A 72,089-nucleotide genomic window follows, 5' to 3' on the forward strand; every position below is an offset into this window, starting at 1 on the left:
TTGTCCAGCAGCTGTAAAATTGTTGTTCTCGGGTTGGTTAGTCGGGAGTTCCGACATAGGTCGGGAGTTCCGACGGTCGGGAGTCCCGGCATGGGTCGGGAGTTCCGACGTGTCGCACTTTAACTGACCTGGAGGGTTCACTGTCCTGGTCATACCGGACATGTCCGGTATGCATACCGGACGTGTCCGGTATGGATGACCAGAAGCCAATGGCTAGTTTTCAAAAGCCGTGAGGGTCGGGAGTTCCGACGTAAGTCGGGAGTTCCGACGGTCGGGAGTTCCGACATATGTCGGGAGTTCCGACACCTCACTAACTTTAACTCAGTTACATGTTTTTCAAAATTACTGAGGGTCGGGGGTTCCGACTTGGGTCAGGAGTTTCGATGGTCGGAAGTCCCGGCGTTCTTCGGGAGTTCCGACGCCTCACAACTTCACTGTAACTTAGTTACCGTTGGCGCAGTATGAGTCATACCGGACGTGTCCGGTATGCATACCGGACGTGTCCGGTATTGCAACGGCTATAAAACGGCTAGTTTTTCAAGGGGGCTATAAATACCCCCAAGCCTCCACCTTTGGAGGCTGCTGATTCTGCTGAGATAGACACACGTTTTTGAGCCTTGCCAACTCTCCTAAACCCTCTCTTAGTGAGTGTGTGATCCAAATTGCAAAATCAATTTGTGGGTTGAGAAAGAATTTGAAAAAGAGAGGAAGCCACCACTTGAGCACTTGTGCATATTGTCAATCTCATGATTCGCATTTGTTACTCTTGGACTCTTCGGTCCTAGACGGCTAGGCGTCGCCGGAGAGCAACCAAGAGATTGTGGTTGCTTCGGAAAGTTTGTAACGGTCGATTCCGCCGCCTCGGAATCAAATTAGTGGAAGGAGGAAAAGGAGTTGGAAAAGACTCCGGCTAGAGTGACCTTCGTGGTACCCTCTAGGGCTGACCTTCGCTGGGTCGCCTATAGCCCCCTCAACGGAGAGTAGGACTCGAACGAGTCCGAACTTCGGTAAAACAAATATCGTGTCTCAATTCGCATTTCATTTGATATTTGTGTTGCTCTAGCTATTCTGCAGGTTCTCTGTGTATTTTGTCATCTCCATCAAGTGCCTGTAGTTTGGTTTGAAGATAGAAATCGAAAGGAGCAAGTTCGGGGCCGATCTCAGAAATCGTGTATACCGGACACGTCCGGTATTCATACCGGACACGTCCGGTATTTCCTGCCTGCACTGAAAATATTTATTCTCTGCTCTAACTTGGTGTTGCAGGGTTGTAGCTTCTAGATATATTCTTTATACCTTGTTTACTTTATCTCTAACTTGTGAGGGGTGGTAGTACTCTTAATTTGGAGTTTCCATTTTGGAAACTTCCCTTTCTAATTGTTTCCGCATATAAAGGTGTTAATTTTCAGAAACGCCTATTCACCCCCCTCTAGGCGGCATCCTAGGTCCTTTCACCTGATGCCCCTGGTAGGGGTGCCCTACTTTCCCTTTTATAGGCAAAGGGAAAGCATGGGTTACAGCAGAGGAAAAGGAGAAGAACCAGAGGGAGAAGAAGGCTTCTAGGATCGCCGGGTCCTTCTTCTCCTAATGCGGGTCCTGCCAACCCTATAGATGTCAATAGGGATGGCTCCCCATCATGGCCCTATTCATCACTAGCGTCGTATGCAGGCATCATGTGCCGATCATGGCACCCCACTCCGTCCTGGCGGACGTCGCGGTGAACTGATGCACCTGTCAGCATTCGTACGAGGGTTAGGCAAAATAACACTGGCACACTCAACACTATTCTTGCTATGAATCCTTAGGTATGGCTTGTCATGGCCACGTGTTACATCGAGTCGTGCTCGTCTCTTCCCTGGTGTTAGAGTTTTGACCTAGGCCCATACGCTTGGACCTAGAGTGGTTGACGATGGTATGGGTCCCCATTGGACGAGACGAAGCCCGCGACCCTTGGGGGTCAGGCGAGATAGAGCACGCAGCCAGGGGTCAGGCAAGATGGAGCACGAACCTAAGGGGTCGGGCAAGACAGAGCCCCTGACCCTAAGGTCGGGTGAGGTGGAACTCTCGACCCAGAGGTCGAGCGAGGCGGGGCCCTTGACCCAGAGGTCGGGCGAGGCGGAGCCCACCCCCAGAGGTCAGGCGAGGCAGAGCCCACGCACCTGGGGGTTAGTTGGAGCTGTAGTCGTGCTTTTGACTGCTCAGATGAATCATGTTGATGACCATTAGTTCCTTCTCTTTGGGTACCCTAGTATTGGTCCCCGACAATAGGGCCATTTGTAGAGGCGGCGGGGAAAATAGCCGCCTCTACAAATGCATTTCTAGATACGGCTCAGTTTGCCCGCCAATGTAAGGGCAGCTCTGCCTCTAAAAAAGATCTTGTTGGTAAAAGTCAAATCTTGTAGCCATGTTAGTATCACTGGTGTCACAGGTTTTTTTATTCTTTCTTATAAAGTTGTTCAATGTTGGTGTTTTGAGAACCGACTAGTAAATTTATCACTGCATTGCTCAAGGGATTCTATGGCTAGCACTCAGTACACAAAGGATTTATACTGGTTGGGGATGAACCCTTATGCCCAGTGCCGAAGGCCTGCGAGTACGTGTTCCTCAATGCCAAAGTGCTCCAAATGTCTTACAACAGGGGGTATGCTAGCTAAGTTCCTACTAGTAGGAAGTGTTCGAGGAAGAGGAAATCGATAGTTTAGAAGAAGGCCTAGCTCCCCTTATATAGCCGTGGGGGCTAGGTTACATGTAGAATAGTAGGGTTCTCCCAGCTCGAGTGGCCAAGAGCCTGAGGGAGCGAGAAGCTAGTTTGCTTGGTCGGCAAGCCTGCCAGTCTTGTCAGCACATCTGGGTATGGTCGTCGTGAGCTTGCTCCTTACGCCAAGGCTTGTCGTATAGTGGTGGCACTGTTCTGTCCATGGCGGTGCAATGGGAGTGGTGGTTGTTCACTAACTCCCCTGCCTGGTATGACTTGCTTGCTGTCGCCATAGCCTCCGTCCTAGCGTTCGTTTCTTCAGGGAGAAGTCGTGATTCCCAAGCTGTAGTGGTTGGGATCGTACGCCCGTCCATTGGACGGGATTTGGGCAGCGCTGAGCCACGCTAGGTGACGTTGCCGAGCCCTATTGTTGTCTTGTTTGTTAGCGGGGTGTTGACTAAGATGACGCTCTGCCCTAGGGCCAGACGGACTAGGGGGCTGCCATCCTTCTTGTACTCGGCGGAGTACGCTTGTGCGTCCCGTCCGAGCAGGCGTATTGAATGCGTTCACCCACCTCTCATCCTTTCCTTAGCAGCTAAGGCAGGAGGCGGTCAAGGGCACCACGTGGTGCGAGGTCAAGAGGTGGGACAGGTCTGAAAGGATCAAGATGCCCAAGAGGGGGGGGTGAATTGGGCTAATTCTAAATTTTCTTGCAATTATTAAATCCTACGGTTAGCCCAATTAACCCCTTGTGCCTAGAAAAGTGTTTCTATTAATCTAACGCACAACGAACTTGCAACCTATGTTCCAAACTTACTCTAGCATGGCAATTCTATGAATGTAAAGACAAGTATTGAATTGCTCAAAGTAAATGCTCAAAGTAAATAGAGAGAGAGGAACGCGGCGATGTTTTGCCGAGGTATCGAAAAGTCGCCACTCCCCACTAGTCCTCGTTGGAGCACCCGCGCAAGGGTGTAGCTCCCCCTTGATCTGTGCAAGGATCAAGTGCTCTCTACGGGTTGATTCTTCGACACTCCGTCGCGGCGAATCACCCAAAACCGCTCACAACTTGAGTTGGGTCACCCACAAGCTCCGCCGGGTGATCACCAAGCTCCCAATCACCACCAAGCCGTCTAGGTGATGGTGATCACCAAGAGTAACAAGCACAAACACTCACTTGACCACATGAAGCCTAATGAGAACGGTGGATGCACACTTTCCTACTCTTGATTCACTAATGAGGCTACTCTCTTGGATTCACGAATCTCAATCACCTCACTAGGACCTTGCTCTTCTTGGCACTCACAAACGTGTTTCTCAGCTGTTGGAATGAGCAAAAGTGACTCCACACATGAGTGGAGCTTCTATTTATAAGGCAGCCTAAAAAACGAACCATTATGAGCTTATGCGGGGTGACCGAACGCTCCGGTCAGTTCAACCCGCACACCAGTGTTTAAGTATTGACCGAACGCTGGTAGGGTCCGATCACCACTGACTGGACGCGTCCGGTCGCATTAAACCCTCACTGGATGCTTACTGTACTCAACCGAACGCTGGATCCTTAGGGTCCGGTCAGTATTGACCGGACACGTCCGGTCGCAGATTTCCTTCTCTGGAACCTTACTGGAGTCGACCGAATGCTGCCTCTCAGCGTCCGGTCACTTGACCACTCCAGTGTCCAGTCGCATCGAACGCAATCACCTTGATCAAATGAACTGACCGGACCCTGTGGCCAGTGTCCGGTTGCACCGGAGCCAGCGTCCAGTCAGCATTTGACCCTCCATTCACTTCCAACTCTCGAACATATGTGAATGAAGTTTGCTCCATAGGATCATAGGCTGTTGTGGAGCTACCTAGTGCTAGTTTTAATAAGTGTGCACCACACCTAACTCACTAGACTCACCTAGGTCAAGCTACCCATCCATATCCCCCCTAATAGTACGACCAAAGGAAAAAACAAAGTCCTAAACTATTCTAAGTGTCACTCCAACTCCAATCGACACTTAGAACTAGTCATCCTTAACCTTGTCGTCCATCCTTTGAAAACCGAAACGATTTCCATCGTAGGGGCATGACAACCTTGATTGCCCAATCGATCTCTGTTACCATGACCTAACTTAATTGCCTCTACAAAACACACGTTAGTCATAGTAATCTTGTATTGTCATTAATCACCGAAACCCAACAAGGGGCCTAGATGCTTTCAATCTCCCCTTTTTTGGTGATTGATGACAATACCACCTCGAGCATGTGAAAGAGTGAGGTTTTTGTTGCGCTTGGTTCATATAAGCTTTTGTCAAAAGGAACCAAATGGTTAAGCAAACTTATATGACCCAAGCAAACAAGATGTACTCAAAAGATATGAAATAAGCATGAGTACAAGTAATAAAGCTCATTTGCATCGGAGTATAAACGTAGAAGCAAAGCAAATGAGCATTGCACAAGTGATATGACATAAAGGAATTCAAAGTAGAGAGCACACATGTCATAGATCACAATCACGTAGATATCACTATCACATAGATATAATAGTAAACATGGATGCATAATGTATCACACACATAGAAACTCCAAATGTAATAGATAATAAGCTAATAATAGATAACTAGCTCCCCCTAAAAGTTGCTCCCCCTAAGTCTACATACTCGAACCCTCTCCCCCTTTGGCATCAAACACTAAAACCTAAGGGTCGATCGGTGGGGCTGCAGCGGATGAGACGGGCGCTGAGGTACGAGGAGCAAGATGAAACTGGGCGCCGTCATCCTCAGACCCTGAGCTCTGTACTGACTGACCCTTTGTGGCTGGAAGTGTCTCTGAAGCGGTCTGGGTCTGAGCTGGGGCAGGTGCGGCCTGTGATGCTGCTGGTACGTCTGTCGTAGGATCTGAAGAGGCGACAGACGAAGGGAGCCTCTGAGTAGTCATGACAACAGGGGCTGCTATAGAAGGACCGGCGGTATGCATATGTGGCGGTGTAGGCATGCCTGTCAACTCGCTGAAGGATGCTCCAAGACTCCTGGAGACTGACATGTCAGGCACAAATAGCGAGGATGACTGATCCGGTGAAAAGCCCGTATGATATGGTGTGAACTACGGGGCTACCACTGGCGAGGATAACCACTAGGACACATGTACTGTGGGAGAGGCAAATGGAGCTGGAGGCTGTCCCTGACTCTGAAGCCCACTAGGCTATACTGCTGGAGTCATCAAAGTGGTGGCAGGCTGAGCAAGCTGGGGTGAAGGCTGTGGCAGTGGAGCCCCAAGTGCTATTACTACATACTGCATAAATCCCATAAGCTGTTGCTGCATGAGTAACTGCTGCTGATGCATCTGCTGCTGCTGCTGCCGCTGGAACTCGTCCTGACGAGCCTAAAACTGTGCAAAGTTGGCAGCGGTCTCCTGAGCCTATCGTGCCTGATCCTGCTGCATCCGCTCAAGAATAGCAATCAAAGCAGGGTCTGTCTGTGGTGCAGGTGGAGCTGAGCTAGAACTGCCAGCCTCTGCATCATGTCTGCGTGGAGGCATATGAGGAATCGACAGATAGTCATCGTCCGAACTGTCACTAGACTCTGTCACCTCCTGCTGTGCCTCAAGCTGCTCCTCCTCAGTAGCGGCTATGCCTTTGATAATCTTGTCCTGCTGAGCTACTGACTCTGGAATATCTGGACGATAGCTAGGCTAAGTGGGTGCCTGTGGTGTGCTGTGCCTGATCCTCTATGCTATGTTATAAGCTGGAAACTCTGTGGTGGCACCTCTGTACTCGGCAACCATCTCTGGGGTCCTAACTTGCATAGCCTTAAGCATCAAGAAGGTGATCCAATGTGCATATGGAAGCTACCTGTGACCCTTGAAGCTCTCAGCTATAGTATCCTCCATCTCTGATAGAATGAGGTCCTAAATGTCGAACACGGTCTGTTGCATCAGGGCATTGAGGAGCCAAAGCTAGAGGCGAGTCAAGCCCTCTCTGTATCCCAACCTAGGAAGTAGTGTCCTCCTGATGATAGCCTCTAGCACTCTAGCTATAGGAGTAAGGTCATTGGGGTTCCTCCTTGACCCCTCACCAAAGGGCTCCTTGAAGGAATGTTGCACAAGATCAGTAGGGGGCACCAAACCACCATGTGGACGCCTGGGAGGCTCCTGCTATCCATAGCATACCTCATGTAACCTGATGGGCTTCTCCTGTAGCCTCAGTATCTCCCTGGCCCTAAAACTCATCACCCTGTAGTCTCTGCCTCTGAATGCAAAGTGTATGAAGTTATGCTGTGGGTCAATGTAGAGTGAAGCATAGAACTGCCAAACCCAAGATGGTACATACAATCCTGCCCAGCCAATCAGATCTGTCAGCCCCGGCAAATATGATAAGTAAGGGCGGATATGCTCTCTGGCTACTGCCACAATAGCCTCAATACTGCAGACTCTCTAAGATCTGAACACTGCCCCACTGTTGAGATAAGCATTATAGAAATCTTCCTACAGTGGCGTGTAGAAACCCTCTGCTGCCCTCTCATCCCTCCTCGGAGGAAACCACACCTCAAACTCTACAAACCTCAGCTGCTGAACCTGCTTGGCCGTGGCGGCCCCCAAGTCAAGATGTACCACTGGAGGCGGACCCTGTGGTCGGGCGTGATCCCCTGCGCTATGTAGCTGGCCTCGGTGGAACTGGAACACTAGTATGACTAGAGCGGCGTAGCTACGGCTGGGGTGCCTGCTCGGTCTCCTCGGCCTCCTTGGCCAGCTGGCCCTCCTAAGTCTCCTGAGCTAGCTGAGGCTCTACTGGTGGGGGCTATTGTTGTGGCTCCTGCTGGGACTCCCCCTGAAGCTAAGGCTCCTCAATAGCCAGACGACGTCCTGCCATCATGACAGTCCTAGGTAGACCACCATGAAGACGCTCAGCCTCCTCAACTGCTGCCCTCTGTGCTGGTGTAAGCTGCTGATCTACAATGACAACACCACTGCGAGCACCACCTCTCTCAGCACGCTCTGCGGCCTCAGCGACTGCTGCTGCTCTCGCTGTCTCTGCGTCGGGGTACTTGCGCTTCTTAGATGTAACCTGCTTCGTCGCCTTGCCTTTGGTTCCTGCGAGCAAGCGAGGCGGGGGCCTCCGATCGTCATCTCCTGGACCACCACCAACGTTCTTGGTGTGAGCCATCTGATCTGACAAGAGAAAAACTGCCGCTGACAAGACCAACTGTCCACTGACACTCTCGAGGCTTGGCCTAGATCCGTACTCGTGAGCTTGGCTCCGAGTTAACTGATAACTACACCTGTCACATCAACGACACTGACTCGCTGCACGATGGAATAGATGGAAATACGAGTAAATACAATATATCTAAAAGATACGAAACCCTATGAGAGCAAGCAATTTAGATGTGAAATTGAAGCGACTGGCTTGCTACCTGACGAACCGACGATCCAAGAAAAGAAGAGAAGCATCACGTGGGGGATCACCGGGACTGCTAGGATTAGGGTTTGCGAAGCACTTCGATGAATGGTGGCCCTGGATGATTTGAAATCAATGCATTGAAAATGATCTAGATCAAGCGAAAAGGATGCTAGGGCATGGCATTACCGACGCTGTGAGAGCTTTGCCGTGACTCGGCGGTAAGGGAGCACGGCAGGCGCGCGAGAAGTGGACGGCCATGGTGCTCTGCGCGGTGACTCGATGGCGCTCAGTGCTCGGCAACGAAGCGGTGCTAGGGCTTGCGCGACACAGAGAGGCGCTAACGACGCGGCGGCGCATGCGGGTGACTGAAGACGGCATGGCAAGGTGCTTGGCGCGGGCAGTGCAGTGCGGGCGGCGCGTGGAGCTGAACGGCGGCAAGGGCACGAGAGGCACATGGGAAGCTTGCGGACGCGGTGGGCGATGGAGCTCATCGGCGATTAGGGCTAGGCGGCGGTGGAATAGGTCAGCAAGGATGGCACGCGCGATTAAATAGATCCCCCGACGCAACAAGAAAGGAAACGAAAAAAGAGTCCTAGAGCCGCGCGAGATCTACTGACCGGACGCTCCGGTGGTAGCGACCGGGCGCTACCACCCAGCGTCCGGTCGATTCCAGAGAGCTCCAATTCCTCTAGAATCACGACCGGACGCGTCCGGTGGTCCATGACTAGACGCAGGTAGGGTCCGGTCAGTTGCCTTGAACTCCATGTAGATCGACCGGACGCTGGAACCCTTCCTGACCGAACGCTCAAATGCAGAGTCCAGTCACTCCTTTAGCGTCTGTTGACCTCCTGTGAACTGACCGGACGCTAGACTACAGAGTCCGGTGCAGCGTCCGGTCACACTTTTCTAGCAAATCTTCAATGTTCCTCCGCGCTGCCTGTTCCCAATCAAGTCCCAACATAAATAAGATTCAAATAAACACCAATTGGGACTGATGTGAGTGACCTCTCTCAAACCCTCAAGTTTTTTCAAAATATTTTGCCTTAGGCTATAATTCATTTTAAGAAAATAGGCAATAAGAGGGCAAATGGAACAAAATGACAAAACAAGATCCATGCATATGCAATACTTTGTAAGTAAATCTAGTTGCTTGTCAAGTTTGATCCAAGGTTAAGCTTCTTCACACGCTTTTCGGCGGTTATCTTAACCATGTTAGACAAGCCCTATATGCATTACCAAAAATCAAACATGTTGTATATTACAATGAATGCAAGGGACAACGCAAGCTCAATTTTTAGTGAAGTTGCTAAAGTCAAGCACATTGAGCTCATTCCGCAATCTACAAAATGTAGCCTCATCTAGCGGTTTAGTGAAGATATCCGCTAATTGATTTTCGGTTCTTACACCTTCTAGTGATATATCATTTTTAGCAACATGATCTCTTAGAAAGTGATGGCGGATATCTATGTGCTTGGTGCGAGGGCATTGAACCGGATTATTTGCAAGTTTTACCACACTTTCATTGTGGCACAAAAGAGGTACCTTTTCTAGAACTACACCATAGTCTAGCAAAGTTTGTTTCATGTATAAAATTTGTGCACAACAAGCACCCACGGCAATGTATTCCGCTTCGGCGGTGGACAAAGCCACACTATTTTGTTTCTTAGAGAACCAAGACACAAGTGATCTACCAAGCAAATGGCACCCTCCGGATGTGCTTTTTCTATCAACTTTGCAACCGGCATAATCCGAGTCGGAATATCCAACCAATTCAAATATAGCTCCTTTGGGATACCAAAGGCCAATGCTTGGTGTGTGCTTAAGATACCTAAGGATTCTTTTTATGGTAATTAAATATGTTTCCTTAGGATTAGCTTGAAATCTAGCACACATACACACACTAAACATGATGTCGGGCCTAGATGCGGTTAAATATAACAAGCTACCAATCATGGAACGGTAGAGAGTTTGATCAACCGAGTTACCTCCCTCATCTAGGTCGAGATGTCCATTGGTAGGCATTGGTGTCTTGATTGGCTTACATTCATCCATCTTGAATCTCTTGAGAAGATCTTTTGTGTATTTCTCTTGAGAGATGAAGATGCCTTCTTTCATTTGCTTGACTTGAAAACCAAGAAAGAATGTAAGCTCACCAATCATGGACATCTCGAACTCCTTCGACATCAATTCACCAAATTCTTTGCATGAGTCTTCATTTGATGATCCAAAGATGATATCATCAACATATACTTGACAAATGAAGATATGCCCATCAAGCTTCTTGGTGAATAGTGTGGTGTCGACCTTCCCAATAGTGAAGCCCTTCTCAATGAGGAAGTCCCTAAGGCGCTCATACCAAGCTCTTGGGGCTTGCTTAAGCCCATATAGTGCCTTGGACAACCTATAAACATGATTAGGATATCTAGGGTCTTCAAACCCAAGAGGTTGATCAACATAGACTAGTTCATTAATAAAGCCATTTAAAAATGCACTTTTCACATCCATTTGATATAGTTTCATTTCATGATGTGATGCATATGCAAGAAGGATACGGATGGCTTCTAATCTTGCAACCGGTGCAAATGTCTCTCCAAAATCCAAACCTTCAACTTGAGAGAACCCCTTTGCAACTAGTCTTGCCTTGTTCCTCACAACAACACCTTGATCATCTTGCTTGTTGCGGAACACCCACTTTGTTCCAATGACTCTTGCACCTTTTGGTCGCTCTTCAAGAGTCTAAACTTCATTGCGAGTGAAGTTATTCAACTCTTCATGCATGGCATTGATCCAATCCGGATCTTTAAGAGCTTCTTCTACCTTGGTAGGCTCATAGCAAGAGACAAAAGAGTGATGAGCAATAAATAAAGCAAGTTTTTGAGATTGAGTCATTACACCCTTTGATGGACTCCCTATGATGAGATCTTGTGGATGATCTTGTAGGAGAGGTGTATTTCTTCTATTGACCACTTGAGGAGGAGGTTGTGGAGCATCAACATCTTGTGCTTGTACCACCATTTGCTCATGGGAGATATGAGTATCTTCATTTTCTACTCTCCTATCTTTTTCGCCATCTTATGGCACACTTGATGAAGAAGGTTGATCAATGACTTGTACATCATCTTCATCATCTTTTGGCTTGATGTCTCCCACCGGAATATTCTTCATAGCCTCCCTCAATGGTTCATCACCTACATCATCAAGATTCTCATGTGCTCCTTGGGAGCCATTAGATTCATCAAATTCCACATCATATGTTTCTTCAACCAAGCCGGTGGCATGATTAAATACTCTATATGCTTTGGACTTTGATGAGTAACCAACAAGAAAACCAATATCGCAACGTCTTTGAAACTTCCCTAGGTGTTTCCGCTTCTTGTAGATGTAGCATTTGCAACCAAACACCCTAAAGAAGGAGACGTCCGGCTTCTTCCCATTGAGCAACTCATAAGGTGTCTTGCCAAGGAACTTTTGAAGGAATAGGCGGTTTGATGCATAGCATGAGGTGTTGATTGCTTCCGCCCATAGAGCTTCGGGGGTATTGTACTCATCTAGCATTGTCCTTGCAAGAGTGATCAAAGTCCGGTTCTTCCTCTCAACTACACCATATTGTTGAGGAGTATAAGTTGCGGAGACTTCATGCTTGATCCCAACTTCATCACAATAAGCTTCAATGTTTGTGTTATCAAATTCTTTTCCATTGTCACTTCTTATCTTCTTGAGCTTCACTTCAAATTCATTTTGAGCTCTCTTGGCAAACTTCTTGAAGCAAGATGCAACTTCGGATTTGTCATGAAGAAAGAATACCCATGTGTACCTTGAATAGTCATCAACAATCACAAGACAATAGAGATTCTCTCCCAAACTCTTGTATGTTGTTGGTCCAAATAAATCCATGTGTAGGAGTTCTAGCACTCTTGTGGTTGACATGAAAGCTTTGGTTGGATGAGTATTTGCAACTTGCTTGCCGGCTTGACATGCACTACAAAGCTTGTCCTTTTCAAACTTCACATCCTTCAACCCTCTCACCAAATCATTCTTCATAAGCTTCTTGAGTGAGCTCATCCCAACATGAGCAAGTCTTCTATGCCATAGCCACCCAAATGTTGTTTTGGTGAATAGGCAAGTCTTCAAATTTGCATCTTTGGAGGTGAAGTCCACTAGATATAAGTTGTTGTATCTAAATCCATTGAATATCACTTGATTATCATCTACATTGGATACAACAACCTCCTACTCAGTGAACAAGCATTGGAAGCCAAGATCACACAATTGTCCAACGGATAGCAAGTGGAAGCTCAATGAGGCAACATATAGCACATTGGAGATGGAATGATCATTTGATATTGCCACTTTGCCCAATCCTTTAACTTTGCCCTTTGAATTATCTCCAAATGTTATTTTCTCTTGTCCATCTATCTCTTCATCTAGTGAGATGAACATACGAGGATCACCGGTCATATGTTGAGTGCAACCACTATCAATAACCCAATGACTTCCACCGGTCTTGTAGTTCACCTACACACAAGAGATTCAAGCTTTAGGAATCCAAACTTGTTGAGGGCCCTTCACCTTCTCAACAAGTGACTTAGCCACCCAAATCTTCTTAGGCCTATTCTTGTTAGGAGGTCCTAAGAACATAACTTTCATCTTTCCACTAGAGTCCTTTCTAAGCATGTAGTGAGCATTGAAGGCAAAGGGTCTAGCATGCTTGGGCAAGGGTTATGGCGGTGGAGTTTGGCACTCATGAGCAAAGTGGCCTTCTTGTCCACACTCAAAACATCTCTTTGGCTTTGGCTTTGGCTTTGATTGTTGTTGTTGAACTTGAGCCTTCTTCTTCTCTACACTTGCCACATATCCAATGCCACTTCTATCTATCTTCATGACGGTGTTCATGAGTAGCTCACTTTGGAGGTGCTTGCCTCTAGCAAACTTGCTCAACCCAATCTTGAGATGCTCTTTCTCCAACTTGAGCTTCTTATTTTCTTCCTTTAGAGCATCATCTTTCTTCTCTTCCTTGAGCTTCTTGTTTTCTTCTTTAAGCTTCTCATTCTCAAGGATCAACTCTTTGTCATGATCAAGAGTTTCTAGCACAATGGTGTTGTGGCTTTTCATTTCTTCAAGATCTTTCATGAGCTTTTCATTTGTGTTCTTGAGCTTGACATATTCATCATAGTCATTGCACTCAACCACTTGCTTGCCTTTGCCACTAGATCCTTGCTCAATGCTCTCATCAATCAAATCATCACATGATGTAGCTATATCAATCTTAACAACATGGTTAGTAGCATCATGTGGCTCATTTTGTAAAAATTCTTGAGCAATAACAAGAGTATCATGATTGATCTTAAGAGTTGTATACTCATCTTTTAGCTTATTGTGGCTAGTGATGAGCTCATTGTGCACCCACTCAAGTTTATCATGTTTATCTTTAAGCTCTTTCTTAGAAGATTTGAGCTCCTTGAGTTTGGATGATATAGCATCATTAGTTTCTCTAAGCTCATCATTAGCCTTTTTCAATGTATCGCACTTTGCTAAGAGTGAATCATTTTTAGCATCAAGCTTTTCATTTTTAGCTCTACTCTTTCTAATGATCTTAGTGTATTTTCTTAGTATTTTGACAAGATCATCATATGAAGGTGAATCATCATCATCGCTATCGCTATCATCATCACTAGCTTGCTCATCATCACTACTATCATCATTATTAGTTACCTTACGTTCACCCTTGGCCATAAGGCATAGGTGTGTAGAGGATGATGGCGATGGTGGCGGTGAAGATGGAAGATCAATAGCAATGGCGGCCACCTTCTCATTGTCACTATCATCATCAGATGATCCACTAGATGAATCTATGTCCATGAGCCAATCACCGACGGTGTAGGCCTTTCCACTCTTCTTCTTCTTGTGGAAGTCCCTCTTTTTGCCATCTCTCTTCTTGTATGGCTTGTTCTTCTTCTTCTCATCTTCATCTTCATTACTTGAGTCATCTTTCTTGCCCTTGTTCTTGTTCTTGAACTTGTCTTTCTTGGGCTTGGGGCATTGATGTGCTAGGTGACCAAGTTCACCACAATTGAAGCAATCCATTTTGGAGATTGGCTTTCTTCTAGAGCTTGTGAAGAACTTCTTCTTCTTGCCGTCGAACTTGATGCCACTCTTGTTTAGCTTCTTTAGCATCTTGGTGGCTTTCTTCACCATGAGAGCAAGATTTTCATCTTCATCTTCTTCATCACTTGAGCTCTCATACTCAGGTCTTGCTTTGCCCTTGTCTTGGCTAGCTTTGAATGCTAAGTCCTTCTCTTTCTTCTTGGTAGAGGATGAGCCATCTTGTGGCGTGATGTGCATGTACATCTCATGAGCATTGATCTTTCCCAAGATTTGTGTTGGTGTAGCGGTGGAAAGATCACCTTGGTGTAACACGGTCACAATATGCTCATATTTGTCAATGGGGAGGACACTCAAGATCTTTCTCACAACGTCGGATGGTGACATTTGAGTAAGTCCAAGCCCATTGACTTCCTCTACAAGAATATTCAAACGTGAATACATCTCATTAGCACATTCTTTGGGAAGCATCTCAAATGAATTTAGCTTTTTAATCACAAGATGATAGCGTTCCTCACGCTCACTCTTGGTTCCCTCATGGAGCGCACAAACGTCCAACCATAGTGCATGGGCGTCTTTGTGGTTCCTTATGCGGTTGAACACATCTTTGCAAAGGCCTCTAAAGATGATGTTTCGAGCCTTTACATTCCATTTTTCATAATTAACCTCATCGCCTTGTAAGTTAGTAGCATCCCGAGGTTTTGGGAAGCCTTATGAGGTGGCTCTAAGAATACCAACGTCTAGAGCTTCTAAGTACGCCTCCATGCGGATTTTCCAATATGGAAAGTCATCTCCCTCAAAGATAGGAGGAAGTCCATCCCCGTGAGACATCTTACTCTAAGCGGTTAAGCTTAAAAATGCGAGCACGAGGCTCTAATACCAATTGAAAGGATCAAGATGCCCAAGAGAGGGGTGAATGGGGCTAATTCTAAATTTTCTTGCAATAATTAAATCCTACGGTTAGCCCAATTAACCCCTTGTGCCTAGAAAAGTATTTCTATTAATCTAACGCACAACGGACTTGCAACCTATGTTCCAAACTTACTCTAGCATGGTAATTCTATGAATGTAAAGACAAGTATTGAATTTCTTAAAGTAAATACTCAAAGTAAATGCTCAAAGTAAATAGAGAGAGAGAGAGGAACGCGGCGATGTTTTGCTGAGGTATCGGAGAGTCGCCACTCCCCACTAGTCCTCGTTGGAGCACCCGCGCAAGGGTGTAGCTCTCCCTTGATCCGCGCAAGGATCAAGTGCTCTCTACGGGTTGATTCTTCGACACTCCATCGCGGTGAATCACCCAAAACCGCTCACAACTTGAGTTGGGTCACCCACAAGCTCCGTCGGGTGATCACCAAGCTCCCAATCACCACCAAGCCGTCTAGGTGATGGCGATCACCAAGAGTAACAAGCATGAACTCTCACTTGACCACGTGAAGCCTAATGAGAACGGTGGATGCACACTTTGCTACTCTTGATTCACTAATGAGGCTACTCTCTTGGATTCACGAATCTCAATCACCTCACTAGGACCTTGCTCTTCTTGGCACTCACAAACGTGTTTCTCAGCTGTTGGAATGAGCAAAAGTGACTCCACACACGAGTGGAGCTTCTATTTATAAGGCAGCCTGAAAAACGAACCGTTATGAGCTTCTGCGGGGTGACCGGACGCTCCGGTCAGTTCAACCCGCACACCAGTGTTTAAGTGTTGACCGGACGCTGGCAGGGTCCGATCACCACTGACCGGACGCGTCCGGTCGCATTAAACCCTCACTGGATGCTTACTGTACTCGACCGGACGCTGGATCCTCAGGGTCCGGTCAGTATTGACCGGACGCGTCCGGTCGCAGATTTCCTTCTCTGGAACCTTACTGGAGTCGACCGGACGCTGCCTCTCAGCGTCTAGTCATTTGACCACTCCAGCGTCCGGTCGCACCGAACGCAATCACCTTGATCAAATGAACTGACCGGACCCTGCGGCCAGCGTCCGGTCAGCATTTGACCCTCCATTCACTTTCAACTCTCGAACATATGTGAATGAAGTTTGCTCCATAGGATCATAGGGCTGTTGTGGAGCTACCTAGTGCTAGTTTTAACAAGTGTGCACCACACCTAACTCACTAGACTCACCTAGGTCAAGCTACCCGTCCATACCCCCCTAATAGTACGGCCAAAGAAAAAAACAAAGTCCTAAACTACTCTAAGTGTCACTCCAACTCCAATCGACACTTAGAACTAGTCATCCTTAACCTTGTCGTCCATCCTTTGAAAACCGAAACGATTTCCATCGTAGGGGCATGACAACCTTGATTGCCCAATCGATCTCCATTACCATGACCTAACTTAATTGCCTCTGCAAAACACACGTTAGTCATAGTAATCTTGTATTGTCATTAATCACTGAAACCCAACAAGGGGCCTAGATGCTTTCAAGGTCGAGGCGGGCCCCATACGGATTGGGAGCGAGTGGTCGAGGCGGGCCCGTACGGATTGGGAGCGAGAGGTCGAGGCGGGACCCATATGGATTGGGAGCAAGAGGTCGAGGTGGGCCGCATTTAGCTACGATGTGGCCAGTCGGGCTATCCTAAGCAACTCTTAAGACCGAGCTTTGGGGTATCCCGTTTACATAACCTCGATAGTTAAATACTTAAATTTAAGATAGTTTGACTTAGAGTGATTTTAGAAATTAATTTCTTTTAGAACCGAGGGAGTACGTGTATATATCCATATAGGCTGTGTCCATGTACATGACTTCTGCGCCTATATTCTTTGTTTAAAAGCAATCATATAGTATGTCAGTTAACAATTTCAGCTGGTAATATAATTACACGTCTATCTTTTAAAAAAAAACTAATTGAATTACTACTTGGTATATCTCGTTTGATGTATATATATCATCCAGAAGTGGTCAGTGTAACTTTCAAATAAGACGGTGGTCAGTGGTGTGTCACGCTGCACAACTGGATCAATTAGCTAGCCAGCCGTCTAATCTTTCGGTATAAGCGCGGGCGGCAGCTACATACTGCTGCTGCCTAGCAGTGCGCATTGGGCCGGGATTGACTGGATTAGTTGAATGCTGGAACTAGAGGTGACGCACTAACAAACTAGAGTACCATTTCTTCCACCATGCATGTTTTGCCATGTGTGTGCATGCATGCTCAGACACGCACTAATAAACACAAGATTGATTCCAGAAGATTAACGGATCAATGATTGTTGTGTGTTAGTTAGTTCAAAAGGAAATAAAACAGAGCACAAACGACGACGTCGTCTGGTACGTACGAATTGTCTGTAGCGCTGCAGCAGCCAAAGATCGATGAGAGGTGTATGATGAGTATGACCTCTGACAGCTACCGGAAACAGTGACTTTGTCATGTGCCACAGACACTCGGCAAAGCCTTTGTCGAATATAACATTAGGTAAACAGCACACGACATCTACAGTGTCGGCAAACTGCTATTTGCCGAGTGTTTTTTTATCGCGCACTCGGCAAATGGTTCACCGAGTGTCAAATTTAACACTCGGTAAAAAAAAGTGGTTTGTCGAGTGTTTTTCCAAAATACACTCGGCAAAGGATTATTGTTTGTCGAATGTTTTTGAGAATTACACTCGGCAAACCTATTTTCTAAAGGGAAAAAAATATTTTTTTTAGCATACCATTATTGTTCGCCGAGTGTTTTTGGGAATTATACTCGGCAAACCTATTTTCCAAAGAAAAAAAATTCCTCAGCATATTTCAGTTTAATAGTTGCCATACAAAACACTCTTAGTACACCATATCTGCATGCAGATCATGCTCCTGGCAACATAATTCTCATAATAACCACATGGACATAGAAATGAAGATGACAAATTTAAGAGACTAATGACAGGCCAGCTCTCTGCCTGGGAGGCAGCAAGCAAACAGGCCCAAAGCAGTGGCCATAGCATACAAGCTTCTTAGTTCTTACACATGCTCAAGTTTTCATAATACAAATGCTGCCCATAATTACTTCTAGGCTTCACAAAGCAGTACAGCCGCAAGAGACAGGAAGAACTTACAAATCAACAAGTGCAAAAGAAATGACAGGCAGGCAGTGATCATCTCCAGAAATTTCACATTTAAAAGTATATAATTACCAAAATTTTACAGAAGAAATACCACAAGATAGTGACCATCTCCAGAAATTTCACATTTGAAAGTATTACCTAAGTTTCACAGTCCAAGGCAACAAATATATTATTTGCATGCAAAAAAGTCATGTTCTTCTAGAAATAGCAATGCAAAAATCACGGAGCTCTATTGAATTGAGCTAATAGAAAAGAAACTATTGGTCATTCTTGATCCATTAGAGAGCAGTATGTCAAAAGCACAAGAACTACATATATTTCACTTGGAGCAAAAGAACTCGAGAAATAGCTCAGATTTACCCATTAACAGCATGACAACTGCAACTTAATTTCACCTGGAGCTTAATTTAATTCTCTCTCTCTCTCATGGAAATTCAACTAGCCACAAAACTGGTTGCTTGTACTGGTACAAGCCATCCTAGTTAAGCAGCAAACAGAACAAAATATCCCAAGTATCAGCTCATAAGGTGCTAAAGTACAGAAGTTCTCTAATTGAAACTTGATTCATCACAGCCACTCAAGAGTAGTACAAAACAAAAAAAAGTCACAAGGCATAGTTAGGGAAGGGGAGAGCAGCGCGGCACGAGACTGGGGTTCCATATCATCTCAACTCCACAAATATCACATATCAAAATGATTGATCAGGTTGATATATGCAAGATATTCAAGATACTGTTTTCATAGCATCTCACCTGACATCCAATGCACCAAATACCAGGTTATGTGCAAGGTTAAAATGTAGCTTTGAAGTTATATGTATAACATCATCTAACCCTAAAAGCAACCAGGGTAACAAAACAAACAAGTTAAAATTGTATTTTAACTTTGCAGTAAAATCTTCTTATTACATTGCTCCCTCAAATTCAAATATAATGACATTATTTGAGGGGTCCATCCATGTATATTTCTTACATTCCAGTAAATTATGTTAGTATAGTTCTACTTGTGATTTTCAAAGATGTCAAGTTAGTGATAAAAGACAATGAAGAGCTCCCATTTGGATCAAACTGACAGCTCATTGCTCATATATGTTCAAGAAATATTTGATGCACTACTAATCGTGAATTATGTTAGTATAGTTCTACTTGTGATTTTCATGAATCAAAATGGCAGTGTAGTTTCTTCATACAACAAATCAGAGGTGCTACTACTACTAAACCAGCTGGAACAACCCAACAATGCAACCAAGAGGTCATCTTACTGTTAATAAAACAGGAGCAGTGAAGGAAACAACTCTAGTAGTGAATACATACCCATGGTGGTAGTAGCTCCAACAGCTCCGGATCCAGGAGAGGGAGGGACGGCGCTAGGAAAGAAGGCCGAGAAGGGGCGGCGCCGGGGAAGAAGAAGGTCGGGGAGGGGTGGCGCCGGGGACCACCACCACCACGCCAGCACCACGAAGCCCACCGCCACGCCGCCCGCCGCCCTCCACTACCAGAGCCCAGATCCGGCCGCCACCGGCCGGATCCGGGAGAGGGAGGGGCGCCGCTGGGGAAGAAGGCTGGGGAGAGGCGGTGCCGGGGACCACCACCACCACGAAGCCCACCGCCACGCCACACGCCACCACCAGAGCCCAGATCCGGCCGCCACCGGCCTCCACCGGCTGGATCCGGGAGAGGGAGGGCCGGATCTGGGAGAGGGAGGGGCGGCGCCGAAGAAGAAGGCCGGGGAGGGGCGGCGCTGGGGAATAAGAAGGCCGGGAAGGGGTGGCGCCAGGGAAGAAGGGGAGGGGCGGCGGCAGGGAGGGGAGGGGCGCTGGGGGCCAGGTGTTGGGGAAGACCGGAAGAAGAAGGGAGGGGGGCGCTGGGGTCCGGGTGCGGAGAAAGAAGAAGGGAGGGGGCGCTGGGGTTATGTAGATATTTTTGTTTGCCGAGTGTCCCAGATTAGGGGCACTCGGAAAAGTTTTTTTTCCTATTTTTTTTCTTCTCCTTTTTCAGGATTTTTTTTTTGCCGAGTGCAAAAAAGAAAACACTCGGCAAACTCTTTGTTTGTCGAGTGCAAAAAAAAAACACTCGGCAAACCCTTTGTTTTCTATAATTGCACTTAATAAATTAAAATTATCAAACAGATCCAAAAAATTATCAAATTTTCACATGAAACGATCTATGTTCTCTATTGCCTATACAAAAAGTTTTGAAGTCAAACCCTAATTCGACCATCACTTTGACTTCAAATCTTATCGATTCCTTCTCAACGCTACGATTCTTCTTCTGTGATGCTTCGATTTATAAACATCGTATGCGACAAATTGTGTGAAACCTTCTCAATTTTTTACCACAGCCTCCGCGTATGATATCATCACATCATGACAAATCTCATGATTTTCAGACTACGTTTCCTTTTTTTAGAATTTAAAAACCATTTGGCCACAACGTTTGTGGTCGTGTTTCCTAAATAAGATGTTCAAAATTTCTTTTCATTTCCCGGGTAACGCCTCACACTAGACTCAATAATATGAATATCATTTTTCTACTCATTTTATTTTATTATTTGAATCACTTACAGTTCAAATTTGACTTATATAAAAAAATTCCTAGAAATACAATAAATTAATTAAATATAGCAAAAGATCCACAAATATACCAAATTTTAACATGGAATACCACATGTTGTATGTTGAGAGTAGAAAAGTTTCAAGGTCAAAAGAGAAAAAAAAATAAAATTATTTTATCGAGTGCCAAACAATTACACTCGGCAAACATATTTCTTTGCCGAGTGCCAGACAATTACACTCGGCAAACATATTTCTTTGCCGAGTGCCTATCTTTACCGAGTGTTTTCTTTCTAGTTTACGAGTGTCGAACTTTACAGAGTGTTTTTTTGCATCGTTTGTTGTGTGTATTTATTTTGTCGATTGTTTTTTGCAGCACTCAACAAGAAGCTTGTTTACCGAGTGTCCAATAAAATACACTCGGCAAACACCCAGACACTCGCAAAAGACTTGTTTCCGGTAGTGGACTGCTACTGCTACCGGCGGCATCGATCTTCGTCGTCGATCGGGCGTCGATGGCAAACACCGGTGCAGCCGACACGGCGAAGCATGTACACGTCGTCGTCGCCAACTCGGCATGCATATATACCTGCTTGGTCGGTCGGTTGGTGCCATCCTGGGCTACCCACTCCTGGCTCACTCTGTTATAACCGCTACTCCTACCTGCTGGGCCAAGCTGACCTGTACACATATACTCCTACTCTTGTTGATCGGCATGCATACGCATCATAGCTGCGATAGAGACGGTTCATCAGATTGCAGCGTGTGTTTAAGTAGACACAGATGTGTACGTGTTACAGGGACGTGTCTACAATAATATATGTAGAATGATCTATAATAAAGTTATATACATATTAAATATATATGGATTAAAGTAACTAGCAAATTTACTCGCGCGTTGCAACGGGATGTATAACTTATGCAGCTAAATAAATAACTTGAGACTTGAGATGGTTGTGATGGCGTGGTGATGGTTGTGATGGCCCTCCCCCTTCTTCTTCCCCGACGGCTTTGGTGGTGGTGGCGTGGTGATGGTTGTGATGGCCGGCGGCTGTGGTGGTGGCGGCGGCGGCGGCGGGGCGTGTTGGTGGTGGCGACGGCGGGACTTGTTTTTTTATTTAAAAAAAAAATATTTGCCGAGTGTTTTTTTTTTTGACTCGGCATAGTCTTTGCCGAGTGCCCGACGTTTGACACTCCGCAAATAGCTCTTTGCCGATAAAAAATTGCCGAGTGTCTTTTGCCGAGTATTACACTCGCAAACGCTTTGCCGAGTGTGTTTGGGGCTTTGCCGAGTGCCCGTGACACTCGACAAATCTCGTGTATCCCGTAGTGAATTGAATTGAATGACATAAACAGGTAACAAGCTTAACTATTGAAATAATTGAGGAGTCTTTCGGGTCTACTACTACTCGCCCTTTGAGTAATTAGTGTACAGAATTCCCGCTGTGATTCCTTTAGTTCTTGCAACCTCGTACACCCCAACAGTGACGTGCGTACAGTTTGTTCTCGCATGCAGCTAAGCTGTGCCCTGCTCGGCTGCTCCTGCAGCATCTCATGTGGTTGAGAGATAGCTAGCTCTTGCTTGGCGCTGTCTCCACTCCATGTATGCATTCGGCGGCCTGTGACAAGCTAAAAGGCAGGCTAGTGCTGCGATTATTTTGCAGCAGCTATTGCATGCATGCAGTGCAAATCACGGCAAGCCAGCCCGGCCGGCGCCCGAAAGGACCCCATGCGTTCATGCAGAAGCAGCACCAGCACACCGTGCATACTGCATGCGCATGCATGATGTGCGTCCATTCATCTGTCTCTATCTGCTTGGCATGCACTACTTATGCTTGCTTGCATTGTTTGCATTATTGCTAATATCATAGGCTAGCTACATTGGTACTCACGGTTGGATTCAAGCTGCATCATCCTGAATTCCTGATCATGGTGCGGTGGTGTAGCAGTACCGTACCACCGGCCGGCCTGGCCACGGCCACCCACATTGAGCCATCGGAGGGAATGTCATGTACTCATGTTTCCCGCCTACAGCCTACTTGCCTAATTTTGGGCCCGCCGATGTTTCTTGCTGTGCCTGTGATGATGATAGAGATCGTCGCGTCGGTACTATACAATTCCAAAACCGGTCCTTTTGTTGCTCGTTTAAATTATTATTTTGCAGTAATGTCATACATGATATTGACCAAGAAAATATATTTGAGTATGAGTAAACAGAAGATCTAGAAGACGACACTAGAGACAAGTCACATCATTTAAAAAAACAATTGACTTGGGTTTCATTTTTCTGACTTAAAATGAATTCTGATGAAAGTTCAAACAAAATGAATTCTGTTGAGAGGGATATGTTGAATCACTATCCTGGAATTGGCGAAGCTCTTGTACCACATGTAGATACTAAAGTTGACGCTTGTGATCTGAACCCCATTGTAAACCACACTTACAACAAAAACCTTTGGCCAGGGAAATCATGAGTAAGAATTTGATGCACAATTTCATCAAACTCCTCAACTTAAGAAGCTAAGGTACCTTTCTTTTTAACATAGAAAACTATCTAATAGCAACTGGGCAAGCTGATTCTTTTCAAATCCACCAATCACAACGGAAACAACATCATGCCAGGACAAACCTTGAGGTGAAATCTCTAAATATTTGAGCCAAAAGACAGCAAAATCTATGAAATGCATAGTAGCTACCTAGTCCATGTATCGTCGACACAACTTGAACATCAAAATTGGATTCACACTTCTACTTCCACAACTTTGGACTATTACCATCCAATTCAAGAAAAAATGAGTTGAGACAAAGCCATGTTCCACTATGTAGAAGATCACGCATAATCTGAGGCTTCTTCTGATTGATAAACTTCAGATAAGGATTTGAACCCACAACCTATAGCACACATATATAACACCTCTACCACTGCAATATACACTCATTTCTAAGTATAAATAGGATGCTATCTTTTTTATTAATAAATATTTTTGTAATCTTGTATTAGCCTCTAAATGATTTCAAATGAAATAAGTTTCAACTACAAAGGTTTAGATCTTGTTGAGCTCTACAAATTCGATATAGGGTGTGTCTTCATCCGAGATAGTTTGAAATTTTCAAAAAAAAAATGAATATCAAAATTTAAGAATTTTGAAACGAATATTTGGGACCCTAAATATTTTCAAATAAAAAACTTGTCATCTGTAAGTTGTAGGTTGCAATGATAACTGCATCTTTGATATAGATCATGTCAACGTCTATTGTCATTTGAAATTTTTAGATTTTAAATTTCAAAATCCTAAACATAAAATGAATAGGGATCCAAATGACTTCAAATAAAAAACTTGTTAACTACAAAGTTGTAGATCATATTGAGAACTACAACTTTTCTATAGACTATGTCAACATTTGAGAACTTTTGTGCATGTTGTATTAAGACCTATAACAAATATTTAGAATGTTTGTCTTAGCCAATCGATTAACAGAGACGGATACCTTAGGACGCCCACTTCTGTTAATAATCGCTTAGCAGAAACAATCGTCTTAACATGTCCGTATCTGAAAATGATGAATAGAGACCTCCACTTTCTTTTCTATAATAGTGTGCCAACATGAGGCCTCCACTTTGAGAAATCATCGAGCACTTGGGTGTTCTCCCTCCATCACTTTTTTCACTAACGCATTCCGCAACAGCAACTTCTATAGAAGAGCCACGGTATCATGTTGATCATTTTTTGGTCCATTGCGGCCTACGAGCGTCGGAAAAAGAAGAAGCCGCCGCCGCCAAAACGTCCCTCGGATCGAAAAGGTGGCTCTAGTGCCAATTATCATGATGATAATTAACTCAGGATTTGATTAACACACATAAGGTAGCTCACATATTACACTCTTGGTACATAGATACATCGATCATAGGCTTGCAACCGCCGTCTTGGACGGACGACCGCGACCACTTTCTCCTTCTCCCAGGGCTGTTGATATCGGTAGGGCAACCGCCCCCAGGGCCCCAAAAACTCAAGGGACCCAACTCGGATTCTTATATATGCTCCTTGTGGCTGCTCTTCCAGTCTAGACTTGTCTTCTTTAGTCTGAGTGTTCTTCAGAGATGGGCACTGTTGCTGGTAAGGGGCAGCCTCGTGAGAAATAGTTACTCCTACTAGGGTTACGTTGGTATTAACGACTAGACACTGGGTTTCTACATGGCGCGCGAACATGATCTAGGGTCAGGGTTAACGTACAGGAGAGAAGAAAGGCAAGTGCCATACGAATGCATCATGCATGTGGGTACTGGGTACTGTCTACATGTATTATGTACGTACCTACTCCTATGTTGTAAGCAGGTTCTGACTTTGCAATAGTTGCTGCATCACTATTCACTAGCGTGTACTAGCTAGCTAGGTGTTGGGTCGATGATGAATCAATCATCTGATGTGCATGTCCGATCCACTGATAGACTGTGGAGACCGGCGGCACGCGGGGGCCGTCCAATGTGGCCAAACTGTGAGCCTGTGTACTATTTCCTATCTTGTCGCCTCAGCTCCATGCATGTTCCACTTGTCCTCTTACCTTCTTGGGCTGTTAGTGTGGTATAAATGTAAACTGTATGCTTTTGTTTTTTTTTGGTAATGGTACCGTAAGCCGGTGCTGTTTATTGGTTTCAGGGACCGGAGACTAGAGTCTAAAAGAGGGACTAAAAGGAAACTAAATAACCTGTTTGGTTCCAGGGACTAAAAGAGACTAAAGGGCTAAACAATGACCAAAACACCCCAAACTTTAGCTTCTCTGCTGCCCTTCATCGCAGCCATCGGAGAGGGGAGAGGAGGGCCGCCACCACCGACGCAGCCATAGGAGGGGGAGTGGAGCTCGTCGCCGCAACCATAAGAGAGGGGGGGGGGGGGGGGGGGGCGAGCCTCAGGCGGGCTCGGCCGTCTGGGCGGCGCCGGCGAGCCTGAGGCGGGCGCGGCCGTCGAGGCGGCTCATCGAGGCAGGGTGGGCGCGCGGGAGGAGAGAGAGAGAGGGGGGGAGGGAGGGATATGGGCTATAAAGTTGCTCCAGTAGTCCCAATAAACCTCTTTCAAGGGACTAGTAGACTAGAGACTAAAAGTCTCTCTACTAGTCTCTCCTATTTGGTTCAAAGGGACTAAAAAGTAGTCCCTCCCTCAGAACCAAACAGGGCCTAGATGATCCCTTGAAAGTAACACCATGCATCCTGTTCAGTCAATTAATGTATAGTCTACTAGCTAGATCATGTGCCTAGAATAAATAATTTTACATTTGTGCACGTGCAATTTATGCTGCTCTAGCTCTCGTGGACATACTCCCTCGCCATAAAATTGTAATAAATATTAGCAATATTTATATCCCTAAATAAATGTATTATAAAAATAGATTCAACGATCTATCTAATGATATTAATTATATAATATAAATATTAATATTTTGTTATATTTATTTGGTCAAAGTTAAAAATATTTGATTCCTTGAGAAGCAAGAACGACACTTACTCCCTCCATGTCCCTAAAGAAAGTTGTTTTGGACATTGACATGGTCTCTAAAAAATAACTTTGACCACTACTTTTTGTAATAAAATATTTATAAAATATAGTCTATATATACTTTTGTAAAACTACATTTCGAGATGAATCAACTTACATCACTTTCATATTTTCAAACTTAACCCAAAAGAATTTATTGGTAGTTAAAGTTTAAAATGTTTGAGTTAAGACAATCTCAAAATGACTTTCTTTAAGGACATGGAGGAAGTATTTTGGGACGGAGAGAGTAATAAGGCCTGTTTGGTTGGTTGGTTCTAGCCTGGCCCATGGGATGCAGGGATCATGTGTTTGGTTGCACTGTGAATATATCTCACCCGCCAACACCACTTCCTCATTCGCGCTCGTACATTCCAAGCTCTCTTGGTACCGCGCTCACTTCTTCCTCTTCTTCGACTCCTGCGCCACAGGTGAGCTGCCGCCCCCTCTATGCCCACTCTTCTTCTTCTTCTCTCCTCCCTACACCTGTGGTGAAGATTGGGGGCTTGCGGTGACACTTTTCCCCTGTTTTTCACTAGATGTAGGATTTGGAGGGGTGAATCGTTGTTGACCAGAGGTGAGGAAGCAAACCAAGGTCATTTGGACCAATATGTTGTTCTCCATTGTTTCTCTTCTCGATGTACATGTTTAATGCCTTTTTTATGCTATATAGGTTGAGACCTGTTGACAACCAAAAGTGGCCAATGTGTATAATGGACACTGCCATCATGTTTCTTTCATCGAGACGGTCAGAAAACATATTTGGATCATCTCATTTAGAGCCCAGACGAAGAAAATAGCTTTTTGAAGGCTCACCCAGCCAAAACCGTCCAGGCTTGATTGTCTAACTTTGCCAAAGGTAATAATGGATTGCACCACTGCGTTCGTCTCGTCGAGCTGAACAAAAAAAATATATGGATCGCCTTTGTTTGAAGTCTAGATGAATTAATTACAAATTTTGAAAAAAAATCTATGTTGGACCCACAGGGAAACTGGCCAGGACGGTTCTAGAACCAGCTAAGCCGGTTTGGGAACTGGCCAGGCCCGTTTTACTGCCCTGAGGCTGTCCCATCCCCGTTCTATCCTATTCCGAATGGATTGGTTTCCAAATCTGTTTTAGATCTATTTTTGGAATGGAAAACTTGAAGATTATTATCTGGACTTGTTTTCTACTGGGATAAGAATTCCCCTCTATATAAACAAGAGTATCACGGCCGATTGAGACATTCAACATCTAATCGCTCTTTTTAACATCTACTCCACTTTTTGCCCTCTTCCCACCCCATGTTATTGTTCATCGCTTGATCCGATGACCAAGGATGGTGCCTTAGGCTTGTTGGACGACCTAGGGCCACCTGGCGACGTCCTTACCCCCATGGGGTCCCTCCCGGGTGAGAGTTTCGATGGATCCTTTGCTAGTTTGCCTAAAAACTAGCCGTTCTTTGTCATGTAAGCACGGTTGGTAATTTGAAAAATTCAAGTTTTAAATGTGAGAAATCCAAACATAATTTTCTATGCATAGATGATTTGAAATGAAAAAGTTGTCAACTATGTACAAAGTTCTACAACTTTTCAAGATCTACAACTTTTGTTTTGATCGTTTCTCTGTCCGAGATCATTTTAAAAATTCAAATTTTACTATACAATTCCTACTTTTAGAGGTGGCTAGAAATAGATTGCTAGAGACGACTGAAAATAGAGAGACTCTAAAAGTCAATTTCTGGAGGCAGCTCGCTGCCCCTAAATATAGGTGTCGGTGTTTTTGGACCACCGACGAGTAAATTTGTATTTGCACGTTTGGCTCGGATGGTGTGCTCGGAGGACACAAGGGTTTATACTGGTTCGGGCAGAATGTCCCTACATCAAGTTTGCTGCTGCTCGTGTTACCGGCACTGGAAGTTTGTAGTAGGGGTTACAAATAGGCGAGAGAGGGGAATGATCCCAAGTCTCTGGTGAAAGGAATGAACGAGTGTTGAGAGCTCGATCGCTGCTCAGTCGTGTGCTCGTGTCATGCTCTTGTATTTATATCTCGTGGTTCGGTCTTGTGCCGATCTGGATCCCCGATGCCCCGGGTAGGGGCGCCATGCTTTCCCTTTTATACGTGAAGGGAAAGTGCAGGTTACAGCAGAGGAAGAGGAGAAGAACCAGAGGGAGAAGAAGGCTTCTAGGATCACCGGGTCCTTCTTCTCCTTCATGCGGGTCCACATCGTGGCCCTGTTCATCACTAGCGCCGTATGCAAGCGTCATCTGCCGGTCATGGCATCCCACTCCATCCTGGTAGACGTCAAGGTGAACTGACGCACCTGTCAGTGTTCGTACGAGGGTTAGGCAGAACAGCACCGGCATGCTCGACGTTGTTCTTGATGTGAATCCTCAGGTATGGCCCATCATGGCCACTGGTTACATCGAGTCGTACCCGTCTCTTCCCTGGTGTCAGAGTTTTGATCCAAGCCTATACGCTTGGACCTAGAGTGGTTGGTGGCGGTATGGGTCCTCGTCGAACGAGACGGAGCCTGTGACCCTTGGGGTCGGGTGAGGCAGAGCACGCACCCAGGGGTCGAGCGAGATGGAGCACGAACCCGAGGGGTTAGGTGAGATGGAGCCCCTGACCCTGAGGTTGGGCGAGGCGGAGCCCCCAACCCAGAGGTCGAGAGAGGCGGGGCCCCCGACCCAGAGGTCGGGCGAGGCGGAGCCCGCACACCTTGGGGTTGGTTGGAGCTATAGTCGTGCTTTTGACTACGTGGATGTATCATGTTGATGACCATTAGCTCCTCCACTTTAGGTACCCTAGTATTGGTCCTCGACAGTAGCCCCCGAGCCTACGGAGGAGTACAATAATCCTTTAGAGGCTTTTCTGAATGGGAGGATTCGGAGGGCTTTGGCCTTCTTTTGTCGTTCACGGCGTGTCCTAGGGACGACGATTCCCTTTCATCATGCTCAGACCCCTCGGGGGTATAGCCATGAGATTTGGTGGGTCAAAAAAGGTCTTTCCTAATTCCAACCCCTATGGGGGTCGGTCGTTCTACGACCGCACGCTCGGTCTCCTTGTGAGTCAAACTTTCCTCGAGCCCCCGCTCGTAGTAGGGGTCCAGTCGAGGGTTGGCTCATCTTTGTGATCATCTTCCCTCAAGCGTTTTTTTTGATAAAAATGGAGGGACTGAGCCGTGCCATGATTTTCCTCTATGGACGAATCATGGTGCTCGATGAGCTGTTAATGGGCTAGTCCGAGTGGGGCCCCGGCATCCTGTTCATGGGGTCCAGCTTGGGTCAGCTGGTGACCGACTCCAGATTCTCAGCAATCAATCCATATAGTTCTCAGGTCTGTTCGACCGGTCCCAAGGGCTCTCTACCTTTCTTTGAGAAAAAATCATAGATTGTATCCAGCCGAGACTCGAACGTGGGCCAGGATGCCCACGACGCTCGTGCGCCCTAGTACTAGCCGCTAGCGGGCCCATCCCTTTTCAGCCCTCACTCTAAAGGTGCCTAGAGCGGTTGTCAAACCCATCGGTGGACCAACTTTCAAACTCCTAGGTCTAGACAGGCCGTAGGAGAGTTTTTAGCTCCGTATCCCTTTTGTTTTGTTTGAACAAGTCTGTTTTTCATTTCGGTTGAACAAATTTGTTCTTTCTCCCCTTTTTCTTTGTAAAAAGGGGTAAAACGCTCCAACCCCACCATTTTCCTATTGTTAAGATTGTAGAGCTTGAGGTGCGGGCGAGAAACACTGATCACGCTGGTAAGCAAGAGTGCCATAGCCGCTGGGGCATATGTTTCTTGCAGTCCGACCAGCCTTACTCAGTCGTTCATTTCCGCAAACCTTGCCTCTAGGTTTTTAACGTGAGAAAGGGGTCAGGAACGACAACTGTGTCAGAAAGGGTATATATATACCCTTATCAGCCCCCGAGTGAGACCCGACCCTTTGCCATTGCCGGGGTCGGATTTCACCAAAGATCAAGAAGACGATAGCGAAACTGGTAGGGGAAAGTATTCTTTTGTTTTAGAAACATTATTCTTAGTTTTTGTTCGTACCCCCTCCCTAGGACCTGAGCCATTGTTCTGCGACCGTGCATTCGATCTCCTTGCGAGTCCAACTTTCCTCAAGCCCCCGTGTGCAGTGGGGGTCCGATCGAGGGTCGGCTCGTCTTTGTGATCATCACCCCATCCGTGGTTTCCACAACCGGAGGGGTTGAGCTAACGTCACTTGCCTCGATGGCTCGAGTGTCGTGCTCGGTGAGCTCGCTAACAGGCATGTCCGAGTGGAATCCGGGTCCATCATTCATAATGGGGTCAGCATAGCCCTCATGTGGCATTCCACTGCTCCTTAACCCGCCTCCCGGTAGATGCCCCAGTCGTTCCAGAGATCGATTCAGGTGGCTCGCTGGCCTTCCCTCGATGGAGATTCTGTGGGTATGGCTCGAGGTTAGGATCAAATGAAAAGGTCGAGATGACCCTGTCCGCTTCTGAGCAGGTTAGGCAAAGGCCGCTGGGGCTCATCTGCATTTTTCCCCTGGCTCTATTCGATGCGAGGCGGCCTCGAGCCCTTTACGGGCCAGCCTTCGAAAGTAGGTCGGTCGTCGTTTCTGTGATCGTCACCCCGTCTGCAGTTTCTGTACCTAGAGGGGTTGAGCTAACGTCACTTTGCCTCAATGGCTCGAGTGTCGCGCTCGGTGAGTTCGCTAACAGGCACGTCTGAGTGGAATTCGGGTCCGTCATTCGTAACGGGGTCAGCATAGCCTTCATGTGGCATTCCACTGCTCCTTAACCTACCTTCCGACAGATGCCCGAGTCATTTAGGAGACCGACTTAGGTGGCCCGCTGGCCTCTCCTCGATGGAGATTCTATGGGCATGACTCGAGGTTAGGATAGAACGAGAAGGTCGAGATGACCCTATCCGCTTCTGAGTGGGTCGGGCAAAGGCCGCTGGGGCTCATCTGCATTTTCTCCCTGGCACTGTTCGACGCGAGGAAGCCTTGGGCCCTTCGTGGCCTGGCCTTCGAACCCCGGTCGATCGCCGCTCATGTTGAATGAGACGACTACCGCTTTGTGACACGACGCGAAGCATTGTGATGCAATAATTGCATATGCGATGCTTGGATGAATGAATGCTTATGCACTGGAAAGGTAAAGTGGGGGTTGGTAAAGTTACCTCGATGGCTCGAGTGATGGGTTTGGGGAGCTCTTATCGAATATTTCCATGTGGAATCCGAATCCATCGTTCGTGATGGGGTTGGCATAACCCGCATGGGGCATCCTAGTGCTCCTTACCCATCTCTCGGCAACGGCCCAAGCTGTTCGATCGACTTGGGTGACCCGCTGGCACAAGCCTTACCTGTGGAGATAGAGGATGATATCATCCTAAGAAATTAGTTAGGCAGATAAGCTAGGCGGCGAACTCATAATAATTGGACAAGCTCTTAAATTTTGTCATGGCCAAACAAATTTTTAGCCCTTCTCCCCTTTTTGTATAAAAAGGTTAATGTGTTCCGACGCTTTCTGTCGTTAAGGCTATAAAGCTCAGGGTGCGGGTGAACAAACTCTTATCACGCTGGTGAGCAAAAGTGTTATAGCCACTGGGGCGTAGGTTTCTTGCAGTCCGACTAGTTTTACTCAGTGTTTGTTTCCGCAACCTTCGCTTCTAGGTTTTAACGTGAGAAAGAATCGGTCATATAGAATGTCTACCAGATAGATATGTTCTTATCAGCCCTCGAGTGAGGCCTGGCCCCCTACCGCTGCTGGGGTCAGGTGTCACTAAAGATTGAGGAGTTGACAGCGAAACTAATAAGAGAAAGCGTGCCTAAATTAAGAGTAAAAGCGACTTAGCTATTTGATGTTCCAGGCATTGACGAAGACTTCGCCGTCGATGGTCCTTAGCTTGTAGGTGCTTGGTTGGAGCACCTCTGCGATGACATATGGTCCCTCCCATGGTGGAGAGTGCTTGTGGCAGTTCTTGTTGCTCTGGATGAGGCGGAGCACTAGGTCCCCAACGTTGAAGGCCCGACCCCGCACTCGACGGCTGTGGTACCGGCACAACGCTTGCTGGTACTTGGCCGAGTGAAGGAGGGCAATGTCGTGCGCTTCATCTAGCTAGTCCATGGTATCCTTGAGGGACACCTTGGGTCCCTGTTCGTCGTACGGCCTGACCCGGGGCGCTCCATAATCGAGGTCAGTCAGGAGGATAGCCTCGGAACCGTAGACCTTGAAGAATGGCATGTAGCCGGTGGCCCAGCTGAGGGTCATCCTTAGGCTCTAGAGCACCATGGGAACCACTTCATAAGGATGCAGTCCTTGTATATGTGCTCGATGAGGAAAGAATGGTTTGGGCATGGCCCTTTGAGCAGCTTCTCGAAGTGGTTCAGCCCTCGGCGGGCTTCCAAGCCCCCTTGTGGTCGACGATAGCCACAAGCGAGCCCTCATGTCGCTGCTTGTTCTTCTTCTTGCTGGGATGGTTGGAGGCACCTTCGCCAGCGTCCTCATCCTACTTAACCTTGCCTTTGAGGCGGTCGAAAATCGCCCCGACCACCTTCTCGCTCGAGGCATGGTTAGTGGCAATGTCATGGAGCTCTTTGGTGGTTTGTGGGCCCTTATGTCCCAGCTTGTGAACCAGGGACTCATAGGTGGTCCTAGATAGGAAAGCTCCTATGACATCGATGTCGATGATGTTGGGCAGCTCATTGCACTACCGGGAGAAGCGCCGGATGTACCCATGAAGAGTGTCCCTGGACTTCTATCAGTAGTTTTTTAGATCCCATGGGTTTCTAGGACATGCGTATGTGCCTTGGAAGTTTCCCACGAATACCTCTTTTAGGTCCACCCAACTTTGGATTCGGTTGGGCGGAAGGTGTTCCAACCACGTTCGCGTCGAATCAGACAGGAACAATGGAAGGTTGTGGATAATGAAATCATCAATATCCGTTCCACCAGCTTAGCAAGCAAGTCGATAATCCTTGAGCCACATTCTGGGGTTTGTTTCCCCAGAGTATTTTAGGATGTTGGTCGGTGGTCGATACCACGGTGGGAAAATAGTTTTGAGGATGTGTCGGCCAAAGGCCTGAGGTCCTAGTAGGTCGAGGCTCAGGCTTTGGTCCTCACCGCTGTCATAGCATCCGCCACAACGAGGGTGGTAGCCACGACTAGCCTCTTCCCTGGCATCTCCATGGGTACACCTACGAGCATCCAGGGTGTCGTGTGCATCTTGGTGGAGGCCGAGACGCTCATGCACCAGGACTGCGGTGCACGGCATATCGCCTTGCTACGCCTGGTGGACTGACACGTCCTTGTCGGGTCATTCAAAGGGCATGCATTGGCTGGCGTCGAGCTCGCGTCGTCAGGACAACAAGCTCTCAGCCTGCTACGCCGGTGCACGCTCAAGTAGCATGCGAATCTCACAATAGGTCCGATGATCCACGGGCATAGCAGGGCCCCGAAAGCCCCCAGAGTAAGGCCACCACAGCAGCAATGTTCTGGCTTGCCCGGGTGAAGTGTGCGAGGGCTTCATCGCCCTCGATGATCCTCTAGTTCACATCGAGGGCCACGGCACACGCACACCCACCGTCTCCATGGTGCTCGATCTCTCGCTCGAGATCCGCGCATTCCTACTCGAGCTGGAGTCATGCTTCCTCGATCTCTTGGTGCTGGGCCTTCAGCTGCTCTACCCGCTGGTGAGGTGGGGCCCTGCATCCCCTCAACATGGATGCTTTCGACATATCCCTTGGGGGTACCTGCCATGAAACATTCATGAGAAGGGTGATGGCTCCCCCTGCTGGAGTCAGAGTTGGGGGGCGACCCTAATTCTACCATGAGGAGGTCGTGGAAAGATTCTGCGACATATTCGGTCATCCCCATGAACTCATCGTTCGCAGGGGATGGAGGCGTGCGTTGCGCCACAAGGTGGGCAATGGTCTCTACGGCGTTGCAGAGATCGAACGGGAGCGCTGTCGGGGTGCTCCGAATGAGGTATTCTGGGGAGAGTGGCTCTCCACTAGCCAGCTATGTCATGACGTTGGCGAAGGAGAAGGTGAGGCGGCCTAGGTCCTCCTGGGACGGTCAGGGTCCTAGGAAGGCACTGAGTTGGCGGTCTTGCCTCCCGTAATCAAAGCCGAGGAGTTGGTCGCTCTTGGGGGCACGGGCCTCTGGTGCATGTAGCTACAGCTCCTCAAGCGCCTCGACGATCACATCGAGGCCGGCGGAGTGGGGAGGTTGGACAGCGACGGGAGCCTTCGCCAACTCTCCCTCTGTCGTGATGATGAAGTCTAGGTTCCTAAAGTGCGCGTGCGAGCCCAGGATCTAGCTGACGCCGTGGCTAGCCATCCAAGGCCTAATGTGGATGTCGAGACTTGCAAAAAGACCTTACCTACCACGCCAATTATCGGTGTTTTTGGACCACCGACGAGTAAATTTGTATTTACGCGTCTAGCTCGTATGATGTGCTCGGAGGACACAAGGGTTTATACTGGTTCGGGCAGAACATCCCTATGTCTAGTTTGCTACTGCTCGTGTTACCGATACTAAAAGTTTGTAGTAGGGGTTACAAACAGGCGAGAGAGGGAAAGGATCCCAAGTCTCTGGTGAAAGGAATGAACGGGTGCTAAGAGCTCGATCGCTGCTCAGCCGTGTGCTCGTGTTGTGCTCTTGTGTTTTTATCTCATGGTTCGGTCTTGTGCCGATCTGGATCCCTGATGCCCCTGGTAGGGGTGCCCTGCTTTCCCTTTTATAGGAAAAGGGAAAGCATGGGTTACAGTAGAGGAAAAGGAGAAGAACCAGAGGGAGAAGAAGGCTTCTAGGATTGTCGGGTCCTTCTTCTCCTAATGCGGGTCCTGCCAACCCTGTAGATGTCAATAGGGATGGCTCCACATCATGGCCCTATTCATCACTAGCGTCGTATGCAGGCGTCATGTGCCGGTCATGGCATCCCACTCTGTCCTGGCGGACGTCGCGGTGAACTGAAGCACCTGTCAGCGTTCGTACGAGGGTTAGGCAAAACAGCACCGGCACGCTCGACACTATTCTTGCTGTGAATCCTTAGGTATGGCCTGTCATAGCCACGGGTTACATCGAGTCGTGCTCGTCCCTTCCCTGGTGTCAGAGTTTTGACCTAGGCCCATATGCTTGGACCTAGAGTGGTTGACGATGGTATGGGTCCCCGTTGGACGAGACGGAGCCCGCAACCCTTGGGGGTCAGGCGAGACAGAGCACGCAGCCAAGGGTTAGGCAAGACGGAGCACGAACCTAAGGGGTCGGGCGAGACGGAGCCCCTGACCCTAAGGTCGGGTGAGGTGGAACCCTCGACCCAGAGGTCGAGCGAGGCGAGGCCCTTGACCTAGAGGTCAGGCGAGGCGGAGCCCACCCCCAGAGGTCAGGCGAGGCGGAGCCCACGCACCTGGAGGTCAGTTGGAGCTGTAGTCGCGCTTTTGACTGCTCGGATGAATCATGTTGATGACCATTAGTTCCTCCTCTTTGGGTACCCTAGTATTAGTCCCCGGCAATAGGGCCATTTGTAGAGGCGGCGGGGAAAATAGCCGCCTCTACAAATGCATTTCTAGATATGGCTCAGTTTGCCTGCCAATGTAAGGGCAGCTCTGCCTCTAAAAAAGATCTTGTTGGTAAAAGTCAAATCTTGTAGCCATGTTAGTATCACTGGTGTCATAGGTTTTTTTATTCTTTCTTATAAAGTTGTTCAATGTTGGTGTTTTGAGAACCGACCAGTAAATTTATCACTGCATTGCTCAAGGGATTCTATGGCTAGCACTCAGTACACAAAGGATTTATACTGGTTGGGGACGAACCCTTACGCCTAGTGCCGAAGGCCTGCGAGTACGTGTTCCTCAATGCCAAAGTGCTCCAAATGTCTTACAACAGGGGGTATGCTAGCTAAGTTCCTACTAGTAGGAAGTGTTCGAGGAAGAGGAAATCGATAGTTTAGAAGAAGGCCTAGCTCCCCTTATATAGCCGTGGGGGCTAGGTTACATGCAGAATAGTAGGGTTCTCCCAGCCCGAGTGGCCAAGAGCCTGAGGGAGCGAGAAGCTAGTTTGCTTGGTCGGCAAGCCTGCCAGTCTTGTCAGCACATCTAGGTATGGTCGTCGTGAGCTTGCTCCTTACGCCAAGGCTTGTCTTATAGTGGTGGCACTGTTCTGTCCATGGCGGTGCAATGGGAGTGGTGGTTGTTCACTAACTCCCCTACCTGGTATGACTTGCTTGCTGTCGCCATAGCCTCCGTCCTAGCATTCGTTTCTTCAGGGAGAAGTCGTGATTCTCAAGCTATAGTGGTTGGGATCATACGCCCGTCCATTGGACAGGATTTGGGCAGCGCTGAGCCACGCTAGGTGACGTTGCCGAGCCCTATTGTTGTCTTGTTTGTCAGCGGGGTGTTGACTAAGATGACGCTCTGCCCCAGGGCCGGACGGACTAGGGGGCTGCCATCCTTCTTGTACTCGGCGGAGTACGCTTGTGCGTCCCGTCCGAGCAGGCGTATTGAATGCGTTCACCCACCTCTCATCCTTTCCTTAGCAGCTAAGGCAGGAGGCGGTCAAGGGCACCGCGCGGTGCGAGGTCGAGAGGTGGGACAGGTCTGAAAGGATCAAGATGCCCAAGAGGGGGCTGAATTGGGCTAATTCTTAATTTTCTTGCAATTATTAAATCCTACGGTTAGCCCAATTAACCCCTTGTGCCTAGAAAAGTGTTTCTATTAATCTAACGCACAACGAACTTGCAACCTATGTTCCAAACTTACTCTAGCATGGCAATTCTATGAATGTAAAGACAAGTATTGAATTGCTCAAAGTAAATGCTCAAAGTAAATGCTCAAAGTAAATAGAGAGAGAGGAACACGGCGATGTTTTGCCGAGGTATCGAAAAGTCGCCACTCCCCACTAGTCCTTGTTGGAGCACCCACGCAAGGGTGTAGCTCCCCCTTGATCCGTGCAAGGATCAAGTGCTCTCTACGGGTTGATTCTTTGACACTCCGTCGCGGCGAATCACCCAAAACCGCTCACAACTTGAGTTGGGTCACCCACAAGCTCCGCTGGGTGATCACCAAGCTCCCAATCACCACCAAGCCATCTAGGTGATGGTGATCACCAAGAGTAACAAGCACGAACACTCACTTGACCACGTGAAGCCTAATGAGAACGGTGGATGCACACTTTGCTACTCTTGATTCACTAATGAGGCTACTTGTAACACCTCAGGTGTTAGCCTTGCATAACTTGACTTGCATAACATGAGCATGATCATCACTCATTCATAAACAAGCATTTACACTTGAAACATTGAATTGAAACATATGCAACATTGCTTGTTATTGCATGTTTCTTTGTACATATGCAGATGATCATGAATGTAAACATGTACTTGGTAGATTTGAGTCACCAAAATATTGTGGCAATGCTTAGGTTCACAAATGGAACATGGATCATGAATGTCATTTTCCATGGTCAAGTCTTTATGGCATATTTCATGTGATTACTTTAAATAGCTCTATGAGTGACTACTACATGAAATGATTGAATGGCCTTGCAAATTGCTTAAACATGCTTAGGATATCATCATGAACAACTTTGGTATTTGGGGCTAGGGCTAGTTTGGTCATTAAGCCATGCTTTGATGTGTTTCATCTTCTAAATGTGACATGTTTGACCAATTTGGAACTAGGTGTTAGAGACCTTGCATGGAGGAGATCACTAAAGCAATGTTGTAGTGTTTGACATAAGGAACAACTTTGATTTTTAGGTCATGGACGGATTTAGCTCCTAACATGTGTGAAATTGGATCACAAAAATCAGAAAAATCAAACTTCAACACTTAACAAATTTTTTTTTCTAAGTCCTTTTTACAATGGCAGTTGACAGGCTCCACTTTGGACTGAATTTTCTCCCTAGCTGTTGCAAATTAGAGCTTGATCTTTGAACAAGAGTTGTAGCTGGTACCTTGGGCTACAAAACTCATGTAGGGCATTTGCACGAAGGAGCCACGGTTTTGCAGTAATATCGACTTGAAAATGCGCTGTCAGGCTGCTCCCATCGCGTCTGAACCGACTGAATCGGTGGATTCAGTGGCCAACCGTCCACAGGCGCTGGCCACCACGTGGTGGCCGGTGATGGCCGTGCGCACCATCTGGAGGCCGTACGCCGGCATAGGGCCCACTCGTCAGGCATTGATGGCCAGCAAGCCACCAGCAACGCACTTAAGTCACCAACGAGCTGGCCGTTCACTCTCACTCGCCTCCTCACGCTCCTCTGCTCAGTGCGCTCGCCATCACCATCGCAGCCACTCCGCCGAGCTCACCAGCGCTCACCATCGTTCCATTCGCCAATCAGTCGCGCTCGTAGCTCCGTCTCCACCTTCCCCATCGTTTCCACCTTGCCGAGCCCGAGATCGTGTCTTAGGTGAGCCGCTGCTCGCTTTGCGCCGCCGCGGGTGCACTCTCGCCGGAGTGCCGCCATGGCCGTTGCCGTGGCCGTGCTTCGCCAGAGCGCCTCAAGCCGCCTAGGTCATGTAGTTCGGTTCGCATGGTCGCCGTGGTCCCGTTGCTCGCCTTGCTTGGCCTCGCCATGGCCGAAGATGACCGGCACGCGTCGGGTAGCACCGTCGTGCCGCCATGGCCGACGCCGTCGTCCTTCGCACCGGTGATTTGCCGCATAGATAGCCTAATGTGTGCGCAAGGTCTAGAGGGTCACCGTAGACTAGGTGCCGTCGCCGGTGAAGCTCGCCGCCAGCAAACTTGGCCGCGCAGCGATGAAGCAGCGCCGCCTGCCCTACTTCGAGTCGATGACATGTGGGGTCCCCTGACCACCGGGTCCCACCGGTCAGCGACTCTGTGTTTGAAGGCTAACTCATTTGATTCCAGTTTTTTATTTCTTTTGTGATTTTCATATCTCCAGTTTGGTAGCTCCTAAATTTATGAAATAAATTTTGTAGTGTTCACTAGGAAGTGTAGTATTTAGTAAAAATATTATCTTGGCACTTACAGTAGAGATTTTGGTAGATTTTAATAGAGATTTGAAATGTGTTTTTGAATGCTTGCAAATTTGTTTATTTTATATCTAGAGTTCCTGTGCTCCAAAAATTATGAAATTTTTGTGGTGAGCTATTCTTGTCATATATGAACTCTGTTAAAAATTTGTGGACCAGTGCATGGGTAGATCTATAGTTATAGATTTTTCTTTTATAAATAGTGAATCCTTGTATAAATTTTAATAAATTAATTATGAATCCAATATTCATGAAATTTGTTGGAGGGTATACTAGTACCATATGGATGTTAAGAAAAATAGGAAATCTGTTGCTTGACACTTTTCAATAGGATTTTCCATTTATGCTATTTCAAGCCTTGCTTCCTTGTCATTTTTGTATAGGATGTTCTACTTAGTAGAATGACATGAAACTTTTATAGTAGTCCTTTGATAGCATTAGTAAGGCACTGTAAATTTTTGAGAATTTATGAAGTATATCTGATATATGTTTATTATTGAACCTAGATATCTAAATAAAATAATAAAGGCAATTAAATAAATAGTTTGGGCTTCACCATTATATTATCTTAAATGTATTTGGTATGCTTAAACTGTTGGTAGATTCTATGTTGTCAAATTTTGAATGATTACATGAAGTAGAAGTATTATTACTTTATATTGCATATTAAATAGTTTCCGGACTGATTCTAGAGTTTGATGAGTTGCATGTTGAAACTGATGTGTACTGTAAAAATGGTTAATAACAAAGTTGTAGAGAATTTAATAAGCTTTCCAGAAAGTCCAGGATCACTATTTTTGGATTAGTAGAACTCCAGTTATGAGTGAAACAAGTAGCTACTGTTTGTGGCATAGTCGATGCATTGTAGAAGTAGTTAAGTAATAATCGGGAAGAGATATGCACCAACTCAATAAACATGATGCACTTGTTAACATTTATGCATTCGTAATACTTATGCCATACTTATGCATCTAGGATCGGAGGAAGAGATCATGTTGCTGGAGTTCGAAGAAGCAGAGGAAGGGAACCAGCAGGAGGATCCGCAAGCCGCAGCTCCCGAAGGCATGGAGCAGAACCCTGAAGAGCTTCCGGAGTGCCCTGACCACCGCCCTACTTCCTTTCTGCGAGGCAAGCCCCGGAGCATTATAAGTCTCCTAGTAATTTACAAATGTTTACTACGTATTTATGGTTGATGCATTAGGTTATAAGAGTTGAATGAAACCACTTTATGCATGTACATTCCTTGTCCAGATATTACACCTTTAACCGGTATAGGTTCAGGATCGAATAAATGCTTAGCCATGCTTAGACCGGTAGAAGTCGGGTGATATCCTGTCACCTGCGAGATATAGGTGGATACCGGAGCACGTTTGGCTATATCTGCCATCGTGGAACAGAACCATGAGGTAAAAGTAAATCAAGACCGGATGGGAGGACAATAGAGAAGCAACAAGACATGGAGGTCTTGGGTGTGGATCTATCCCCGTCTGTGTCGATCAAGGACCATACCGTTGTTGGAACTTCTGACAAGATTGAACGCATGCCTCTCACTTAGCTGGCCGGATAACTCGTTCCGACCGCGAAGCCGAGTAATTCAACTCAGGCCAGGAATCGTTCTGTTGTGCGCTCCTTCCGGGGAACGATCAGACTGAGCCCAAGGGCAGGCTTGGCCTAAGCATCCTGGCATCTGGTGTTCCAGATTGTGCGGCGCAGTATGGACCCGCGAAATGTGTACCAGAGTTGTACCAAAGGTGACCTAAGGCTATCGTGGCTGGTAGACCTGGGTTTGTGTTAGGAATAAATTCCCAGCTGGTTGAAATCGATTCGAATCGTCGTCTCTCCTGGATAGTGAGAAACTTGACTAGCTCCAACATCGTAGTAACTGTGTTATGGAACATGATGGTTCGGATGAAAATGGAATTACAATACCTGCTATGGTTACTATTGTATGCTTCTAAATGATATACCACATGTTTGGCACAAGATAGTTGCTAATCTAGAAATGGATAGTTATAATTAACTTGATAAAGGAATCATAATTGTACAACGGATCAGTTGCCTTTTACGCAAAATGTTGTCAAGTTACGTCCACTTATATAGCCTTGCATAATCCTTGGAGTCATTTTATTTCTGGTTCATGACGGGTAAGTCTAGCTGAGTACCTTCTCGTACTCAGGGTTTATTTTCCCATTGTTGCAGATGGCACTATGTATCATGGTTATTGCAAGAGTTGCTTCTATCCCGCTGTGGATGAGGAGTAAGCCTTGGGCAGGCTTCTTTATTAATTCCTATCCTTGCTTTTGTGGACCGTGATCTGGCTTGGCACTGTATCAAACTATGTTGGAAACTTTATCTTCGAACTTATTTGCTTCCGCTTTATTTATCAAACTCGTTTGTAATAACTTTTATTCGTACTCTGATGATGAAATGTATCTGTGAACTTTATGTAATATGTGGCATGTATGTTAATCCTGTACGATCTTGGTTGTTGTAAATCGTTTATCGAGACCCGTCGTGGTACTCGACGGATTACCGGGTTTATATGGGTTCAAGTATGACAGTGCGACCCTTTGCGGATTGCCATTGTACTTGTATTCTTATAAATTGGTCGGTTCTGCGACACTACTCCCTTGGATTCACGAATCTCAATCACCTCACTAGGACCTTGCTCTTCTTGGCACTCACAAACGTGTTTCTCAGCTATTGGAATGAGCAAAAGTGACTCCACACATGAGTGGAGCTTCTATTTATAAGGCAGACTGAAAAACGAACCGTTATGAGCTTATGCGGGGTGACCGGACGCTCCGGTCAGTTCAACCCGCACACCAGTGTTTAAGTATTGACCGAACGCTGGCAGGGTCCGATCACCACTAACCGGACACGTCCGGTCGCATTAAACCCTCACTGGATGCTTACTGTACTCAACCGAACGCTGGATCCTCAGGGTCCGGTCAGTATTGACCGGACACATCCGGTCACACCTTTCCTTCTCTGGAACCTTACTAGAGTCGACCGGACGCTGCCTCTCAGCGTCCGGTCACTTGACCACTCCAGCGTCCAGTCGCACCAAACGCAATCACCTTGATCAAATGAACTGACCGGACCCTATGGCCAGCGTCCAGTTGCACCGGAGCCAGTGTCCGGTCAGCATTTGACCCTCCATTCACTTCCAACTCTCGAACATATGTGAATGAAGTTTGCTCCATAGGATCATAGGCTGTTGTGGAGCTACCTAGTGCTAGTTTTAACAAGTGTGCACCACACCTAACTCACTAGACTCACCTAGGTCAAGCTACCCATCCATATCCCCCCTAATAGTATGGCCAAAGGAAAAAAAACAAAGTCCTAAACTATTCTAAGTGTCACTCCAACTCCAATCGACACTTAGAACTAGTCATCCTTAACCTTGTCGTCCATCCTTTGAAAACTGAAATGATTTCCATCGTAGGGGCATGACAACCTTGATTGCCCAATCAATCTCTGTTACCATGACCTAACTTAATTGCCTCTGCAAAACACACGTTAGTCATAGTAATCTTGTATTGTCATTAATCACCGAAACCCAACAAGGGGCCTAGATGCTTTCAATCTCCCCTTTTTTGGTGATTGATGACAATACCACCTCGAGTATGTGAAAGAGTGAGGTTTTTGTTGCGCTTGGTTCATATAAGCTTTTGTCAAAAGGAACCAAATGGTTAAGCAAACTTATATGACCCAAGCAAACAAGATGTACTCAAAAGATATGAAATAAGCATGAGTACAAGTAATAAAGCTCATTTGCATCGGAGTATAAACGTAGAAGCAAAGCAAATGAGCATTGCACAAGTGATATGACATAAAGGAATTCAAAGTAGAGAGCACAAATGTCATAGATCACAATCACGTAGATATCACTATCACATAGATATAATAGTAAACATGGATGCATAATGTATCACACACATAGAAACTCCAAATGTAATAGATAATAAGCTAATAATAGATAACTAGCTCCCCCTAAAAGTTGTTCCCCCTAAGTCTACATACTCAAACCCTCTCCCCCTTTGGCGTCAAACACCAAAACCTAAGGGTCGATCGGTGGGGCTGCAGCGGATGAGCCGGGCGCTGAGGTACGAGGAGCAAGATGAAACTAGGCGCCATCATCATTAGACCCTGAGCTCTGTACTGACTAACCCTCTGTGGCTGGAAGTGTCTCTGAAGTGGTCTGGGTCTGAGCTGGGGCAGGTGTGGCCTGTGATGCTGCTGGTACGTCTGTCGTAGGATCTGAAGAGGCGACAGACGAAGGGAGCCTCTGAGTAGTCACGGCGACAGGGGCTGCTATAGAAGGACCGGCGGTATGCATATGTGGCGGTGTAGGCATGCCTGTCAACTCATTGAAGGATGCTCCAAGACTCCTGGAGACTGACATGTCAGGCACAAATAGCGAGGATGACTGATCCGGTGAAAAGCCCGTATGATATGGTGTGAACTGCGGGGCTACCACTGGCGAGGATAACCACTAGGACACATGTACTGTGGGAGAGGCAAATGGAGCTGGAGGTTGTCCTTGACTCTGAAGCCCACTAGGCTATACTGCTGGAGTCATCGAAGTGGTGGCAGGCTGAGCAAGCTGGGGTGAAGGCTATGGCAGTGGAGCCCCAAGTGCTGTTACTACATACTGCATAAATCCCATAAGCTGTTGCTGCATGAGTAACTACTGCTGATGCATCTGCTGCTGCTGCCGCTGGAACTCGTCCTGACGGGCCTAAAACTGTGCAAAGTTGGCAGCGGTCTCCTGAGCCAATCATGCCTGATCCTGCTGCATCCGCTCAAGAATAGCAATCAAAGCGGGGTTCGTCTGTGGTGCAGGTGGAGCTGAGCTAGAACTGCCAGCCTCTGCATCATGTCTGCGTGGAGGCATATGAGGAATCGGCAGATAGTCATCGTCCGAACTATCACTAGACTCTGTCACCTCCTGCTGTGCCTCAAGCTGCTCCTCCTCAGTAGCGGCTATGCCTCTGATAATCTTGTCCTGCTGAGCTACTGACTCTGGAATATCTAGACGATAGCTAGGCTGAGTGGGTGCCTGTGGTGTGCTGTGCCTGATCCTCTGTGCCATGTTATAAGCTGGAAACTCTGTGGTGGCACCTCTGTACTCGGCAACCATCTCTGGGGTCCTAACTTGCATAGCCTTAAGCATCAAGAAGGTGATCCAATGTGCATATGGAAGCTGCCAATGACCCTTGAAGCCCTTAGCTATAGTATCCTCCATCTCTGATAGAATGAGGTCCTAAATGTCGAACACAGTCTGTTGCATCAGGGCGTTGAGGAGCCAAAGCTAGAGGCGAGTCAAGCCCTCTCTATATCCCAACCTAGGAAGTAGTGTCCTCCTGATGATAGCCTCTAGCACTCTAGCTGTAGGAGTAAGGTCACTAGGGTTCCTCCTTGACCCCTCACCAAAGGGCTCCTTGAAGCAATGTTGCACAAGATCAGTAGGGGGCACCAAACCACCATGTGGACGCCTAGGAGGCTCCTGCTATCCATAGCATACCTCATGTAACCTGATGGGCTGCTCCTGTAGCCTCAGTATCTCCCTGGCCCTAAAACTCATCACCCTGTAGTCTCTGCCTCTGAATGCAAAGTGTATGAAGTTATGCTGTGGGTCAACGTAGAGCGAAGCATAGAACTGCCAAACCCAAGATGGTACATACAATCCTGTCTGGCCAATCAGATCTGTCAGCCCCAGCAAATATGATAAGTAAGGGCAGATATGCTCTCCGGCTCCTGCCACAATAGCCTCAATACTACAGACTCTCTAAGATCTAAACACTGCCCCACTGTTGAGATAAGCATTATAGAAATCCTCCTGCAGTGGCGTGTAGAAACCCTCTGCTGCTCTCTCATCCCTCCTCGGAGGAAACCACACCTCAAACTCTACAAACCTCAGCTGCCGAACCTGCTTGGCCGTGGCGGCCCTCAAGTTAAGATGTACCACTAGAGGCGGACCCTGTGGTCTAGGCGGTGGGCATGATCCCCTGCGCTATGTAGCTGGCCTCGGTGGAACTAGAACACTGGTATGACTAGAGCGGCGTAGCTATGGCTGGGGTGCCTGCTCGGTCTCCTCGGCCTCCTTGGCTAGCTGGCCCTCCTAAGTCTCCTGAGCTAGCTGAGGCTCTGCTGGTGGGGGCTATTGTTGTGGCTCCTGCTGGGACTCCCCCTGAAGCTGAGGCTCCTCAATAGCCAGACAATGTCCTGCCATCATGACAGTCCCAAGTGGACCACCATGAAGACGCTCAGCCTCCTCAACTGCTGCCCTCTGTGCTGGTGTAAGCTGCTGATCTACAATGACAACACCACTGCGAGCACCACCTCTCTCGGCACGCTCTGCGGCCTCAGCGACTGCTGCTGCTCTCGCTGTCTCTACGTCGGGGTACTTGTGCTTCTTAGATGTAACCTGCTTCGTCGCCTTGCCTTTGGTTCCTGCGAGCAAGCGAGGCGGGGGCCTCCGATCGTCATCTCCTAGACCACCACCAACGTTCTTGGTGCGAGCCATCTGATCTGACAAGAGAAAAACTACCGTAGACAAGACCAACTATCCACTGACACTCTCGAGGCTTGGCCTAGATCCGTACTCATGAGCTTGGCTCTGAGTTAACTGATAACTACACCTGTCACATCAACGACACTGACTCGCTGCACTATGGAATAGATGGATATACGAGTAAATACGATATATCTAAAAGATATGAAACCCTATGAGAGCAAGCAATTTAGATGCGAAATTGAAGCGACTGGCTTGCTACCTGACGAACCGACGATCCAAGAAAAGAAGAGAAGCATCACGTGGGGGATCACCGGGACTGCTAGGATTAGGGTTTGCGAAGCACTTTGATGAATGGTGGCCCTAGATGATTTGAAATCAATGCATTGAAAATGATCTAGATCAAGCGAAAAGGATGCTAGGGCATGGCATTACCGACGCTGTGAGAGCTTTGCCGTGACTCGGCGGCAAGGGAGCACGGCAGGCGCGCAAGAAGTGGACGGCCATGGTGCTCTGCGCGGTGACTCGATGGCGCTCGGTACTCGGCAACGAAGCGGCGCTAGGGCTTGCGTGACACAGGGAGGCGCTAACGACGTGGCAGCGCATGCGGGCGACTGAAGATAGCGTGACGAGGTGCTTGGCGCGGGCAGTGCAGTGCGGGCGGCGCATGGAGCTGAACGGCGGCAAGGGCACGAGAGGCGCACGGGAAGCTTGCGGACGCGGCGGGCGATGGAGCTCGTCGGCGATTAGGGCTAGGCGGTGGCGGAATAGGTCAGCAAGGATGGCACGTGCGATTAAATAGATCCCCCGACGCGACAAGAAAGGAAACGAAAAAAGAGTCCTAGAGCCGCGCGAGATCTACTAACCGGACGCTCCGGTGGTAGCGACCGGGCGCTACCACCCAGCGTCCGGTCGATTCCAGAGAGCTCCAATTCCTCTAGAATCACGACCGGACGCGTCCGGTGGTCCATGACTAGACGCAGGTAGGGTCCGGTCAGTTGCCTTGAACTCCATGTAGATCGACCGGACACTGGAACCCTTCCTGACCGGACGCTCAAACGCAGAGTCCGGTCACTCCTTCAGCGTCTGTTCACCTCCTGTGAACTGACCGGACGCTGGACTGCAGAGTCCGGTGCAGCGTCCGGTCACACTTTTCCAGCAAATCTTCAATGTTCCTCCGCGCTACCTGTTCCCAATCAAGTCCCAACATAAATAAGATTTAAATAAACACCAATTGGGACTGATGTGAGTGACCTCTCTCAAACCCTCAAGTTTTTCAAAATATTTTGCCTTAGGCTATAATTCATTTTAAGAAAATAGGCAATAAGAGGGCAAATGGAACAAAATGACAAAACAAGATCCATGCATATGCAATACTTTGTAAGTAAATCTAGTTGCTTGTCAAGTTTGATCCAAGGTTAAGCTTCTTCACACGCTTTTCGGCGGTTATCTTAACCATGTTAGACAAGCCCTATATGCATTACCAAAAATCAAACATGTTGTATATTACAATGAATGCAAGGGACAACACAAGCTCAATTTTTAGTGAAGTTGCTAAAGTCAAGCACATTGAGCTCATTTCGCAATCTACAAAATGTAGCCTCATCTAGCGGTTTAGTGAAGATATCCGCTAATTGATTTTCGGTTCTTACACCTTCTAGTGATATATCATTTTTAGCAACATGATCTCTTAGAAAGTGATGGCGGATATCTATGTGCTTGGTGCGAGAGCATTGAACCGGATTATTTGCAAGTTTTACCGCACTTTCATTGTCGCACAAAAGAGGTACCTTTTCTAGAACTACACCATAGTCTAGCAAAGTTTGTTTCATGTATAAAATTTGTGCACAACAAGCACCGACGGTAATGTATTCCACTTCGGCGGTGGACAAAGCCACACTATTTTGTTTCTTAGAGAACCAAGACACAAGTGATCTACCAAGCAAATGGCACCCTCCGGATGTGCTTTTTCTATCAACTTTGCAACCGGCATAATCCGAGTCGGAATATCCAACCAATTCAAATATAGCTCCTTTGGGATACCAAAGGCCAATGCTTGGTGTGTGCTTAAGATACCTAAGGATTCTTTTTATGGTAATTAAATATGTTTCCTTAGGATTAGCTTGAAATCTAGCACACATACACACACTAAACATGATGTCGGGCCTAGATGCGGTTAAATATAACAAGCTACCAATCATGGAACGGTAGAGAGTTTGATCAACCGAGTTACCTCCCTCATCTAGGTCGAGATGTCCATTGGTAGGCATTGGTGTCTTGATTGGCTTACATTCATCCATCTTGAATCTCTTGAGAAGATCTTTTGTGTATTTCTCTTGAGAGATGAAGATGCCTTCTTTCATTTGCTTGACTTGAAAACCAAGAAAGAATGTAAGCTCACCAATCATGGACATCTCGAACTCCTTCGACATCAATTCACCAAATTCTTTGCATGAGTCTTCATTTGATGATCCAAAGATGATATCATCAACATATACTTAACAAATGAAGATATGCCCATCAAGCTTCTTGGTGAATAGTGTGGTGTCGACCTTCCAAATAGTGAAGCCCTTCTCAATGAGGAAGTCCCTAAGGCGCTCATACCAAGCTCTTGGGGCTTGCTTAAGCCCATATAGTGCCTTGGACAACCTATAAACATGATTAGGATATCTAGGGTCTTCAAACCCGGGAGGTTGATCAACATAGACTAGTTCATTAATAAAGCCATTTAAAAATGCACTTTTCACATCCATTTGATATAGTTTCATTTCATGATGTGATGCATATGCAAGAAGGATACGGATGGCTTCTAATCTTGCAACCGGTGCAAAGGTCTCTCCAAAATCCAAACCTTCAACTTGAGAGAACCCCTTTGCAACTAGTCTTGCCTTGTTCCTCACAACAACACCTTGATCATCTTGCTTGTTGCGGAACACCCACTTTGTTCCAACGACTCTTGCACCTTTTGGTCGCTCTTCAAGAGTCCAAACTTCATTGCGAGTGAAGTTATTCAACTCTTCATGCATGGCATTGATCCAATCCGGATCTTTAAGAGCTTCTTCTACCTTGGTAGGCTCATAGCAAGAGACAAAAGAGTGATGAGCAATAAATAAAGCAAGTTTTTGAGACTGAGTCATTACACCCTTTGATGGACTCCCTATGATGAGATCTTGTGGATGATCTTGTAGGAGAGGTGTATTTCTTCTATTGACCACTTGAGGAGGAGGTTGTGGAGCATCAACATCTTGTGCTTGTACCACCATTTGCTCATGGGAGATATGAGTATCTTCATTTTCTACTCTTCTATCTTTTTCGCCATCTTGTGGCACACTTGATGAAGAAGGTTGATCAATGACTTGTACATCATCTTCATCATCTTTTGGCTTGATGTCTCCCACCGGAATATTCTTCATAGCCTCCCTCAATGGTTCATCACCTACATCATCAAGATTCTCATGTGCTCCTTGGGAGCCATTAGATTCATCAAATTCCACATCATATGTTTCTTCAACCAAGCCGGTGGCATGATTAAATACTCTATATGCTTTGGACTTTGATGAGTAACCAACAAGAAAACCAATATCGCAACGTCTTTGAAACTTCCCTAGGTGTTGCCACTTCTTGTAGATGTAGCATTTGCAACCAAACACCCTAAAGAAGGAGACGTCCGGCTTCTTCCCATTGAGCAACTTATAAGGTGTCTTGCCAAGGAACTTTTGAAGGAATAGGCGGTTTGATGCATAGCATGAGGTGTTGATTGCTTCCACCCATAGAGCTTCGGGGGTGTTGTACTCATCTAGCATTGTCCTTGTAAGAGTGATCAAAGTCCGGTTCTTTCTCTCAACTACACCATTTTGTTGAGGAGTATAAGTTGCGGAGACTTCATGCTTGATCCCAACTTTATCACAATAAGCTTCAATGTTTGTGTTATCAAATTCTTTTCCATTGTCACTTCTTATCTTCTTGAGCTTCACTTCAAATTCATTTTGAGCTCTCTTGGCAAACTTCTTGAAGCAAGATGCAACTTCGGATTTGTCATGAAGAAAGAATACCCATGTGTACCTTGAATAGTCATCAACAATCACAAGACAATAGAGATTCCCTCCCAAACTCTTGTATGTTGTTGGTCCAAATAAATCCATGTATAGGAGTTCTAGCACTCTTGTGATTGACATGAAAGCTTTGGTTGGATGAGTATTTGCAACTTGCTTGCCGGCTTGACATGCACTACAAAGCTTGTCCTTTTCAAACTTCACATCCTTCAACCCTCTCACCAAATCATTCTTCATAAGCTTCTTGAGTGAGCTCATCCCAACATGAGCAAGTCTTCTATGCCATAGCCACCCAAGTGTTGTTTTGGTGAATAGGCAAGTCTTCAAATTTGCATCTTTGGAGGTGAAGTCCACTAGATATAAGTTGTTGTATCTAAATCCATTGAATATCACTTGATTATCATCTACCTTGGATACAACAACCTCCTACTCGGTGAACAATCATTGGAAGCCAAGATCACACAATTGTCCAATGGATAGCAAGTGGAAGCTCAATGAGGCAACATATAGCACATTAGAGATGGAATGATCATTTGATATTGCCACTTTGCCCAATCCTTTAACTTTGCCCTTTGAATTATCTCCAAATGTTATTTTCTCTTGTCCATCTACCTCTTCATCTAGTGAGATGAACATACGAGGATCACCGGTCATATGTTGAGTGCAACCACTATCAATAACCCAATGACTTCCACCGGTCTTGTAGTTCACCTACACACAAGAGATTCAAGCTTTAGGAATCCAAACTTGTTGAGGGCCCTTCACCTTCTCAACAAGTGACTTAGCCACCCAAATCTTCTTAGGCCTATTCTTGTTAGGGGGTCCTAAGAACATAACTTTCATCTTTCCACTAGAGTCCTTTCTAAGCATGTAGTGAGCATTGAAGGCAAAGGGTCTAGCATGCTTGGGCAAGGGTTGTGGCGGTGGAGTTTGGCACTCATGAGCAAAGTGGCCTTCTTGTCCACACTCAAAACATCTCTTTGGCTTTGGCTTTGGCTTTGATTGTTGTTGTTGAACTTGAGCCTTCTTCTTCTCTACACTTGCCACATATCCAATGCCACTTCTATACATCTTCATGACGGTGTTCATGAGTAGCTCACTTTGGAGGTGCTTGCCTCTAGCAAACTTGCTCAACCCAATCTTGAGATGCTCTTTCTCCAACTTGAGCTTCTTATTTTCTTCCTTTAGAGCATCATCTTTCTTCTCTTCCTTGAGCTTCTTGTTTTCTTCTTTGAGCTTCTCTTTCTCAAGGATCAACTCTTTGTCATGATCAAGAGTTTCTAGCACAATGGTGTTGTGGCTTTTCATTTCTTCAAGATCTTTCATGAGCTTTTCATTTGTGTTCTTGAGCTTGACATATTCATCATAGTCATTGCACTCAACCACTTGCTTGCCTTTGCCACTAGATCCTTGCTCAACGCTCTCATCAATCAAATCATCACATGATGTAGCTATATCAATCTTAACAACATGGTTAGTAGCATCATGTGGCTCATTTGGTAAAAATTCTTGAGCAATAACAAGAGTATCATGATTGATCTTAAGAGTTGTATACTCATCTTTTAGCTTGTTGTGGCTAGTGATGAGCTCATTGTGCACCCACTCAAGTTTATCATGTTTATCTTTAAGCTCTTTCTTAGAAGATTTGAGCTCCTTGAGTTTGGATGATATAGCATCATTAGTTTCTCTAAGCTCATCATTAGCCTTTTTCAATGTATCGCACTTTGCTAAGAGTGAATCATTTTTAGCATCAAGCTTTTCATTTTTAGCTCTACTCTTTCTAATGATCTTAGTGTATTTTCTTAGTATTTTGACAAGATCATCATATGAAGGTGAATCATCATCATCGCTATCGCTATCATCATCACTAGCTTGCTCATCATCACTACTATCATCATTATTAGTTACCTTGCGTTCACCCTTGGCCATAAGGCATAGGTGTGTAGAGGATGATGGCGATGGTGGCGGTGAAGATGGAAGATCAATAGTAATGGCGGCCACCTTCTCATTGTCACTATCATCATCGGATGATCCACTAGATGAATCAATGTCCGTGAGCCAATCACCGACGGTGTAGGCCTTTCCACTCTTCTTCTTCTTGTGGAAGTCCCTCTTTTTGCCATCTCTCTTCTTGTATGGCTTGTTCTTCTTCTTCTCATCTTCATCTTCATTACTTGAGTCATCTTTCTTGCCCTTGTTCTTGTTCTTGAACTTGTCTTTCTTGGGCTTGGGGCATTGATGTGCTAGGTGACCAAGTTCACCACAATTGAAGCAATCCATTTTGGAGATTGGCTTTCTTCTAGAGCTTGTGAAGAACTTCTTCTTGCCGTTGAACTGGATGCCACTCTTGTTTAGCTTCTTTAGCATCTTGGCGGCTTTCTTCACCATGAGAGCAAGATTTTCATCTTCATCTTCTTCATCACTTGAGCTCTCATACTCAAGTCTTGCTTTGCCCTTGTCTTGGCTAGCTTTGAATGCTAAGTCCTTCTCTTTCTTCTTGGTAGAGGATGAGCCATCTTGCGGCGTGATGTGCATGTACATCTCATGAGCATTGATCTTTCCCAAGATTTGTGTCGGTGTAGCGGTGGAAAGATCACCTTGGTGTAACACGGTCACAATATGCTCATATTTGTCAATGGGGAGGACACTCAAGATCTTTCTCACAACGTCGGATGGTGACATTTGAGTAAGTCCAAGCCCATTGACTTCCTCTACAAGAATATTCAAACGTGAATACATCTCATTAGCACATTCTTTGGGAAGCATCTCAAATGAATTTAGCTTTTTAATCACAAGATGATAGCGTTCCTCACGCTCACTCTTGGTTCCCTCATGGAGCACACAAACGTCCGACCATAGTGCATGGGCGTCTTTGTGGTTCCTTACGCGGTTGAACACATCTTTGCAAAGGCCTCTAAAGATGATGTTTCGAGCCTTTACATTCCATTTTTCATAATTAACCTCATCGCCTTGTAAGTTAGTAGCATCCCGAGGTTTTGGGAAGCCTTATGAGGTGGCTCTAAGAATACCAACGTCTAGAGCTTCTAAGTACGCCTCCATGCGGATTTTCCAATATGGAAAGTCATCTCCCTCAAAGATAGGAGAAGGTCCATCCCCGTGAGACATCTTACTCTAAGCGGTTAAGCTTAAAAATGCGAGCACGAGGCTCTAATACCAATTGAAAGGATCAAGATGCCCAAGAGAGGGGTGAATGGGGCTAATTCTAAATTTTCTTGCAATAATTAAATCCTACGGTTAGCCCAATTAACCCCTTGTGCCTAGAAAAGTATTTCTATTAATCTAACGCACAACGGACTTGCAACCTATGTTCCAAACTTACTCTAGTATGGTAATTCTATGAATGTAAAGACAAGTATTGAATTGCTTAAAGTAAATGCTCAAAGTAAATGCTCAAAGTAAATAGAGAGAGAGGAACGCGGCGATGTTTTGCTGAGGTATCGGAGAGTCGCCACTCCCCACTAGTCCTCGTTGGAGCACCCGCGCAAGGGTGTAGCTCTCCCTTGATCCGCGCAAGGATCAAGTGCTCTCTACGGGTTGATTCTTCGACACTCCGTCGCGGTGAATCACCCAAAACCGCTCACAACTTGAGTTGGGTCACCCACAAGCTCCGTCGAGTGAACACCAAGCTCCCAATCACCACCAAGCCGTCTAGGTGATGGCGATCACCAAGAGTAACAAGCATGAACTCTCACTTGACCACGTGAAGCCTAATGAGAACGGTGGATGCACACTTTGCTACTCTTGATTCACTAATGAGGCTACTCTCTTGGATTCACGAATCTCAATCACCTCACTAGGACCTTGCTCTTCTTGGCACTCACAAACGTGTTTCTCAGCTGTTGGAATGAGCAAAAGTGACTCCACACACGAGTGGAGCTTCTATTTATAAGGCAGCCTGAAAAACGAACCGTTATGAGCTTCTGCGGGGTGACCGGACGCTCCGGTCAGTTCAACCCGCACACCAGTGTTTAAGTGTTGACCGGACGCTGGCAGGGTCCGATCACCACTGACCGGACGCGTCCGGTCGCATTAAACCCTCACTGGATGCTTACTGTATTCGACCGAACGCTGGATCCTCAGGGTCCGGTCAGTATTGACCGGACGCGTCCGGTCGTAGATTTCCTTCTCTGGAACCTTACTGGAGTCGACCGGACGCTGCCTCTCAGCGTCTAGTCACTTGACCACTCCAGCGTCCGGTCGCACCGAACGCAATCACCTTGATCAAATGAACTGACCGGACCCTACGGCCAGCGTCCGGTCGCACCGGAGCCAGCGTCCGGTCAGCATTTGACCCTCCATTCACTTTCAACTCTCGAACATATGTGAATGAAGTTTGCTCCATAGGATCATAGGGCTGTTGTGGAGCTACCTAGTGCTAGTTTTAACAAGTATGCACCACACCTAACTCACTAGACTCACCTAGGTCAAGCTACCCGTCCATACCCCCCTAATAGTACGGCCAAAGAAAAAAACAAAGTCCTAAACTACTCTAAGTGTCACTCCAACTCCAATCGACACTTAGAACTAGTCATCCTTAACCTTGTCGTCCATCCTTTGAAAACCGAAACGATTTCCATCGTAGGGGCATGACAACCTTGATTGCCCAATCGATCTCCATTACCATAACCTAACTTAATTGCCTCTGCAAAACACACGTTAGTCATAGTAATCTTGTATTGTCATTAATCACCGAAACCCAACAAGGGGCCTAGATGCTTTCAAGGTCGAGGCGGGCCCCATACGGATTGGGAGCGAGTGGTCGAGGCGGGCCCGTACGGATTGGGAGCGAGAGGTCGAGGCGGGACCCATATGGATTGGGAGCAAGAGGTCGAGGTGGGCCGCATTTAGCTGCGCTGTGGCCAGTCGGGCTATCCTAAGCAACTCTTAAGACCGAGCTTTGGGGTATCCCGTTTACATAACCTCGATAGTTAAATACTTAAATTTAAGATAGTTTGACTTAGAGTGATTTTAGAAATTAATTTCTTTTAGAACCGAGGGAGTACGTCTATATATCCATATAGGCTGTGTCCATGTACATGACTTCTGCGCCTATATTCTTTGTTTAAAAGCAATCATATAGTATGTCAGTTAACAATTTCAGCTGGTAATATAATTACACGTCTATCTTTTAAAAAAAAACTAATTGAATTACTACTTGGTATATCTCGTTTGATGTATATATATCATCCAGAAGTGGTCAGTGTAACTTTCAAATAAGACGGTGGTCAGTGGTGTGTCACGCTGCACAACTGGATCAATTAGCTAGCCAGCCGTCTAATCTTTCGGTATAAGCGCGGGCGGCAGCTACATACTGCTGCTGCCTAGCAGTGCGCATTGGGCCGGGATTGACTGGATTAGTTGAATGCTGGAACTAGAGGTGACGCACTAACAAACTAGAGTACCATTTCTTCCACCATGCATGTTTTGCCATGTGTGTGCATGCATGCTCAGACACGCACTAATAAACACAAGATTGATTCCAGAAGATTAACGGGTCAATGATTGTTGTGTGTTAGTTAGTTCAAAAGGAAATAAAACAGAGCACAAACGACGACGTCGTCTGGTACGTACGAATTGTCTGTAGCGCTGCAGCAGCCAAAGATCGATGAGAGGTGTATGATGAGTATGACCTCTGACCGCTACCACAAACAGTGACTTTGCCATGTGCCACAGACACTCGGCAAAGCCTTTGTCGAATATAACACTTGGCAAACAGCACACGACATCTACAGTGTCGGCAAACTGCTATTTGCCGAGTGTTTTTTTATCGCGCACTCGGCAAATGGTTCGCCGAGTGTCAAATTTAACACTCGGTAAAAAAAAGTGGTTTGTCGAGTGTTTTTCCAAAATACACTCGGCAAAGGATTATTGTTTGTCGAATATTTTTGAGAATTACACTCGGCAAACCTATTTTCTAAAGGGAAAAAATATTTTTTTAGCATACCATTATTATTCGCCGAGTGTTTTTGGGAATTATACTCGGCAAACCTATTTTCCAAAAAAAATTCCTCAGCATATTTCAGTTTAATAGTTGCCATACAAAACACTCTTAGTACACCATATCTGCATGCAGATCATGCTCCTGGCAACATAATTCTCATAATAACCACATGGACATAGAAATGAAGATGACAAATTTAAGAGACTAATGACAGGCCAGCTCTCTGCCTGGGAGGCAGCAAGCAAACAGGCCCAAAGCAGTGGCCATAGCATACAAGCTTCTTAGTTCTTACACATACTCAAGTTTTCATAATACAAATGCTGCCCATAATTACTTCTAGGCATCACAAAGCAGTACAGCCGCAAGAGACAGAAAGAACTTACAAATCAACAAGTGCAAAAGAAATGACAGGCAGGCAGTGATCATCTCCAGAAATTTCACATTTAAAAGTATATAATTACCAAAATTTTACAGAAGAAATACCACAAGATAGTGACCATCTCCAGAAATTTCACATTTGAAAGTATTACCTAAGTTTCACAGTCCAAGGCAACAAATATATTATTTGCATGCAAAAAAGTCATGTTCTTCTAGAAATAGCAATGCAAAAATCACGGAGCTCTATTGAATTGAGCTAATAGAAAAGAAACTATTGGTCATTCTTGATCCATTAGAGAGCAGTATGTCAAAAGCACAAGAACTACATATATTTCACTTGGAGCAAAAGAACTCGAGAAATAGCTCAGATTTACCCATTAACAGCATGACAACTGCAACTTAATTTCACCTGGAGCTTAATTTAATTCTCTCTCTCTCTAATGGAAATTCAACTAGCCACAAAACTGGTTGCTTGTACTGGTACAAGCCATCCTAGTTAAGCAGCAAACAGAACAAAATATCCCAAGTATCAGCTCATAAGGTGCTAAAGTACAGAAGTTCTCTAATTGAAACTTGATTCATCACAGCCACTCAAGAGTAGTACAAAACAAAAAAAAGTCACAAGGCATAGTTAGGGAAGGGGAGAGCAGCGCGGCACGAGACTGGGGTTCCATATCATCTCAACTCCACAAATATCACATATCAAAATGATTGATCAGGTTGATATATGCAAGATATTCAAGATACTGTTTTCATAGCATCTCACCTGACATCCAATGCACCAAATACCAGGTTATGTGCAAGGTTAAAATGTAGCTTTGAAGTTATATGTATAACATCATCTAACCCTAAAAGCAACCAGGGTAACAAAACAAACAAGTTAAAATTGTATTTTAACTTTGCAGTAAAATCTTCTTATTACATTGCTCCCTCAAATTCAAATATAATGACATTATTTGAGGGGTCCATCCATGTATATTTCTTACATTCCAGTAAATTATGTTAGTATAGTTCTACTTGTGATTTTCAAAGATGTCAAGTTAGTGATAAAAGACAATGAAGAGCTCCCATTTGGATCAAACTGACAGCTCATTGCTCATATATGTTCAAGAAATATTTGATGCACTACTAATCGTGAATTATGTTAGTATAGTTCTACTTGTGATTTTCATGAATCAAAATGGCAGTGCAGTTTCTTCATACAACAAATCAGAGGTGCTACTACTACTAAACCAGCTGGAACAACCCAACAATGCAACCAAGAGGTCATCTTACTGTTAATAAAATAGGAGCAGTGAAGGAAACAACTCTAGTAGTGAATACATACCCATGGTGGTAGTAGCTCCAACAGCTCCGGATCCAGGAGAGGGAGGGACGGCGCTAGGAAAGAAGGCCGAGGAGGGGCGGCGCCGGGGAAGAAGAAGGTCGGGGAGGGGCGGCGCCGGGGACCACCACCACCACGCCAGCACCACGAAGCCCACCGCCACGCCGCCCGCCGCCCTCCACTACCAGAGCCCAGATCCGGCCGCCACCGGCCGGATCTGGGAGAGGGAGGGGCGCCGCCGGGGAAGAAGGCTGGGGAGAGGCGGTGCCGGGGACCACCACCACCACGAAGCCCACCGCCACGCCACACGCCACCACCAGAGCCCAGATCCGGCCGCCACCGGCCTCCACCGGCTGGATCCGGGAGAGGGAGGGCCGGATCTAGGAGAGAGAGGGGCGGCGCCGAAGAAGAAGGCCGGGGAGGGGCGGCGCTGGGGAATAAGAAGGCCGGGAAGGGTTGGTGCCAGGGAAGAAGGGGAGGGGCGGCGGCAGGGAGGGGAGGGGCGCTGGGGGCCAGGTGTTGGGGAAGACCGGAAGAAGAAGGGAGGGGGCGCTGGGGTCCGGGTGCGGAGAAAGAAGAAGGGAGGGGGCGCTGGGGTTATGTAGATATTTTTGTTTGCCGAGTGTCCCAGATTAGGGGCACTCGGAAAAGTTTTTTTTCCTATTTTTTTTCTTCTCCTTTTTCAGGAATTGTTTTTTTGCCGAGTGCAAAAAAGAAAACACTCGGCAAACTCTTTGTTTGTCGAGTGCAAAAAAACACTCGGCAAACCCTTTGTTTTCTATAATTGCACTTAATAAATTAAAATTATCAAACAGATCCAAAAAATTATCAAATTTTCACATGAAACGATCTATGTTCTCTATTGCCTATACAAAAAGTTTTGAAGTCAAACCCTAATTCGACCATCACTTTGACTTCAAATCTTATCGATTCCTTCTCAACGCTACGATTCTTCTTCTGTGATGCTTCGATTTATAAACATCGTATGTGACAAATTGTGTGAAACCTTCTCAATTTTTTACCACAGCCTCCGCGTATGATATCATCACATCATGACAAATCTCATGATTTTCAGACTACGTTTCCTTTTTTTAGAATTTAAAAATCATTTGGCCACAACGTTTGTGGTCGTGTTTCCTGAACAAGATGTTCAAAATTTCTTTTTATTTCCCGGGTAACGCCTCACACTAGACTCAATAACATGAATATCATTTTTCTACTCATTTTATTTTATTATTTGAATCACTTACCGTTCAAATTTGACTTATATAAAAAAATTCCTAGAAATACAATAAATTAATTAAATATAGCAAAAGATCCACAAATATACCAAATTTTAACATGGAATACCACATGTTGTATGTTGAGAGTAGAAAAGTTTCAAGGTCAAAAGAGAAAAAAAATAAAATTATTTTGTCGAGTGCCAAACGATTATACTCGGCAAACATATTTCTTTGCCGAGTGCCAGACAATTACACTCGGCAAACATATTTCTTTGCTGAGTGCCTATCTTTACCGAGTGTTTTCTTTCTAGCAGCCTCCGCGTATGATATCATCACATCATGACAAATCTCATGATTTTCAGACTACGTTTCCTTTTTTTAGAATTTAAAAATCATTTGGCCACAACGTTTGTGGTCGTGTTTCCTGAACAAGATGTTCAAAATTTCTTTTTATTTCCCGGGTAACGCCTCACACTAGACTCAATAACATGAATATCATTTTTCTACTCATTTTATTTTATTATTTGAATCACTTACCGTTCAAATTTGACTTATATAAAAAAATTCCTAGAAATACAATAAATTAATTAAATATAGCAAAAGATCCACAAATATACCAAATTTTAACATGGAATACCACATGTTGTATGTTGAGAGTAGAAAAGTTTCAAGGTCAAAAGAGAAAAAAAATAAAATTATTTTGTCGAGTGCCAAACGATTATACTCGGCAAACATATTTCTTTGCCGAGTGCCAGACAATTACACTCGGCAAACATATTTCTTTGCTGAGTGCCTATCTTTACCGAGTGTTTTCTTTCTAGTTTACCGAGTGTCGAACTTTACAGAGTGTTTTTTGCATCGTTTGCTGTGTGTATTTATTTTGTCGATTGTTTTTTTTCAGCACTCAACAAGAAGCTTGTTTACCGAGTGTACAATAAAATACACTCGGCAAACACCCAGACACTCGCAAAAGACTTGTTTCCGGTAGTGGACTGCTACTGCTACCGGCGGCATCGATCTTCGTCGTCGTCGCCAACTCGGCATGCATATATACCTGCTTGGTCGGTCGGTTGGTGCCATCCTGGGCTACCCACTCCTGGCTCACTCTGTTATAACTGCTACTCCTACCTGCTGGGCCAAGCTGACCTGTACACATATACTCCTACTCTTGTTGATCGGCATGCATACGCATCATAGCTGCGATAGAGACGGTTCATCAGATTGCAGCGTGTGTTTAAGTAGACACAGATGTGTACGTGTTACAGGGACGTGTCTACAATAATATATGTAGAATGATCTATAATAAAGTTATATACATATTAAATATATATGGATTAAAGTAACTAGCAAATATACTCGCGCGTTGCAACGGGACGTATAACTTATGCAGCTAAATAAATAACTTGAGACTTGAGATTAGTCTCGTGTTTCAATTCATTTTAGAATAGCTGAATGCACACTTCTATAACTCATATGTGAACTGATGGCTTGGACATTTATCCAATGATCACGCCATGCGTTTCAATTTCTCTTGTACTCAGATGCCGAGATCGGACTTTCATACCGTGTCTGAAGCTATATTAACTCGTGTATGGGCATCAGAGACTTGAAGATTTTAATCAATGATCACATTATATTAACTCATAAGGTGTGTGTTAGATGATCTCCAACCAATTCGGCCAATTGGACCCTTGGATCCGCGCCCTGATCGGGGGCGCCCAACCCTACATGATTGGTGGGCTCCCGTCACACTGCGCTATAAAGAGAGGTGGGGGCTGGCGGCTCTCTTCACGAGGTTGAACCGAGCTACAGTCGTCCACCAAAAAACCCTAGCCCGATCGAGACAGGGAGCGCAGCCAGTGACGGGAAGCCGCCACCGTCTTCACTGCCGGGACCCGACGCCACCGTAGTACCGCACCACTTCACTGCTACATCGCCACCGCCTTCATCGACTCGGACCGCACCACCGCCATCGCCATGGATGGCTCCAGCAGTTCCTCCAAACCCTCTGATGTAACACCTCGGGTGTTTAAATGTTAAAATCTGACATGTCATCATATGCATTGCAAAGCATTTGGCATTTGGTGAAAACTTTGATGTGCATTTACTAAAACAAGTTTACATTTGTGTAATGAGTGTTGAATTGTATTGTTTGACTCAAGTTCAAAGTTTGACTGGGTTTTGAATTTTTCGAGAAAACCCCGCGTTTCAACATGTAAACCCTACCCTGAAAATCCATTTCAAAATCTAAGCATATTTTGGGGTTGGGCCCAAAATCAAAAGTGTAGAGCTTGGCAAGTTATACAAAGTTTGTTTTTGGAGTTTTTCAAGTTGTTTAGAAAATTTTTGAGTAAATCAAAAAGGCGTAATTCGGTAAATTTCCCTATTCAAATTCAAAAGTTCATTTCAAAATCTAGACCGAATTAGGAGATGGTTATAAAAGCAAAGTTGTAGAACTTTTGATTTTGAACAACTTTTATTTTTGGAGATTTTTGAGTTGTTTAGAAAATTTGAGAGTAATTTATGAAATTTGGCGAATGGCAAACTTGTAATTTCTGTGAACAGTACTCACCGCTCAGGCTACACCGGCGGCGATCTTCGGCTTGCTTCCAGTCGCGCGCGTGGCCGTCTGGGCGTCGCGTTGGCGCGCTGAAGGCTTCGTCGTGGCTTCCTTGCGCTTCCTTGGCTGCCCTATAAAGCTCTGGAGCCGCCGTCGTTCTTCTTTCTTCGCTCTCTGTTTTTCCCGTCGCCGCTGCTCCATCTCCGGCGAGCCCGTGCCGTCGTTGTCGTGCTCCACCGTCGCTGTTAAGCTAGTCCCAGCTCCGCCTGAACCTTGCGCGTCCATCTGACCCACCAATTTGGCTTGTCTTCACCGGGAACTCGAGTTTCATCGCCTTCTTCCTCGCGGCCGGTAACCTCACCGTCGCATGCGCATCTTCGTGGCCAGAGTCCGTCGGTGAGCCGTTGCCCTTGATTGATGTCCCTTTAGCTTCATCTCGATGCTGTAGTGCTCATTTCACTATTGTTTGGCCATTTTATCCACTGCAGTCGCCGGCACACCGTCACCGACGATCCTTGCTCCGCCGCCGTTGCTGTTCACGTCGACCCGTGTCTACGTTGCTTCTCCAGCCTTAATTCTTGCTTGAACGTGTTCGTGGTGAGCTACTGGACCTTCCCATGCCCTCTATTTCCCCGTTTTCGGCTTTGTTTCGCCGGCGTAACGTCGCCGAGCCACCGCATCTGCCATGGCCGACGCCAAGCTCGTAACTCGTAGTAATTCGTCTAGCTAGTGCCTTCAGTCGATGCGCCGTGATGATGTGGTCATTTTGGTACCTTGACCGTCGCCTTTGGGCTCACCGTCGGTGAGTTTGCGCCGGTCAGCGCCGTCGTCGTCGTAGTCAACACGCGGGAGGTAGAAGATGACAGGTGGGGTCCGATGTCAGTGACTCAGCGTTCAAATGGATTTTTCTATTTTCAGATTTGAATGAATAGTGTCTGTTTTTGTTATTTTTGTGTAGATTTATTTAGAGCTCCAAAAATTATGAAAATTTTTGTGTGACTTCTCTGAGATGTATAGTATTTAAGAAAAATATGAAATAGTGTTTTTCAGTAAGTTTTAAATGTGATAAAAATTGCTCAATTTATTCATAAATGGATTTCCAGGATTTTTCTAGGCTTATTTATTTATCCAAAAATTATGAAATTTGTTTTGCCACTTAGTTAACATGTAATGAACATGTACTAAAATTTTGGGCTCAATTAGAATAAGTTGATTTATTTCATAATTTTGAATTAAATAATTAATTCATAAAAGCAAATAGTAACCTTTAGTGATTTAGGTTTTGTTTGGAATTTTGGATTGAGTGATGACCTTGGGTCATTTGTATGTGTTTACGAAAAAGAATTAGTTTGTTTGACTTGCAACTGTACCGCGAAGGAAAGTTGTATTCAAATTATTAATTTTTCATCCCTCATCGAGCATCATGTTTCGAATTCCGCATCATGTTAAACATGGCATTGTTATTACGTGTAGTGAACGAAGGTGAAAACGTGGTAGTTAATCAAGCTGTTGAAGAGGTTAATCCGTCTGTTGAGGTCGGGTCGAATACTTGTGTAACGTCGCAGGAACCGAACTTTTCCGTCAACGAAGGCAAGCCCCGGATGCATACAACCCTACCTTGTGTTTTATAAATTAATTTCGCTTTTGCTTTCCGTTACTGCATTAAGTGATTAGGAGTTAAGTAAAAGCCTAATTGTTGCATTACCACCCTTGTTATTCCATATTTACCATATTACCAATCTTAAACTCGTATATGTTTAGTTTTGCTTAGCTATGCGTAGAACGATGAAAGTCGGGTGACTACCTGCGACCTGCAAGTTTTAAATGGAACATTGATTAATTATGTTAGCATGTGATATGGGAATGTGGAGTAATAAATCTAGAACGGGCGGACTCGGTGTGTGTGAGCCACAAGACATGGAGGTCTTGTGAGCGGGTTCTTTCCGCCTGTGTCGATTAAGGCACGTCCGTTGTTGAATTATATGAGGTGAGAATTTGTAGTACTAACCACATACTCCGGTAAGCCTGAACTTGGCAATTCTATTATGAGAATGGCTACTCGCGCACTGGGAGTGGAGAGATGGCGGGAATAGCGTGTACCCACGTGGCCATGGGCTGGAATGGTGGAGTACTGTATTCTCGAGTGGCGCGGACCCGTTCTTGTTTTAGAGGATCCGAGGGTAGGTTGATATATGTGAGTCGGGGACCTGCATATGTCGTGTGGTCTGGAATTCCCAGCTAGGTTTATAATCGGTTCGAATCGTCGTTGCTCCTCGGTTATGGAGACTCAACTCACTGTTCATCATTGTAGAATTAATAACCAGAACTTGACTAAGGCTTGTGAAGATGTTGGATATGAAGTTTCATGATCTCAGTGCGGATCGTGTCAGCTTTGTATATAATTCTCGAGAAGTTTACTATATAAAGAATGTTGTTAAAAGAGCTTTTACGCAAAAGAACTTTGATCATTGTTAAAGCTATACCTTGAATCCCTGAGCCTGCATTACTGAGTTTATCAGTTAAGATTTCGGATAAGTCTTGTTGAGTACCTTTGTACTCAGGGTTCGTTGACCCCTTGTTGCAGGTGAGCCTCATGAGCAGATCTGTTTTGGATCGTGCTGCATGACTATCGTTCGTTCTGACGATGAGAATTAAATGTGTGATCCTTGGGCAGGATGTTTATTTTGTGTGTTAAGTATATGTTAATTATGCCACTCCACTACTACTATGGTTTGTAATAATTATGGAACTTAGTTTGTAAGGTTTGAAACAACTGGTTTGTAAACTATGTTATTGTAAGACTTCCGCTGTTTTTACTCTGGTTTTGATATTTGAATAAATGTTGTAATACTGCAATGACTCTGTAACGTGATCCTGCTCGGAAATCGTGGATGATTCGGGGTTCCCCGAGGACACCCGACAGTCTTTTTAAGTTAATGGAAACATATGCATGAATGTCAAGGGTCGTCGGACAGTGACAGGTGCATGTGGGCCCAATAACTTAGGAGGTTCTGCCACAGAATGGTATCAGAGCGATCATTATAAGGTTTTTGTTGTATTGTTTTACGAAAACTTCAAAATGATTTGGGATGACTAAATTTAACTTGATAATTTGGTCCAAATTGCTTCTGACTTATCTTAATTCTTTCTCCCCATTCCCTATTTGATTAAAATGTTTTGTGTGGTGGAGTAGTAATGATACTATGCCCTATATAAAAATAAATGTTGTTTATATGCATTATAAACTTTGATGTTTTTGTTCGTAAGAATGATTCATGCATCATGAATAATTCACTCGTTACTTCCTTCACCTCTTAGTCTGGAGTTAAGTAGTGAGTCTGGTTTGAGGAATGTAATCCATCTTAGCTACTCTTTGGATTTTGATCAAATGGTCTTACTTGGATTAAATTAGTTTCCTACAGTATGGCTCGTGCCAAGATGACGCCCCGTAAGTCCACTGGACCCAAAGGAGTTCCTCGTCACCAACTTGCCCCTAGAAATGATGGTGCTAGCAGTAGCAGTACTAGGCCTGATCCCCAGGCGGAGACACAGAGAATTTCTGCAGAGTTAGCACAAGCTACTAGAGATAGGGCTTTGGATGCTATACAAATAGGTGAATTACAGGGTCAATTGAGACGTCTCACCACCGCGCATAGGAACTGCGAAAGTATGTTAGTTCGTACGGTGGAAGGAAGAAATGAAGCTTGGCATAGGGAAGATGTAGCTAGAGCTAGAACTCATGAGCTAGAATTCTATGTAGAAGATTTAGAAGAACATAATACATATCTACATGAGGAAGTTCATAGGCTTAGCAATCTACTGAACCCGAATCATGAGCCTCAAGCTGATGCCATGGACCCAGGTGTCATCCTTGCCGATGAAAGTGAATCAGAAGAGGAAGAAGAAGAAGATCCTGAAGAATTAGTAATGATCGATGAAAGTGATAATGAAGGCGGTAATATTTCCGGAATGGATACCGAGCCTGAAGTTTGAAGTGCTTAGGGAAAGGAGTAGAGTTGTGTAATAGAAGATCTAGTTAAGCTAGTAGTCTTGTTTAGATGTGTTCTTGTGTTTAAATAGGTGGCATCGATGTAATGCGGGTAGTAAGCTCTTTGATCTTTGAATAAAGACTTGTGAATAAAGTTTGGTTTGTTATGAGCAGATGCGTCGTACACGGGGTTCGTTTATTCCAGGAACTTCACAAGATGAGGATGGTATTCCTGATCCGCCACCAATTCCAACCAATTTAGCTGATGCTATAACCGCACTTGTCAATATGACGGCTGAAAATTCTCGTTTGCTTCATGAGATGGCTCAGAGTAATCAGAATCAGATGTACGGAAACCGTGGACGCCACCATAACCGACAGGAGGCTACATATGTTGATTTCACAGACACAAGACCCCCAGTGTTTACCAAGGCAGATGAACCATTGGAGGCTGATGACTGGCTTCGAACCATGGAGCAGAAATTTGACCTTATCCCATGCACAGAGTATTAGAAACCTACGTTTGCCGCCCAACAACTTAGAGGAGCAGCAATTGCTTGGTGGGCAAACTTAGTGGCTATGCAACCAGCTGGCATTCCAATAACTTGGGCTGAGTTCCGTACGGCCTTCAGAGCCCATTATATCCCTGAAGGAGTAATGGCTATGAAGCTAGATGAATTCCTTGCTTTGAAACAAGGAGATCAAAGCGTGATGCAGTATGTGGGAAGATTTAATCATCTATCCCAATATGCATCCGAACATGTCAATACCGATGTCAAGAAGAAGAGGTGGTTTATGAGAGGCCTGAATACCAAGTTGCAGACTATGATGACCACTTGCACCAATGTCACTTATCATGAGGCAGTAAATATTGCAATTGCTTCAGAATCAAAGTATCGGCAGCACAAGGAGCTCAAAAAGAAAAAGAGTGTGCCGTCTGGATCTTTTGGGGGAAATCCGAAGAGGCAAAGGGTGATTTATCATCCAGTACATCATAATCGTCCTCCTTATCGTCCGCCGCAGTTCCAAGCCGGGCAACAGTCAAATGTTCGTCCTGCTATAACCTATTCGAGTTCACAGTCAACCAATGCTCCTGGTGGCAATGCTCCAACATCCCAGGGTCATAACTATCCGTGCTATAATTGTGGAAGGACTGGTCATTTCTCCAGGGAATGTCCATATCCTAGGCAGGCTAATCAAAATTATCAGAAGGCTCCTGCCAATCAACAACAGGGTCAGGCACCAAACAAGAACCCCAATCAGAATGCTCGGAAGGGCAAAGATGAGAGGAAGACAGGACGGGTGTTCTATATTCAAGCTGGAGAAATTCCGGAAGGGGAGCCAGTGATGATGGGTATGTTTCCTGTTGCCAATCACCCTGCAGTTATACTTTTTGATTCTGGCGCATCGCATTCATTCATCAATAGAACATTTATCGTGAAGCATGAAATTTCGATTGGGGCAACAAAGGAAAGTTTCTTTATACAGTCGCCCGGGGGACGTCTGTGTACTAAGGAGATGGTATACCAGGTGCCCGTAAACCTGGGTGGGCATATTTTTCCCACTACCATGATTATCCTTAAGGATCAGGATATAGATGTAATCTTGGGAATGAATTGGATGTATCAGCATAAGGCTGTTATAGATGCTTTGAATAGGACCTTAAGAGTGAGTTTGCCTAATAGTAATTCTCAACTTCTTATCCAACTTTCAACCCTAAGAAGATCAGTGAGTAAGATTTGTGCAACTGTTGTCAAAGAGATTAGAGATATTCCGGTAGTGTGTGGATTTCCGGATGTGTTTCCTGAAGATTTACCCGGTCTACCACCTGATAGGGATGTACAGTTTAACATAGAGTTACAACCTAGAACAGCTCCGATTTCTCGGAGAGCTTATAGGATGCCACCTAAGGAATTGGCCGAGTTGAAAACTCAGTTACAAGAATTGATTGAGAAATTGTTTATCCAACCTAGTTCTTCACCTTGGGGATGCCCGGCAATTTTTGTGAAAAAGAAAGATGAGACCCTGAGGTTATGTGTTGACTATCGTCCGTTGAATGAAGTGACCATCAAGAATAAGTATCCATTACCTTGGATAGATTTGCTTTTTGATCAGTTGGCCGGAGCCAAAGTTTTCTCCAAGATAGATTTGAGATCAGGGTATCACCAAATTAAGATAAAGCCTGAAGATATTCCCAAAACGGCATTTACCACAAGATATGGATTATATGAATACTTGGTGATGTCTTTTGGTTTGACAAATGCTCCCGCTCATTTCATGTATCTGATGAATTCAGTATTCATGCCTGAGCTAGACAAGTTTGTAGTGGTATTTATAGATGATATACTAGTATATTCCAAGAATAAGACAGAACATGCAGAACACCTCAAAATTGTTCTGACTTGTTTGAGAGAACATCAATTGTATGCCAAGTTCAGCAAGTGTGATTTTTGGCTTAAGGAAGTGCAATTTCTTGGACATGTCTTGTCAGCCGAAGGAGTTGCAGTTGATCCAAGCAAAGTGAAGGATGTGCTTGATTGCAAACCGCCAACCACAGTTCATCAAGTTCAGAGTTTTCTGGGTTTGGCGGGATATTACCGTCGGTTTATTCCAGATTTCTCAAAGATATCAAAGCCCATAACTGAATTGTTGAAGAACCAAGTTAAGTTTGTCTGGTCATCAGATTGTGAAGAGGCTTTCCAGACTTTGAAGAGACTGTTGACTACTGCGCCAGTGTTAGCCCAACCTGACATCGAGAAGCCATTTGATGTTTATTGTGATGCTTCAGGTATTGGTATTGGATGTGTGTTGATGCAAGAAGGCCGAGTCATTGCCTATGCATCCAGGCAACTTAAGCAACATGAAGAACATTATCCGACTCATGACTTGGAGTTAGCGGTTGTGGTTCATGCTCTAAAGATTTGGCGGCATTACCTGCTTGGTAATACGTGTCATATGTATACAGACCACAAAAGCTTAAAGTATATCTTTACTCAGTCAGAGTTGAACATGCGACAAAGAAGATGGTTAGAACTGATTAAGGATTATGATTTGGAAGTACATTATCACCCTGGTAAAGCAAATGTGGTTGCAGATGCTCTCAGTCGCAAAAGTTATTGCAATTGTTTGACAGTGAGAACAATGGGTTTGAATTTATGTCAAGAAATGGAAAAGTTGAATGTAGAAGTAATTCAACAAGGAAGTTTGACCAACATAATTGTTGAAGTCACTATTCAAGATCAAGTTATTGTTGCTCAGAAGGAAAACAAGGGTATAGCCCATATCAAGGAAAGAGTCAAGAAGGGAAAAGCGGAATGCTTTAGTATTGACAATGAAGATGTGTTGTGGTTCAAGGATCGCCTGGTGGTACCAAAAGTTCCTGAGTTGCGGCAGTCAATTCTAGATGAGGCACATGCTACTAGGTTATCTATCCATCCAGGAAGCAACAAGATGTACCATGATTTGAAGCAAAGATTCTGGTGGACTAAAATGAAAATAGAGATTGCTAGATACATAGCAAAGTGTGATACTTGTCAAAAGGTGAAAGCTATACATTTGAGGTCTGCTGGTGAATTACAACCATTACCTATTCCATCTTGGAAGTGGGAGGACATAAGCATGGACTTTATTGTTGGTCTACCCAAGACATCAAAGGGATTTGACTCAGTATGGGTTATTGTAGATCGACTCACTAAGTCAGCGCATTTTCTTCCAGTCAAGACAATATATCCTACGATCCAATATGCCAAAATGTACTTAGCAAGAATCATGAGTCTCCATGGAATACCCAAGACTATTGTGTCAGATAGGGGTACACAGTTTGTTTCCAACTTTTGGAAACAATTGCATTCTTCGTTGGGTACCAAACTTCTGTACAGTACAGCTTATCATCCGCAGACTGATGGACAGACTGAAAGAGTTAATCAAGTGCTTGAAGATATGTTAAGGTGTTGTGTCCTTAACTATTCCAATAAGTGGGATGAATGCTTACCTTTAGCCGAGTTCTCATACAACAATAGTTATCAGGAAAGCATTAGAATGGCTCCATTTGAAGCACTCTATGGTCGTAGATGCAGAACATCATTGAGTTGGTCTGAGCCTGGAGAAAGAAGATTCTTTGGAGTTGATCTTGTGAAAGAAACAGAAGACAAGGTTAGGCAAATACAGAGTAATTTGAAGATAGCTCAGTCCCGCCAAAAGAGTTATGCAGATAGACGACGGAGACCATTGGTATTTAACAAAGGAGATTTTGTATATATGAAAGTATCACCAATGAAGGGAGTTAACCGTTTTGGTGTTAAAGGAAAGTTGGCACCCCGATATATTGGACCATATCAAATTTTAGAGAGGTATGGAAAAGTAGCATATCGTTTGAAATTACCTGAACATCTTGCAGCTGTGCATGATGTGTTCCATGTTTCTCAATTGAAAAAGTGTCTCCGAGTGCCTGAACAAAATGTTGAAGTTGAAGGAGTGGAACTAGAACCGGATTTAACTTATTCCGAATATCCTATCCGAGTGTTAGATCAGAAAGATTGTGTTACTCGAAGACGGACAATCAAGTTCTATAAAATACAATGGAATCAACATTCAGAAGAGGAAGCTACTTGGGAATCAGAAGATTACTTGTTAGAAAAGTTTCCCGAATTTTTAGCGTCAATATAGAATCGAGTAATGTTAGTTGAGCTCGGTAGTACATGTTGTGTTTTGTAAAAGTAACCTTAGTTGTTTTATGGATAGAGTTTGTATGTGCTCTTGCGACACATTTCCTTTTCCATTACTTACCCTATGGCTTTGAATCTCGGGGCGAGATTTCTTTTAGGGGGAAGGATTGTAACACCTCGGGTGTTTAAATGTTAAAATCTGACATGTCATCATATGCATTGCAAAGCATTTGGCATTTGGTGAAAACTTTGATGTGCATTTACTAAAACAAGTTTACATTTGTGTAATGAGTGTTGAATTGTATTGTTTGACTCAAGTTCAAAGTTTGACTGGGTTTTGAATTTTTCGAGAAAACCCCGCGTTTCAACATGTAAACCCTACCCTGAAAATCCATTTCAAAATCTAAGCATATTTTGGGGTTGGGCCCAAAATCAAAAGTGTAGAGCTTGGCAAGTTATACAAAGTTTGTTTTTGGAGTTTTTCAAGTTGTTTAGAAAATTTTTGAGTAAATCAAAAAGGCGTAATTCGGTAAATTTCCCTATTCAAATTCAAAAGTTCATTTCAAAATCTAGACCGAATTAGGAGATGGTTATAAAAGCAAAGTTGTAGAACTTTTGATTTTGAACAACTTTTATTTTTGGAGATTTTTGAGTTGTTTAGAAAATTTGAGAGTAATTTATGAAATTTGGCGAATGGCAAACTTGTAATTTCTGTGAACAGTACTCACCGCTCAGGCTACACCGGCGGCGATCTTCGGCTTGCTTCCAGTCGCGCGCGTGGCCGTCTGGGCGTCGCGTTGGCGCGCTGAAGGCTTCGTCGTGGCTTCCTTGCGCTTCCTTGGCTGCCCTATAAAGCTCTGGAGCCGCCGTCGTTCTTCTTTCTTCGCTCTCTGTTTTTCCCGTCGCCGCTGCTCCATCTCCGGCGAGCCCGTGCCGTCGTTGTCGTGCTCCACCGTCGCTGTTAAGCTAGTCCCAGCTCCGCCTGAACCTTGCGCGTCCATCTGACCCACCAATTTGGCTTGTCTTCACCGGGAACTCGAGTTTCATCGCCTTCTTCCTCGCGGCCGGTAACCTCACCGTCGCATGCGCATCTTCGTGGCCAGAGTCCGTCGGTGAGCCGTTGCCCTTGATTGATGTCCCTTTAGCTTCATCTCGATGCTGTAGTGCTCATTTCACTATTGTTTGGCCATTTTATCCACTGCAGTCGCCGGCACACCGTCACCGACGATCCTTGCTCCGCCGCCGTTGCTGTTCACGTCGACCCGTGTCTACGTTGCTTCTCCAGCCTTAATTCTTGCTTGAACGTGTTCGTGGTGAGCTACTGGACCTTCCCATGCCCTCTATTTCCCCGTTTTCGGCTTTGTTTCGCCGGCGTAACGTCGCCGAGCCACCGCATCTGCCATGGCCGACGCCAAGCTCGTAACTCGTAGTAATTCGTCTAGCTAGTGCCTTCAGTCGATGCGCCGTGATGATGTGGTCATTTTGGTACCTTGACCGTCGCCTTTGGGCTCACCGTCGGTGAGTTTGCGCCGGTCAGCGCCGTCGTCGTCGTAGTCAACACGCGGGAGGTAGAAGATGACAGGTGGGGTCCGATGTCAGTGACTCAGCGTTCAAATGGATTTTTCTATTTTCAGATTTGAATGAATAGTGTCTGTTTTTGTTATTTTTGTGTAGATTTATTTAGAGCTCCAAAAATTATGAAAATTTTTGTGTGACTTCTCTGAGATGTATAGTATTTAAGAAAAATATGAAATAGTGTTTTTCAGTAAGTTTTAAATGTGATAAAAATTGCTCAATTTATTCATAAATGGATTTCCAGGATTTTTCTAGGCTTATTTATTTATCCAAAAATTATGAAATTTGTTTTGCCACTTAGTTAACATGTAATGAACATGTACTAAAATTTTGGGCTCAATTAGAATAAGTTGATTTATTTCATAATTTTGAATTAAATAATTAATTCATAAAAGCAAATAGTAACCTTTAGTGATTTAGGTTTTGTTTGGAATTTTGGATTGAGTGATGACCTTGGGTCATTTGTATGTGTTTACGAAAAAGAATTAGTTTGTTTGACTTGCAACTGTACCGCGAAGGAAAGTTGTATTCAAATTATTAATTTTTCATCCCTCATCGAGCATCATGTTTCGAATT

Source organism: Miscanthus floridulus, chromosome 8 (genome assembly GCF_019320115.1).
Source record: "Miscanthus floridulus cultivar M001 chromosome 8, ASM1932011v1, whole genome shotgun sequence".
In the NCBI taxonomy this organism is placed as follows: domain Eukaryota; kingdom Viridiplantae; phylum Streptophyta; class Magnoliopsida; order Poales; family Poaceae; genus Miscanthus; species Miscanthus floridulus.